Below are 58,234 nucleotides of genomic sequence, written 5' to 3' on the forward strand. Positions count from 1 at the left end.
CGGAGGCTGAGGGGTGACCATGTCGACATTCATAAGGGCATGGATAGGGTGAATACCCAAGTCTTTACCCCAGGTAGGGAGTCCAAAACTAGAGGGCATATGTTTGAGGTGAGGGGGAATTTTAAAATTCTTCTGTTTGGGTACATGAATAGAAAGGATTTAGAGGGATATGGACCACATGCAGGCAAATTGGAATAGATTAATTTAGGATACCTGTTTGGCACAGACAAGTTGGACCGAAGGGTCTGTTTCCATGCTGTATGACTTTAATCGTCTTCTTGAAAGCAGAGAAATCTGATGGTGAAGACTGGAGTTCAGGATGTTTTGCCCTTCCTGGGAGCAGAAATGTTTGACTGAAGTGTGTTGGTGTTAATGTCTTGATGTTCCATTTTGCTCCCACCTTCCTGGGGATGTTAACCAGGTTGTTCATCAAGAAGCTGCATTACACCCTGAAATGACAAATTTTTTTGCTGAGTGAGGCAATACTTCCTTCAGTTACGCTGTACCAAGGATCCAGTTACAAAAGGACAACTTGGTGGTGACAAACAGTAAAGAAGGTGAGGTGGGATGGGTGGAGAGTGTGTGTGCTTTGAACTGTTTAAAAAGCAGTTCTTTTTCTATGCTTTTTTGCTGGGGGCGGGGTTCTGAAGGTGTAACAAAGCTGGTCACAATAAAGATTACTGAACTTACTACCGGGCTCAGATTCTCATTGAAAGCTTGAGCTCCAAGAGTTTTTAGTTTTAAAGCTGCTCATTTCTTTCAGCCTGCTGCACTAAGTTTCCAATGTCGCGTATCAAATGGAGCAGTGAATGAGTAGCTAGTATCTGAGAAATTGGGAATTTTTCAGGAGTGCAGAGTGAGTCATTTCATTGGCATTGTAAAGTGTAATGGCAGCACCGGGAGGTTTGGCTGTGTTCACGAGTTACGATATGGAGGAGCCGGTATTGGAGTGGGGTGGATAGAGTTAAGATCTCACATCACCAGGTTATAGTCCAACAGGTTTATTTGGAAGCACTCACTTTTGGAGTGCTCCTTCATCGGGTAGCTGTGGAGCAGGGTAATGAGACACAGATTTCATAGCAAAAGATCACAGTGTCATGCAACTGATAGGAGATATTAAACAAGCCTAGATTGCTGTTACCTCTTTCATCTTTTAGAATGGTTTGCAGGTTTTGGTTCATTAATATAAATCTTTTAAACACATTCTCGACATCTCAGTTCAGAAAATGCTTTAAAGGTGTGAGGTTCGAGTCTATCAGTATCCCAATCTTGAATCAGACTGGTTCTATTTCCAAAGTAGGAATGTATAAAATATTACATGGATTGACTGCCTGCAGTTTACGTGCTCTTTGAGCAAAATTGAATGTATCTGCAAGAATAATCCTGCCAATACAAATTCACCCCAAAGAGATATGTGTGTGCATTCATGAGAGAATGTGAGTGTGTGCATGTAAGATTGTGTGCGTGCAGGTAAATTGTGAGTGTGATGGAGTATAAGCCTGTGAATGTGTTGGGGGGAGTAGTCTGTGTGTCTGAAAGAGAGTGTGTTGGAGGTATGGATAAAAGCAAGGGCTTGCATTTTGTGAAAACCAGGAAGGGCAGGACATGTACAGTTAATGGTCGGGCCCTGGTTATGTTGTAAAACAGAGAACATGGAGGGGTGAGGGTGGTGAGGGATCAGGTACTTTTTTAGAGAGGCTGGGACTTTTTTCACTGGAGTGAAGGAGGCTGAGGGGTGACCTCATTGAGATTTATAAATCATGAGGAGTGGAGGTAAGGTGAATAGCAAAGGGTTCTTCCTTAGCATAAAACTGGGGGTTTTAAATGAGCTCAAAGCTAGGGATATATTTCTTTAAGGTGAGAGGAGAGAGATTTAAAAGGAACCTGACGGGCAATGGTTTGACAGAGGGTGGTTGCACGTGGAATGAACTTGCTGAGGAACTGGTAGATGCAGGTACAGGTTACAATGTTTAAAGACATTTGGGTGGGTACATGAATGGAAAGGGAGGGATATGGGCCAAATGCAGGCAAGTGGAATAAGTTTATTTTTGGAATCCTGCTCGGCATGGGTGAGTTGTTTCTGTGTTGTTGTATACCTCTATGAACAGAAGTGACCTTACTGAAACCAGTAGAATTCTGAAAGGGGCTTGACAGGATTAGATACAAAATGCTCCTTTGGTGGGCGGGGTTGGGAGTCATAGAATCCCAAAATGTGGAAATAAGCCATTCAGCCATCCATTCCACACTGGCCCTCTGAAGAACATCCCACCCATACCTACCCCCTTACTCCATATTTCCCATGGATAATCCACCCTAATTTGCACATCCCTGGGCACTATAGGTAATTTAGCACAGCCAATCCACCCTAAATTTGCACCCTAATCTATAAATTACCTTCTCAAGAGTGGAATTTAAATGCAGAGCTTTTCTAAGAAAAATGTCAGTCTGACTCACATTGGGACCCAGAGAATTCACACCTGTTATTAGAAAAACTCTGCATTTAAATGACATTCTTGAGAAGGTAATTAAAAACAAGTTCAGGGATTAACATATCACAGAGCAGAAACCCATTCTAAAAGATGGAAGATTTAATCTAAAATTGTTTAATGTATCACATTTTCATGACACTGGACTCTTGCTACAAATTCCGGGATCACGATCTAATTCTCCACAACCACCTGATGAAGGAGCGGCGCTCCGCAATCTGTTGGATTCCAATCTGGTGTTGTGTGATTTTTAACTTTGTCCATGGGAAACTCATGAGTTGTGGGACTGGTAACAGTTGTTATTTTGTGATCCATTCCAAGTGATAATTATCCTCTGCGCAGACACGGGTGAACAGTCTGTTTTTGTGCATTGTGCGGGATCAGGCTAGCAGCTTTTAATCCTTATGTTCAGCAGCAGAAGCAAACTATAGATCAGCAATCGTATTCTGAGTGGTACTTCCAGCCCTCGTTAATCCCATTGGTCAACAGAGAGAGAGGGAGAGGATGTCACATCTAAAGTTCATACAGAATAGTTGTTTCGGTTGTTCAGTCAGTTGAGTTGGTTCTGCACTCAGATGAGACTGGAACAATGGATCACATTGAAACAACAATGAACACCTTAAATTCAGGAATTTTGGGCAAATCGAAACTTGAAGAGATAATGTTCTTCCATTAATAACGTTGGGTGACCCAAATTAGACATTTTTATTGATAGCTCCATAATCATATTCCTGCTGGATTATTTTCTGGGCAAACAATTTCAGATGGGAGAAATTCTGTATCCTGGAAGGCAGTGAAATAAAAAAAAGACTGTTTAAATCATTTTAACTGTGGACCCACGAGCTCTTGTCCATTAAATCTCTTTCTTTGCAGAAATAGCCCGTGATAATGTCCATGTCCCTTTAAAATGCAGATTGCCCCTTTAGATATGAGGCCGTTCGTTAGATGTCGGAATATCTGTTTAAATGGAGCCGTGAGCTTTCCCAATGTAGACAGGGCTCCTCGAAACGTGGCAGTGTCCCCCCTGCAGCTGCAGAGCGAGACAGGAGAGTTTGTTTTTGTGAATGAGCAGTTGTAGCGCGAGGTGGCTGTTGCTTGGTGACGGTGAGGCTCCCCCGGCCCCGCCCATCCCCCCGTGCAGACGTCACGCGGGGGTGAAGGCGGTTGGGAGGAGAAGTCGCTCGAGCGGGGAAGCGGCGGCCGTTAGGAAAATGGCGCCGTGCGGCCCGGGGCAGACCCCCGTCACTGGTCACCGCCGCCTTCCTGGCGCAGCTGCTGTGTCACGGCCACACCGGCCGGCTGTACAGCAGGCAGGAGCCGGTGACCATTCTGGAGGCGGATGGGGTTAAGGGCCTGTTTGGGAACTGGTCGGCCGCCTGGGTGGTGGAGTTCTACTGGTCGGGGCGGCCCCTGTGTCAACTATGGGGCCACCTGGAAGGTACTGGGCCGGGAGGTGAAAGGTGAGGCAGGTTGTGGGGGGGACGGAGGGGAAGGAATGTGGGGCCTGTCCTGTCATAGTCACATTTTACACTCACTTTCCATCTGCTTTTACTGGCGCTTGTGCTGTTTACCCCTCACTGTTTTATTAATCCTTGAGCTTTTTGCCCTCAATGTTTTTAATCCTTTGCTGTTTATCCTCACTTTTTAAAAATCCTTGTGGTGTTTACTCTTGCTATTACTTGTGCAATTCCCTAGGGTAGTGTGGAAATACTAGTGAAGGAGATTAGGCTAGTGGAAGTACTGGTGAGGTAGATTATGCACCAGCATGTATATGTTCCTCAGTCACTGAAGGGGTAGGATCCGGTTGAGAATGGTTAGTAAACATGTCGTGTACTAAGCCTTGTTAACAAGGACATTAGTTTGTAATTTGTCAAAGTATGCTTCTCATAGAGTTGTACAGACCCTTTGGGCCAACCTGTCCATGCCAACCAGATATCCAAAATAGTGACAGTGTAATGTTGGAAAAACACAGCAGCTCAGGCAGCATCCGAGGAGCAGGAGAATCGATGTTTCGGGCATAAGCCCTTCATCAGGCGAGCGTATGCCCGAAAGGAATCAAAAGATTGCAAATGAAGTGCTTATGCCCGAAACGTCGATTCTCCTGCTCCTCGGGTGTTGCCTGGCCTGCTGTGCTTTTACAGTACTTCACTCTTGCCTCTGATTTCCAGCATCTGCAGTCCTCACTTTCTCCTAGTTGGTTTCAACATTACTGTGAAGCCTCTTCCATGGAAGCCTACCTGGAAGAAGTTCTTCTTCTCCTCTGTCTACAAAGATCTGAGTCCCTCTCTCGCTGTACCCCCCAAGTCCTCTCCTCTGCCCAGAATTTATTCAGCCATGTCCTCAAGCAATTTGACTACCACAGCCATATCTCCTTTCTCATTGCTTGGCTACAGATCCATCTGATCCCACATGGACTCCGGGTCACATTCAGACCAACCCAGTTTGGACCTGAACAGGATACCAAGTACACACTACAAAACCTTCAACGATTCTCTTCCTGAATCCTCCACTCCACAGTGTCAGCCATCTACTTTACCTGCAGTCTGTCCTGCCCAAGCTCAGAGCCTCACTTTTCCCAGAACTGCAACCCAGATTCTACATCCTCAGAAAAGATTCCTGTTGAAGGGCTTATGTCCAAAATGTCAATTCTCATGCTCCTTGGATGCTGCCTGACCTGCTGTACTGTTCCAACACTCTCAACTCTGATCTCCAGCATCTGCAGTCCTCGCTTTCTCCGAGATAGCCCAAATTAATCTAGTCCCATTTGCCAGCACTTGGCTCATATCCCTCTAAACCCTTCCTATTCATATACCCATCCAGATACAATTACAACATTTAAAGGTATCAGCCTCCACCACTTCCTCTGGCAGCTCCTTCCATACACGCACCACACTGTGCATGGAAATGTTGCCCCTTAGGTACCTTTTACATCTTTCCGCTCTCAACCTAAACCTATGCCCTCTAGTTCTGAACTTCACCCCTACAGCGGGGAAAGCACAGAGATTGAGCAGCCATACAAAATGCCAAGACAATAAAATGTCAAGCCGTGTGGGGAAAAAAAAGTTGTGGCTCTACCCTTTTTTCTCCTCTTGGTATTTGGACACTTAAAATCTGTCAGTCACACTAGAATCGCCACAGAGCATATTGCAGGGCGCGTGTTCAGTGGTGTCACCAAAACATTGGGCATGTTCCTTGCTGTCGGCAGAAAAAGTACAAGATCTTCTTTTGATGGACCGATATTGAGCACTGGAGGACCCGAAGGTGACTTATCCTCTTGCCAATCACAGCTCCCCTACTGTCTGAAAGCAGAAGCTGGACCATGACCTTCTGAAGCTGCTGCTGTTCCACTCTCTCAGAATGAAGATTGAGCTTCAGCCCAGACTGCAACTTCCTTCCTCTGTCTAACATCTGTGAGTACAACACTCTTTTCTCACTCCTATTTCTATTTATTTTTCATTCTGGGGTTTAATTGTTGACTTGCAGCAACCAAAAGGAGAGGGAACAAATCCAGGGAAGGGGCAGACTCAGGAAATGTTGGTCCAGGTCTGTGTCTCAATTGGCAAAATAGACCGGCAGGAGGCTGGAAGAATGCAGCAAGCCAGGCAGCATCAGGAGGTGGAGAAGTTGACGTTTCAGGTGTAACCCTTGTTCCAGACTGGTGATGGGTGTAGGGGAAGATGCAGAACAAGGTTGTGCTGGGGGCAGGGTGGTGAAGTGGAGATAGTTGGAGACAGGTAGAGGGTACAACTTGGTTGATCAGTGGGTGGAAGGAATCTGGTTGGTGGCAAGGAGGAGTGGAATGGGAGGGACTGGGAAGGGAGTCGGGGATGGAAAGGGAGGTTATTTAAAATTGGAAAACACAATGTTGAGGCTTCTGGGCTGTTGGCTGCCCAGGCAGAAGATGAGGTGTTCCTTTAATTTACGGTTTGGTTCGTTGTGGCAATGCAGGAGGCCTAAGGTGGTGATGTCAGAAAGGGAGTGGGAAGGGAATTAAAATGGGTGGTGACAGGGAGGTCCATTCAGACTCTGCGGCTTCAGCTGTGGACCATTCCTCAAATTTACATTTGGTCTCCTCGATGTAGAAAAGACCGCAATTGACAAACACGTGACGAATACAGTACCGCAATATGAAGTTATAGCCTTTGCTGTGGGAAAAAAAAACAAAGGAGGTGCATTGTTTAAATGCTGACATATTGGGATGTGGAGAAGGTGAGGTCTGCAGATACTGGAGATCAGAGTTGAAAAGTGTGGTGCTGGAAAAGCACAGCAGGTCAGGCAGCATCCAAGGAGTAGGACTGTCCACATTTTGGGCATGAGCCCTTCATCAGAAATGATGTATGGATGTACAAAGGGGGCTCAGCGTCCAGTGAACGCCAGTTGTCAGAAGTTGCAGCAAGCAATGAGCAAAGCAAGTGGTATGTGAGCAAGAGGAATTGAGTTCAGAATTAGGGATGTCTTCCTGCAGTTAGGGGGTCATTGAATATATCCAAGACTGCATTCATCTGATTTTTGAACATCAAATAAGTGAACATTTATGGAGAAAGGCAAGAAAATGATTTTAAGACCGGTATAGGACAGTTACAGAGTCATACAGCACAGAAACAGACCCTTCAGACCAACTAGTCCATGCTGAATATATTCACAAACTCAACTAGTCATAGCTGCCTGTGTTTGGCCCATGCCCCTCCGAACCTTTCCTATTCATGCACTTATCCAAATGCCTTTTAAATATTGTTACTGTACCTGCACCCACCACTTCCTCTGGATATTCATTCCACACAAACCACTCTGTTAAAAAAAAAAAATCATGCCCCTCATTACTTTTTAAACCTTTCTCCTCTCACCTTCAAAATTTGCTCTCTAATCTTGAAACCCCCACCCAGGGAAAGGACCTCCGCCTTTCATCTCATCTATCCCCTTCATGATTTTTATAAACCTCTAAAAGGTCACTTTTCAATCTCCTGTGGTCCAGTGAAAATGAGTGTGGTGCTGGAAAAAATACAGAAGGTCAGGCAGCATCCGAGCAGCAGGAAAATCTACGTTTGGGCATAAGCTCTGATGAAGGACTTATGCCCGAATCATTGATTTTCCTGCTTTTCAGATGCTGCCAGTCCTGTGCTTTTCGAGCATCACACTCTGGACTCTGATCTCCAGCATCTGCAGCCCTCACTTTCTTCCAGTGAAAACATCTCAGCCTATCCACCGAGATGGAGGTAGATTCATATCCAGTTATGATCTGTGCAATGCTGGTCCAAGCTTGAAAGACCAAATGGCCTACTCCTGCTCCCAATTCTGACAGTGTCCAGGATGTTAACAGACCACAAGACATAGGAGCAGAAATAATGCCATTCTGCCCATCAGCTCTGCTCCAACATTTAATCATGGCTGATGAGTTTCTCAAGCCCATTCTTCCACTTTCTCCCTGTAACGCTCAATCCCCTTGATACTCAAGAACCGATCTGTCGCAGTCTTAAATTTTCTCAGTGACTTGTCCTCCACAGCCTTCTGTGGCAATGAATTCCATAGATTCACCGCTCTCTGGCTGATGAAGTTTCTCCTTGCCTCTATTCTGAAAGGTTTTCCCTTTACTCGAAGGCTGTGCCATCAAGTCCTAGTCTCTCCTACCAGTGGAAACATCTTCCCAATGTCCACTCTGGCCATGCTGTTCAGTATTCTGTATGTTTCAGTTAGATCCTCCTGAGTGTGGGCCTGGTCATCGGAATGATCCAGACCCTTCAGGATGAGGTTCAGCAAAGTAAAAATGGAGAGAGAGTGAGTGGGATGGAGATTTTCAGCTTCTCAGGAATAAGATAGGAAAGAGTGTTCACTATGAATTATAATTCATTAGATAGGCCGAGGAATAGTAGATGGAGTTTGATTTAGAGAAATGTGAGGTGTTGCATTTTGGAAAGGCAAATTGGGACAGGATGTATATACTAAATGGTCAGGTCCTGGGGAGTGTTCCTGAACCAAGAGACAGGAAGTGTAGGTTCCTTTCCTTGATAGTGGAGTCACAAGTAGAGATGGTAGTGAAGAACGTGTTTGGTATGCTTTCCTTTATTGGTCAGTGGATTGAGTATAGGAGTTGGGAGGTTATGCTGAGGCAGTAGAGGAGGTCATTTTTGGAGTACTGTACACAGTTCTGGTCTCTGTACTATAGGAAAGATGTTGTGAAACTTTCGAAAGGATTTTGAAGAGAGTTACAAGGCTGTTGCCAGAGTTGGTGAGTTTGAGCTACAGGGAGAGGCTGAGTCGGCCAGGAATGTTTTCCCTGGAGCATTAAAGGCTGAGGTGACCTTAGAAATTTCTAAGGTGCATGGATAGGGTGAATAGCCAAGGTTTGTTCCCAGGGTAGGGGAGTCCAGAACAAGAGGGGCATAGGTTTAAGGTGGGCGAGGAAAGGGACCTGAAAGGCATTTTTTTTCAAGCAGAGGGTGGTGCATGTATGGAACAAACTAACAGGGGAAGTGGAGGAGGCTGGTACAATTACAACATTTAAAAGGCATCTGGCTGAGTACATGAATAGAAAGGGTTTACAGGGATGTGGTCCAAATGCTAGCAAATGAGAGGAAATTAATTTAGGATATCTGTTCGCTGTGGACGAGATGGACGGAAGGGTCTGTTTCCATGCTATATGATTCTAATCGCCTTCGGTGAAAGCAGAAATGTGGTTATGAAGAATGGACTTTTTTGCCCTTACTGGGAGCAAAAGTTACAGTAAAATCTTTCAATTGAGAGACTGCAACTGAGTACATCTGGGATCTTGGTGGGAGATGGGAATTCATTGCACTGTGGAATGCAGCCCTATCCTATCCACACATTTCTGCTGGTGGATGAGACCAGGTGTCAAGATTAGGGGGAGTAGATTTAGGACAGACATTAGGAGGAACCACTATTCCCAGAGAGTCATGAATCTATGGAATTGTTTGCCCATGGAAGCACTAGAGGCAGCTTCATTAAGTATATTGAAGACACGGTTGGATAGGTTTTGCATGGTTGGGGACTTAAGGGTAGTTGGGACAATGCAGGGACGAGGAGCTGAGACGATGGATAAATCAGCCATGATCTTAATAAATGGCGGAGCCAAATGGCCTACTCTTGCTTCTATTATTATGAAACTATAACCTTGCATTTCCCATGGTTCACCATGGCATGTTGGAACCGACGGGCAATGAGTTGAGCATCCCTGAATACTTCTAAGTGCCCGTCACATTCTTCCTCATCTGAACAGATCCTGTGTATGCGTAGGGCTTGTCCATAAGGGGATGGCTGTTTTGGGTGGAAGCTGGAGAAGTGTAGCATCGTGAGGTTATGCGTGGTTTTGAGGTTGTGTGTGGTGCTGAGTTGCTGCCCATCCTTGATGGAGATGCAGGTGTCCAAGAATGAGACAGATAGTAGAGAATAGTCCAAGATGAGTTTGACGATGGGATGGAACATGTTGATATCACTGTATAGCTTTTTCCGTGACTCCTCTCCATGCATCCAGAAGAAGAAAATGTCGTCAATGTACCTGGTGTATAGTGTTGGTTTGAGGCCCTGCGTAGAGAAGTCGTCTTGTTTGAACCAATGCGTGAAAATGTTGGCATATTGGGGTGCAAATTTGGTCCCATGGCTGTTCTGTGTGTCTGGATGAAGAACTGGTTGTCAAAGGTGAAGATGTTGAGATCGAGGATAAAGTGGATGAGTTGTAGGATGGTGGTCAGAGATTGGCAATTGTTGGTGTTAAGTAATGAGGCTGTTGCCGTGATGCCGACATTGAGACTACTGGTCTGTGGGTGCTGAGTTTCTGTAAGAAATCTGTAGTGTCGTGACAGAAGCTAGGGGTTCCATGAATGATGGGTTTCAAGATGCCTTTGACATAGTTGGAGAGATTCTCACACAGTCCTATTGTCAGGGATGTGCAAGTTAGGATGGATTAGCCATGGGAAATACAGAGTAAGGGGGTAGGTATGGGTGGGATGCAAAATAGAGGGCCAGAATGGGCCGAACGACCTGCTTCCAAGTTGTCAGGATTCTATGACGCCCCCAACGAAGGAGAATTGTATCTGCATCTATCCTGTTAAACCCCTTTCAGAATTCTACTAGTTTGAATAAGATGACTTCTGGTTCATAGAGGTATACAGCACGGTCCAACCCCTTCATGCTGACCAGGATTCCCAAATTAAACTCGTCCCATTTGCCTGCATTTGGCCCATATCGCTCTAAACCTTTCTCTTCATGTACCCATCTAAATGTCATTTAAATGTTGTAGCTGTACCTGCATCTACCATATCCTCAGCAAATTCATTCCACATGCAAGCAACATTCTGTCAAAACGTTGCCTTTCAGGTTCCTTTTAAATCTCCCTCCTCTCACGTTAAAACAATATGCCCCCAATTTTGAGCACCCCGACGTGAAGGAACAGCCCTTTGCTATAATCCTTACCTGCACGCATCAGATTTTATAAATCTCAATGAGGTCACCCCAAAATTTCCTGTGCTCCACCCTCTCCTTATAACTCAAACCCTCCAGTCCTGGTAACTTTCTGGTAAATCTTTACCGAACCCCCTCTAATAGAGTTCTTCCTATAACAGGGTCACCAGAACTGTACTCAGTATTCTAAAATGGCCTCACCAACATTCTGTACAACCTCAACATGATGTCTCAACTTGGAAACTCAACAGCGTGAACAATGAAGGCATTTGTGCGAAATGCCTTCTTAACCACCCAACCTACCAGTGATGCAACTTTCAAAGAACTGTGTACCTGAACTCCTACTCCTCCATGTCTCTCTGTTTTACAACATGACCCAGCAATCCCTCACTTTTATTCATAACACACACACAAACACCCCAACACTCCATCACACAAACTTTACCAAGCATGTGCACATGCTTGCATGCACTCTCCACACAAATCCACATGCATACAGAGTCTCTCATGCATGCGCACACAAACTCAACTCTGTGGAGTGACTTTGTATTGGCAGAATTATATTTGCAGATTCATTCAATTTTGCTCAAAAAGCACACAATTTGCAGGCAGTCAATCCATGTAATTTTTATAAATTCCTATTTTGGAAATAGAACCACTCTGATTCAAGATTGGAATACTGACAGACTCAAGCACTTTTCATGGATTGTTTGAACTGAGATCCCACCTTTTTTTAAAATAAAAACCTTATGTCATCTAGAGAACGTGACTTAAAAGAGAAGCGAGTCAAACAGTCAGGGCAGGCAGGGACAAGGTAGGACTAATAAATTAAACTGCATTTATTTTAATGCAAGGGGCCTAACAGGGAACGCAGATGAACTCCGGGCATGGTTAGGAACATGGGACTGGGATATCATAGCAATTACAGAAACATGGCTCAGGGATGGGCAGGACCAGCAGCTTAATGTTCCAGGATACAAGTGCTACAGGAAGGATAGGAGCGGAGGCAAGAGAGGAGGGGGGCGGTGGTAGGGGGTGGCATTTTTGATAAGGGATAGCATTACAGCTGTGCTGAGGGAGGATATTACCAGAAATATATCCAGGGAAGCTATTTGGGTGGAACTGAGAAATAAGAAAGGGATTATAACCTTATTGGGATTGTATTATAGACCCTCTAATAGTCAGAGGGAAATTGAGAAACAAACTTGTAAGCAGATCTTAGTTATGTGTAAGAAAAATAGGGTGGTAATAATAGGGGATTTTAACTTTCCAAACATAGACTGGGACTGCCATCGTGTTAAGTGTTTAGATGGAGAGGAATTTGTCAAGTGTGTACAAGACAATTTTCTGGTTCAGTATGCAGATGTACCTACTAGAGAAGGTGCAAAACTTGACTTACTCTTGGGAAATAAGGCAGGGTAGATGACTGAGGTGTTAGTGGGGGAGCACTTTGGAGCCAGCGACCATAATTCTATTGGATTTAAAATAATGATGGAAAAGGATCGACCAGGTTGTAAATTGGAGAAAGGCCAATTGTGACGGTATTAGGCAAGAACTTTTGAAAGCTGGTTGGGGGCAAATGTTCGCAGGTAAAGGGATGGCTGGAAAATGGGAAGCCTTCAGAAATGTGGTAAAGAGAATCCAGAGAGAGTATATTCCTGTTAGGGTGAAAGAAAGGCTGGTAGATATAAGGAATGCTAGATGACGAAAGAAATTGAGGGTTTGGTTAAGAAAAAGGAAGCATACGTTGTGCATAGTGAATCCTTAGAGTATAAAGGAAGTAGGAGTATACTTAAGTGGGAAATCAGGAGGGCAAAAAGTGGACATGAGGTAGCTTCGGCAAGTAGAATTAAGGAGAATCCAAAGAGTTTTTACATACATATTAAGGACAAAAGGGTAACTAGGGAGAGAATAGGGCCCCTCAAAGATCAGCAAGGCGGTCTTTGTGTGGAGCTGCAGAAAATGAGGGAGATACTAAATTAGTATTTTCCATCAGTATTTACTGTGGAAAAGGAAATGGAAGGTATAGATTGTAGGGAAATAGATGGTGACATCTTGCAAAATGTCCATATTACAGAGGAAGAAATGCTGCATGTCTTGAAACCACCTAACAGTGGATAAATTCCCAGGACCTGATCAGGTGTACCCTCAACTCTGTGGGAAGCTGGAGAAGTGATTGCTGGCCCTCTTGCTGAGATTTGTATCATTGATAGTCAACAGGTGAGGTGCTGGAAGACTGGAGGTTGGCTAACGTGTTGCCACTGTTTATGAAGGGTGGTAAGGACAAGCCAGCAAACTATAGACCAGTGAGCCTGACCTCTGAGGTGGGCAAGTTGTTGGAGGGAATCCTGAGGGACAGGATGTACATGTACTTGGAAAGGCAAGGACTGATTAGGGATAGTCAGATTGGGGTTTTTTGAGGAAGTAACAAAGAAGATTGATGAGGACAGAGTGGTAGATGTGATGTGTATGGAATTCAGTAAGGCATTCGACAAGGTTGCCCATGGGAGACTGATTAGCAAGGTTAGATCTCATGGAATACAGCGAGAACTAGCCATTTGGATACATAACTAGCTCAAAAGGTAGAAGACGGAGGGTGGTGGTGGAGGGTTGTTTTTCAGACTGGAGGCCTGTGACCAGTGGAGTGTCACAAGGATCAGTGCTGGGTCCTCTACTTTTTGTCGTTTACATAAATGGTTTGGATGTAACCATAAGAGGAACAGTTAGTAAGTTTGCAGATGCCTCCAAAATTGGGAGTGTAGTGTACAGCGGAAGAGGGTTACCTCCGATTACAATAGGATCTTGACCAGATGGGCCAATGGGCTGAGAAGTGGCAGATGTAGTTGAATTCAGATAAATCTGAGGTGCTGCATTTTGGGAAAGCAAATCTTAGTGGGACTAATACACTTCATTGTAAGGATCAACCAGGCAAAAGTGAGGACTGCAGATGCTGGAAACCAGAGTTTCGATCAGAGTGGTGCTGGAAAAGAGCTCTATTCCTGATGAAGGGCTTTTGCCCGAAATGTCGATTTTCCTGTTCCTTGGATGCTACCTGACCTGCTGTGCTTTTCCAGCACCACTCTGATCTAAAGACTTAATGGTAAGGTCCTAGGGAGTGTTGCTGAACAAAGAGACCTCGGAGTGCAGGTTCATAGCTCCTTGAAAGTGGAGTTGCAGGTAGATAGGATAGTGAAGAGAGCTTTTGGTATGCTTTCTTTTATTGGTCAGAGTATTGAGTACAGGAGTTGAGGTCATGTTGCGGCTGTACAGGACATTGGTAGGGCATTGTTGGAATATTGTGTGCAATTCTGGTCTCCTTCCTATCGGGAAGATGTTGTGAAACTTGAAAGGGTTCAGAAAAGATTTACAAGGATGTTGCCAAAGTTGGAGGATTTGAGCTATGGGGAGAGGCTGAACAGGCTGGGGCTGTTTTCCCTGGAGAGTCGGAGGTTGAGGGGTGACCTCATAAGAGGTTGACAAATTTATGAGGGGCATGGATAGGGTAAATAGACTAAGTCTTTTCCCTGGGGTCAGGGTGTCCAAATCTAGAGGGCATAGGTTTAGGGTGAGAGGGGAAAGATATAAAAGAGACCTAAGGGGCAACTTTTTGACTCAGAGGGTGGTGCATGTATGGAATGAGCTGCCAGAGGAAGTGGTGGAGGCTGGTACAATTGCAACATTTAAGAGGCATTTGGATGGATACATGAATAGGAAGGGTTTGGTGGGATGGGCCAGGTGCTGGCAAGTGGGACTTGATTTGGTTAGGATATCTGGTCGCTGTGGACAAGTTGGACCGAAGGGTCTGTTTCCATGCTGTACATCCCTATGACTCTATGTTCTGGGATTTACATATTAATGATCTGAAACCTGCAACCCGTTTTAAAGAGGAAAGACTGAATAGCAACCTTAGGTTGTTCAATATATCCTATCAGTTGCATGACACTGTGATCTTTTGCTATAAAATCTGTCTTATGCTCATGCACCACAGCTCCCCGATGAAGGAGCAGTGCTCAAAAAGCTAGTGCTTCCAAATAAACCTGTTGGACTGTAACCTGGTGTTGTGTGATTTTTAACTTTACCCACCCCAGTCCAATACCGGCACCTCCACAACATTTTTAGTGAACACAGCCCACACCTCCTGGTGCTGCCAGGAAACATTACAATGCTGATGAAGCGAAGCACTCTGCACTCCTGAAAAACTTAGAATTTCAAATAATACTAGCTACTCATTCACTGCTTCTGCTGATACATGACATTGGAAACTCTGTGCAAGGAGGCTGAAAGAAAGGAGCAGCTTTAAAACAAATCCTCTTGGAGTTCAAATCTTTCAATGAGAGTCTAAGCCAGTTGATAAGTTCAGGTAACCTTTCTTGCGAACCAACTTTGTTACAGCTTCAAATCCCCTCAGCAAAAAGGCACAGAAAAGATAGCTGTTTTTAATCAGCTCAAGGTCAAAGCTCACACACTCCCCATTCCACTTTCTTTACTATTGGTCGCCACCGAGTTGTCCCTTTGTAATCGGATCCTTGGTACAGCCGTAACCCGGAGGAGGTGTTGCCTCATTCAGCAATTTCACCCCATACACTGCATCTAAGTCAGTTTCTTCCCACTCGTTTGCCCAAATGGGACAGTGTTGAGTCATCCATATTGCTGTGGGTTGGCAGGGCACAGGCAAGGGTAAAGCCCTTACCGCACTCTGAGCAGCTGAAGGCCTCTCCCTGGCGTGGACCCACTGGTGCCTCAGCAGAACGCATAACTCGCTGAAGGCCTTCCCACACTCTGTGCAGAGGAACAGCCTTTCCTGCAGTCTCCACACTTCCATGGTTTGTCCATAGGGCAGGATTCCTCTGGTTTCTCCATGGCCAAAGCTGTAGCCGCACACAAGTGAGTGAGTGTATAGCAACTTCGTGCCATGAATTCCTCTTTCCAGGCTGTTTCAGGTTCCACACTCCAAGGTCATGTTGCGGCTGTACAGGACATTGGTTAGGCCACTGTTGGAATATTGCATGCAGTTCTGGTCTCCTTCCTATCGGGAAGATGTTGTGAAACTTGAAAGGATCCAGAGAAGATTTACAAGGGTTGGAGGATTTGAGCTATGGGGAGAGGCTGAACAGGCTGGGGCTGTTTTCCCTGGAGCATCGGAGGTTGAGGGGTGACCTTATAGAGGTTTACAAAATCATGAGGGGCATGGATAGAATTAATAGACAGTCTTTTCCTTGGGGTTGGGGAGTCCAAAACTAGAGGGTGTAGGTTTAGGGTGAGAGGGGAAGGATATAAACGAGACCTAAGGGGCAACCTTTTCACACAGGGTGGTACGTGTATGGAATGAACTGCCAGAGGAAGTGGTGGAGGCTGATATAATTGTAACATTTAAAAGGCATTTGGATGAATAGGAAAGGTTTGGAGGGATATGGGCCAGTGCTGGTAGGTGGGACTCGATTGTGTTGAGATATCCGGTCAGCATGGGCGGGTTGGACTGAAGGGTCTGTTTCCATGCTGTACATCTGTCTCTTATGATAATTGGTAAACAAGTTAAGTCATAAAGGTTAGGTCATCTTTATCTTGAGATACAAAGGACTTGCAGCTTGCAGAATGTGGTTAGTACTTTCTCATCGGTCTACTTCTGCATTCTAATGGTTTTAGTAGTTATTTATACAGCTATAGACACAAACAGCAGCTCGTCACGTAGCAATGCAGAAGCAATCTTGTGCAGCTCCTTCAGCCATTTTATCCTACCTTCCAGAGGCCCCATATCCTCTCACTCTCCCTCCATTCTCACTTTGTTGAACCTAATCCCATCTCATCCTGAAGTGTCTGGTTCATGCTGATTAACAGGTGTTACAAAGCTAGTACCTTTTTTTCCTGAAAGATGTTCCTTGGCTCAAGGAGACTGTGTCTTTGATTTTTTTTTCCCCCAGAGGGATAATAAACTGGGTCAATCTCCGATCAGTCTGCTTTGGTACAGAGATGAAAAGGATTTTAAGATGCCTTTTGTTTATATGTAAACTGATGAGATTTCAGGCCAAAGTGGTCATATTTTAGAAGTGGCCTGTATATTTAAAAAAAAGGGGGCGTAGTCAGCTCTTGAGCTGAGCAGTTTTAGTTCATCTTGAACTGGTTGGAAGCTGTGTGGCATTGCTCTCTCGCGCGCTCTCTACTTCAATCTGTAGGCATGTGTTCTATTTATACTGATTTTCAGATTGAGTTTGCTTATTGGGACTGTTGTATATATTCAAACAGCATAATTACTTTCTAGTTGGATAGGCTGACCTCTGTAGGTGTTCTTTATTCTGATCTTTGTGTTTAATGATGTAATTTTATGAATAATTCTCCGTTTTAAAATCTAGTCATCAACCAAGCAAACTTATTCCAGGTAATTTTTACTGTACACTTACCAAAACAAATTGCAAAGTCATGGTGTGGGGCTGCCTGCTTAAGAATGTTTTGCATGGTCTGGTTTAGTCCATAACACAGGCCCACACACAGGGAGATCTAATTGAAACATACCGAACACTGAATGGCCTGGGCAGAGTGGACGTTGGAAGATGCTTCCACTGACAGAAGAGACTAGGAACCGAGGCCACAGCCTTCGAGTAAAGGGAAGACCTCTTAGAACAGAGATAAGGAGGAACCTTTCAGCCAGAGAGTGGCGAATCTATTGAATTCATTGCCACTGATGGCTGTGCAGGCCAGGTCACTGAGGATATTTAAGACCGAGATAGATAGGCTCTCGAGTATCAAGGGGATCGAGAGTTACGGGAGAAAGCGGGAGAATGGGATTGAGAAACTTATCAGCCATGATTGAATGGTATGAAGATACCTGATGGCTGAATAGCCTAATTTTGTGCTCCAATGTTTCATGGTCTCTTGCTGTCCTTAGACTCATGAGGGTGAGAATTGGGAGCAGGATGCCATTTGGTCTTTCGGGCCTGCACCAGCATTGAACAGATCATAACTGGATATGAATATACCTGCATAGGTAGATATGCTGGGACATTTTTCACTGCAGCACAGGAGGTTGAGAGGTGACCTTAGTTTATAAAGTCAAGAAGGGATATTGATGAGGTGCGTGGCAGATGCTGTTTCCTTCGGGTGGGGGTTTCAGGATTAGGGAGTACATTTTTAAGGTGAGAGGAGAAAGATTTAAAAAAAAAAGACATGAAGAGTACTTTTTTCTTTTGATTCCACACACAAACCACTCTCTTTCAATGTCCTGAGGAAATGGTGGATGCAGGAATAGTGATAACATTTAAAAGACATTTGGATAAGTGCATTAATAGGAAAGGTTTGAAGGGATATAGGCCAAACTAGATGGGATTAGTTTAGTTTGTGAATATAGTCAGCATGAATTAATTGGACTGAAGGGTCTGTTTCTGTTCTGTATTACTCTGCAACTGTTCTGTACTGGTCTTCAAAACTTTTTTTTTAATTTCCCCCATCACCATCCACTTTGTTGTTCAAAAATCCGATGAACTCAGCCTTGAATATATTCAATGACCCCCTAACTGCAGGAAGACATTCCTACTTCTGAACTCAACTCCACTTGCTAATATACCACTTGCCTTGCTGAATGCTTGTTTCACCTCTCTGACAATTGGCATTGACTAGTGTAGAAGGACGCTGAGCCTCCTTTGTACATCCACACATCATTCCTGTTGAAGGGCCCATGTCTGAAACGTCGACTCTCCTGGTCCTCGGATACTGTCTGACCTGCTGTGCTTTTCCAGCGCCACACTTTGACTCTTAATGTCTAGCATCTACAGTCCTCACTTCCTTCACATCCCAATGTGTCACTTTTAAACAATGCAACTCCTTTCTGATTTTTATTCCACATTAAAGGCTACATTATCACATTGTGGTAATGCAATTGCCATGTGTTTGCCAACTGAGAACAGACCTGGACCAACGTTTCCATAGTCCGTCCTGCATTCACTCCCTTTCCTTTCACTTGCTGTAAGTCAATAATTGAAGCCCAGAATGCAAAACAAGAAATGGAAATGAGAGTGTGTACCTCACAGATATTGGACAGAGGAATGAAGTTGCAGTCTGGGGTCGCAGCTCAACCATTCAGAGATGAGCAGCTTCCAAAGCTCATGGTCCGACTTCCGCATTCAGAGAATGGGGAGCTCTGACTGGCAGGAGGTCCAGTCTCTTTCCGATCCTCCAGGGCGCTCTATTGGTCCATCAAAAGAAGGTCGCAAACCGTTTGTGCGGAAATCTAGGAGTATACGCAGATTTTTGCTGACACCGAAGAGCATAAGCAGTCCTTTGCTGCCCCTGACTCTTGTCCGACATAGTTGGAACCTATATCACAAGACTAGGAATACACCACTCACCCATTACAGCCTATACCTAACTGCACATATTTCAGTGCAGATTCAGAAAAGTGCCTGCAGCTTTTTAATAAAATTGAAGATGCTTTAATGATGTTTCTGAATATATCACTGTAGCTATTCTTCATTTTAAAGATCAGCCATTTCTCATGCACCCCCATCTCTCATATAGACTCATCAACATCCATTCTCTCTCTTTCTCTTTAGAAAGTCTTGATACAGCAATCAAAGAAGTCTTGAGCCACGAGAAATAACAGGTACTGGGGGGAAAAGGGAAAGAGAATGGTTGGGGGTCTAGAGAGAGAAAATTGACAGGGGTTGGGGGGACAGGAAGAGAATGGACAGCGGGCAGCGACAGCACAAATCCCACCTTTCCCAGGACCTCAGCAGTTACTTCTCAATATACACATGGCCATGGCAGCAGAATCATATAATCCCTGCAGGCTATTTGGCCCATCTAATTCACAGGAGAAAGTGAGGTCTGCAGATGCTGGAGATCAGAGCTGAAAATATGTTGAATTCCTGATGAAGGGCTTATGCCCAAAACATTGAATTTCTTGTTCCTTGGATACTGCCTGACCTGCTGCGCTTTTCCGGCAACACATTTTCAGCCATCTAATTCACACCAAACTTCCAAACAGCATCCCACCAGACCAACTCACCTACCATATAGCTCTGCAGCTCCCCATGGCTTACCCACCCTAAACTGCAGATTGTTGGACTGTGGGTAGAAACCGCAGCACCCAGAGCTAAACCATGCACAAAGTCCACACAGACAGTCCCCAAAGGCTGGAATCAAACCCAGGTCCCTGGCGATGTGAGGCAGCAGCACTAGCCACAGAGTCACTGTGCTGCCCATAGCTTTGGGGTTCTGCTTTGTCTTTGTAGCTTCTGACTGGCTGTCTCCTCCTGACATTGTTGGACCACACCCACTGCAGCCTCCCTTTCCCACTTCTCCAGCCCTAAGCATGTTGGTTCCTGAATCCTGGTGCCATCTGGCCTCCTGCTGCCAACTGCAGAGAACAGAGACGATTGTCACTATTCTGTCCCTTACCGTCACCTTTCTCTCCTCCCCCCCCCCCCCCCCAACTTTGTTCTTCCTCCCACCACCCAGCCAGTTAACTTCTCCCCCCCTGCAGCCCTCTCTCAAATCCCCTTTACCTGCGTGATTCACACTCACACCCACCTGATCCTGTCCACTGACCCAATGAGAAGGCTCTGTCTGGAGATGAATGACCATTACCCGGAATAAAATGCTGGTTAACTTTTCCCCCTGATGTGTATGCAGCCTGGCTTCCAGCTCCAATTCTGAGCCGAAGGTCCTCCAGCATGTGTTTGCTCTCATCCAGAGCCTCCCACCTTCTGCAAAACAAAACACAAGTCCCACCCTGTACTGTCCAATGCGTGTTGTGTAACTGCTCAATTGTTTTTAGTGGCTGAGCAGAGGCTGATAGCCAAGTTCGGAACCCATGAGGATGGTCTCAACAGGGACTTTGGGTGACCCCACTACATTATACACACTCTCTCTCACACAGTCACACAGACCCTCTCATATACACATGGTCTCTCAGACACACACATACAAACACACCCACTCACACCCATGCACACGCCTTCTCAGAGGCTTATACTCCATCACACAGACAAACTTTACCAAGCATGCACACATGCAAACACATACACATGGGTCTATGGGGTGAATTTACATTTGCAGATACATTCAATGTGCACTTTCTGAGCAGAAATCGGCAGGTAGTCAATCCATGTATTATTTTCTAAATTCCTACTTTGATAATAGAACCAGTCTGATTCAAGATTCGGATACAGACACACTCAAACTTCACACCTTTCATACATTGTGAGAGCTGAGCTGTCACCTATTTTTATAAAACCTTAAGTCATCTCGAGACTGTGACTTAAAAAGTGCTCTGGGATTTATACATTAATGAATCAAAACCTGCAACCCATTCTAAAAGATGAAAGACTTAACAGCAATCCAGGTTTTTTTCAATATATACTTTCTGTTCTATGACACTGATCTTTCGCTATAAATTCTGTGTCTTATGATCCTGCTCCACAGCTACCCGATGAAGGAGCAGCGCTCTGAAAGCTAGTGCGTCCAAATAAACCTATTGGACTATAACCTGGTGCTTTTTAACTTAACTATGATTTTTAATTTTACCCACCCCAGTCCAACACCGGCTCCTCCACATCGTTTTTAGTGAACACGGCCCACACCCTTTACTGCTGCCAGTAAACTTTACAATGCTGATGAAATGGTGCAGTAGCTGATGAAATGGTGCAGTACCTGCACTCCTGAAAAATTTACAATTTTTAACGATAGTAGCTACTCATTCACTGCTCCATCTGATACACAACATTGGAAACTTAGTGCAGGAGGCTGAAAGAAATGAGCAGCTTTAAAACAAAAACCATTTGGAGCTCAAAGCTGGTGCTTCAGCAGGTCAGAGGATTTGCTGAAGGCCTTCCCGCAGTCGGGACAGCTGAAGGGCCTTTCCCCTGTATGGACCCGCCGGTGGGTCAGCAGGGCAGAGGAATCACCGAAGGCCTGCCCGCAGTCAGGGCAGGAGAATGGCCTCTCCCCTGTGTGGACCCGCTGGTGCTTCAGCAGGTCGGAGGAATTGCTGAAGGCCTTCCCACACTCTGAGCAGCTGAAGGGCCTCTCCCCCGCCCGGACCCGCTTGCGGGTCAACAGAGTGGTGGAATTGCTGAAGGCCTTGCCGCACTCGGGGCAGCTGAATGGCCTCTCCCCAGTGTGGCTGCGCCGATAAGTCTCCAGGACAGACGGGGCATGAAAGCCTTTCCCACAATTATCACACTTCCATGGTTTCTCCATGGCTGAAGCTTCAGCTGTACACAAATATGTGTACAACCCCCTTCCCGCTGTGAATTCCTGTTTTCAGGCCATATAGCTGTTACACACTCCACGCTCAGTGCGCTGCGACACTAGGGTCTCTCATCTAGTCGCACTGATGCTGAAATAGTACTCAAACAAGAACCAAAAAGCTTGTTTCCTTCTCACAGAATCATAGTTGAAAATTGTTGTGGTCCTGATGGATTGGGTGACTGTCAGACATTGATGTCAAAGTGAGGACTGCAGTCGCTGGAGAGTCAGAGTCAAAAAGTGCAGCGCTGGAAAGGCACAGCAGGTCAGGCAGCATCCGAGGAGCAGGAGAGTCAATGTTTCCGGCATAACACTTACACCTGTTCATTTTGAAACTTCTGTCTTCAGATCTGCAAAAAGAAATTATAAAATTCATCACTGTCAGTGCAGGGTAGAAATTCAGAACAAGCAATTCTACTTTCTGCAGAATATTCTTTTCTTATTCCACAAAATTGAAAACACCATCCCACTCTGTCTCCCCCTCTGTTCTCACTCCGCTCTAACTAATTCTTACGGGGCAACCAACAAGGTGACTTTGTCACTGTATGAGTTCAAAATTAATATGAAAGAAGTCTTCGATAAGTTGTTGGCACTGAGAAGATGACAAGGCACTGGGACTCAATGAAATGTATCCAAGGATCTTGAAGAAAAGGACGACAGAAATTGTGGGAGCACTCACCATAATTCAACAGTCTTCCATGGAATTGGAGGAAGTGACTGGAAAACTGCAAACATTATAGCCTTATTTAAGGAAGGTTGTAAAGATATACTCAGCAATTATAGGGCAGCCAGTTTAAATTTGGTGGAAAAGCAGAAATAGTTATTCTGGTCAAAATTAGTAGTCACATGGAGAAAGGTGGATTGATTAGGAAGAGTCAGCGTGGGATTGCTGAAGGGAACATTGCATTTCACTAACATGATGGTGTTTTTTGCAAAGTTACAGGCTTGACGAGGATAACACTTCAGCTCTCCTCTTTGTTATCTATCCTGGCTGTCCTAGGGAGTCTGGTACCCCTCCAGCCTTGACGTTAGGCTGAATTTGAGGGGTTTAAAGCACCAAAGTGTGACTTCAAATTACTTGGCTGCACGGGTGTCTCAGTTTTGCTATCGTATCTCTCCCATAAAGGCTGACAGAACAGGCTGTGTACAGGAGTCTGCTGCGCACCACCTTCATTCATCAAAAGGGAAAGAGCTAATGATTCAGCACCTCAGTAAATCTTGAGGCAGTCTTGGCTCCTATGCACATGTTGGGATGCATGTAAGGAGATGTTTATATTTTGCTTCTGTACTGAGAATTCATAAATTGAAGCCAGTGTACATTTTAAAAATATTCAAGATTAAAAGAGGAGATCAATATTATACAACAATCCAACAACCCCGTCCCAAGACAACATGTGCCTGACTCTCACAAAGCTGGCGGCCGGTTGCCCGGGCAACCCGAGAGCTCCTTCGCCGGTGAAGTAAACACTGGGCCTGTGGGGCTTTTATTCGCGGCCTGCGGCCTCCCCCTAGGAGTTTATAAACTCCCCAGTCTCCCTCCTCCCGCGGTTCCCAATCCTACCCTGTCTCACTGTCTCCTCTCCCCGGGGGCAGGAGCCAGGTCTTGGCGCTCGGACCTGGCGACCTCCCCGGGATGTTTCTGAAACCCGGTCCTGTTCTGAAGAAGGATCCCCGGACCCGAAACACGTCCTCACATTTCTCTCAACACGAGCTGCCGGACCTGCTCAGCTTTTCCAGCGGTTTCTGTTCTTGTTCCTTCAGCCGCCGGCGCCATTCCTCTCCCACACTCAGTAACACTGTCTTTGTCCCATTGCACATGCGCCAACTGACAGAGGGAGGGCGTCCCACCTGGTGACGTCATCAGCCGCCGAGGGGGCGCGGTTGGAGGAATCCTCCAAGAATTCGGAGACAATGGGGGCGGGGCGATCGTTTTTCCCGCCCCCAGCCACTTGAAAGGTGGGTTTCTTTAAAGTTTGAATGTAGTTTTCTTTCAATTTTCAGAAATGTTATTCCAGACCTCTGGAAGGCTGAAGCATTGAGAAACTTGCAAACATAAACAAAAGGATACGAATAAAATTCATAAAAATAGGTAAGGCAAATTACGAAATAATTCCAGCACAAAATATCAAACAGAATAGCAAGAGCTTCTATTGGTGTGCTGAAGGGAACAAAATCGCTGAAACCGCTGAGTTAATAGGGGAACACTGAACTAGCAGAGCTGCTAAATCAAAACTTTCATCAGCTTTCACATTGGAGGACAGCAATACTATCCTTATTGGAACAGGCAAGTCAGAGGCTGTAGAAAGGGTAGAACTTAAACAACCAACGTTGACATGTACACTATCAGGATTGAGGGCGGACAGGTCCCCTGAGCCTAATGGCCCACATTCTAATGTACTAAAGCAAGTGGCGGTAGAGATAGTGGCTTCGTTAGTTACAATATTCCAAAATTCCTTGGACATAAGAAAGATTAATTGACTTTATTTAAGACTGAGATGGGTAGATTCTTGATTGTCAAGGTGATCAATGGTTACGGGGAGAAAGCGCCAGACAGGAGTTGACTTCAGCCGTGATTGGATGATGGAGCAGACTTGCTGGGCTGAATGGCCTCATTTCTGCTCTGATATCTTATGATTCCACTGGAGTGGAAAAATGCTAATGTAACACCTGTATTCAAAAAGGGAGCGAGGCAATATGTGAGAAATTGCAGACCAGTTAGTTCAACATGTGTTGATGGGAAGTTGTTAGGATCAATTATCAAGGAAGCAATATCAGGATGTTTGGAAAGTCAAAACTCTTCAGATAGCTCCTTTCAAACTACTACCGTTAAGAAGGTCAAGAGCAGCAGTTACATGGCAGACCATTACCTGCAAGTTCTCTTCAAAGACACTCACCGTTGGAGCAGCACACACATTTCAACACACGGAGATTACAAAGATAAAGATGGGAGAAACCATTGGAGAGATTTGAAGACTAAAATGAGAATTTTAAAATTTGGTTGTTGCTTGAATGGGCACTAGTACAGGTCAGTGGTCACATGAGCCATAGAGGAATGAGAATTGTTGCTATGAAACAAGAGCAAAGTCTGAGATGATTTCAAGTTTCCAGAAGGGCAAATGCGTAAAATTATTGATTGCAGCATTGAAGTAGTCCAGCCTGGAGGTAAGGAAGAGACAAAAGATGATTCCAGCAGCAGCAGCTACTTTGAGAATGGGACTGGCTCGAATAAGATGACAGAGGCGGATACAGGAGGCTTTGTGCTGGCACAGGTCAGAAGCTCCTCTCAGAATCCAATGTAGCAAGTTATGAACACAGAAACAGACCCTTATCCGAGGATGGATGCGGTGTCCCTACATTGGACAGGCAGAAAACTAGCCACTAGGATATATGAACATCAACTAGCCACAAAAAGACATCACCCACTATCCCTAGTATCCTTACATATACATGAGGAAGGACACCTTCAGACAATAGCGAGGCTGTGATTAACAAGAAGACTAGACTCCTACTGGTCCTGCAGTACTCATCATTGGTCCATCAAAACAATGTAGTGCCGTTTTTGCGGACAGCTACAAGCATGCACGGTTTTTTTTTGCTGACACCGAGGAGCACGCGTAGTAGACTCTGTGGAGATGGGGTTACTGACAGTTTCTCACTGTCCAAAGGCCAATGTGAGAAAAAAAGATCGAGCCACAATGACCACCAACACACTCCCGCCCCGCCACACCCACCCTTCCCCCCCCCCCCCCCCCCCCCCCCGGAGCTTGACATCTTAACATGTGCGCCTTGCTATTTTTGCTAATCACTTTACTCCACCTCTCATGATTTTATATATCTCATTAAGGTCACCCCTCAACCTCCTCTGCTCTAGTGAAAGAAGTCTCAGCCTCTCCTTATAACTCAAACCCTCCAGTCCTGGCAAATCTTTTCCGAACCCTCTCCAATAGTATTCTTCCTATAACAGGACAAACTGTACTCAGTACTCCAATAGTGGCCTCACCATCATCCTGTATAACCTCAACATTATGTCCCAACTCCTATACTCAATGGTGTGAACAATGAAGGCAAGTGTGCTAAATGCCTTCTTAGCCACCCAGTCTACCAATGGTGCAACTTTCAAACTACGATGTACCTGAACACTCCCAGATCTCTCTGTTCCACAATACAACCCAGGGCTCTCCCATTAACTGTACAAGTCCTGCACTGCTTTGTTTTAGCAAAATGCAAACTCTCACTTTTATCCATACCTCTCAAACACACACTGTCAGACATACACACACCCCAACACTCTCAACTCCTGAGGCTTATACTCCAACACACCCACACTTTACGAAGCATGGTACACGCACTCTGATGCACAAGGTCACATGCATGCATACACAGATATATATAAAATCTATGGGGTGAATTTGCATTTGCAGAATTACATTTGCAGATACATGCAATTTTGCTCAAAAAGCACATAATTTGCAGACAGTTAATGCAGGCAGCCAATCCATGTAGTATTTTATAAATTCCTACTTTAGAAATGATACCACTCTGATTCAAGATTGGGATACAGACAGACTCAAACCTCACATCTGACATGCATTGTCTGAGCTGAGAAGTCACCTATTTTTATAAAACCTTATGTCATCATGAGATTGTAACTTAAAAGAAATTCTGGAATTTATACATTAAGGAAACCTGCAACCCATTCGAAAAGATGAAAGACTTAACAGCAATCTATGTTTGTTCAATATAGCCTATCAGTTGCATGACTCTGTGATCCTTTCCTATAAAATCTGTGTGTTATGATCCTGCTCCACAGCTACCTGATGATGGAGCAGCGCTCCGAAAGCTAGTGCTTTCAAATAAATGTGTTGGACTATAACCTGGTGTTGCGTGATTTTTAACTTTATCCACCCCAGTCCAAGACCGGCTCCTCAAAACAGTTTCTAGCGAACGCATCCCACACCTCCCAGTGCTGCCAGTAAACGTTACAATGCTGATGAAATGATACAGTACCTGCACTCCTGAAAAATTTACAATTTTTAATGATACAAGCTCCTCATTCACTGCTCCATCTGATACACAACATTGGAAACTTAGTGAAGCTGAAAGAAATGAGCAGCTTTAAAACAAAAATCACTTGGAGCTCACAGCTTTCAATGTGAGTCTGAGCCCGATGGTAAGTTCAGGTAACCTTTATTGTGACCCAAGTTTGTTACAGCTTCAGATCCCCTCAGCAAAATGGCATAGAAAAAAGTAACTGATATGTTTTTAAACAGCTCAAGGTCAAAACCCACACACTTCCTCCCACGTTCTTTACTATTGGTCAGCACCTAGTTATCCCTTTGTAACTGGAAAAAGTGAGGACTGCAGATGCTGGAGACCAGAGCTGAAAACATGTTGCTGGAAAAGCGCAACAGTTCAGGCAGCATCCAAGGAGCAGGAGAGTCGACATTTCGGACATGAGTCCTTCTTCAGGAATTCCTGAGTTTTGGTTTTCTTCACCACCAAAAATGGTTTCATCGTTAAATACAGAACTCCAGGTTTCTGACCGAATTCCAATTCCGCCATCTTCCGTGGCAGGATTTGCCGGAACTCGGTTGTGAGTCCAGTTGATAATGGCACTAGGCCATCGTTCCTTCAAACCCCTGCGATGACAAATGAACTCGCTGGTGCCTCCGCAGGAGGGAGGAGCAGGTAAAGGCCTTCCTGCACTTGAGGCAACTGAAGGGCCTCTCCCCCGTGTGAACCCGCCGGTGGGTCTGAAGATTAGAGGAATCGCTGAAGGCCTTCCTGCACTTGGGACAACTGAAGGGTCTCTCCCCCGTGTGGACCCGCCGGTGGGTCTGGAGATTAGAGGAATCGCTAAAGCCCTTCCCGCACTCGGGGCACCTGAAAGGCCACTCCCCGGTATGGACTAGCTGATGCCTCAGCAGGGCAGAGGAATCGCTGAAAGCTTTCCAGCACTCGGGGCAGCTGAAGGGCCTCTCCCCGGCATGGAGCAGCTGGTGCTTCCGCAAGGTGCCCACTTGACTGAATCTCTTCCCACACTCGGGACAGCTGAAGGGCCTCTCCCGCGTGTGGACACGCCGGTGGATCAGAAGGTGGGAGGAATTGCTGAAGGCCTTCCCGCATTCTGGGCAGGGGAATGGCCTCTCTCCAGTGTGGACCCGCTGGTGAGTCAGCAGGATGGAGGCCCGGGTAAAGCCCTTCCCACACTCAGGGCACCTGAATGGCCTCTCCCCCGTATGGCGCCGCTGGTGCCTCAGCATGGAGGAAGCCTGGGTAAAACCCTTCCTGCACTCGGGGCAGGAGAATGGCCTCTCCCCCGTGTGGACCTGCTGGTGCCTCAGCAGGGTGGAGGCCTGGGTAAAACCCTTTCTGCACTCTGTGCAGGAGAATGGCCTCTCCCTGGTGTGACTGCGCTGATGAATCTCCAGGGCAGACGGGACACGGAAGCCTTTTCCACAGTCGCCACACTTCCACGGTTTCTCCACAGGGCGAGATTCCTCGGGATTCTCCATGGCCAAAGCTTCACCTGCACACAAACATGTGTATAGCCCCTCCCCGCCGTGAATTCCTCGTTCCAGGCCGTATCACTCATCCATGCTCCACACTCAGTGCGGTTCAACAGTCGGGTCTCTCATCCAGTCCCACTGATGCTGAAAATGTACTGAAACAGGAACCAAAAAGCTTTGCTCCTTCTCACAGAATCTAAGTTGAAAATTGCTGAGGTCCTGATGGATTGAGTGACTGTCAGATATTGATGTCAAAGCAAGGATTGCAGATGCTGTACAGTGAGTCGAGAAGTGTGCTGGAAAAGCACATCAGGTCAGGCAGCATCTGAGGAGCAGGAGTGTTGATGTTTTGGGCAGAAGTCCTTCATTTGTTGATTTGAAACTTCTATCTTCAAATACTCTGTGAAAAGAGATTATAAATGTCATCACTGTCAGTCCAGAGTAGAAACTCAGAACAAGCAATTCTACTTTCTGCAGAATATTATTTTCTTTTACTATTCCACAAAATTGAAAGCACCATCCCACTCTCTCCCTCTGTTCTCACTCCGCTCTAACTAATTCTCCTGAAGGTACTGATTCAGGATCTTACAGGGGCAGAGAAGCAAAAATATCAAGACTGACATCTCTCTGAAGTTTGGATGACTCCACCTGAAAGCTAATATCTTCCACGACATTGGGATGCTGCTGAGAGCGAGCAGGTCTAATTTTGGGAAGCAAACAAAAATGTTAATTCAGGGTTAACCCGCCATGCAGCTTCTTGAGGAACAACCAGACACGAAATGGTTAACGCCCTCAGGAAGAGGGGAACAAAATGAGACATCAAGGCATTAACACTGACACCAGAGAGAAACTGAACATACAGATGTGGCAAACATTAGTGGCAAGCCAGAGTCATAGAGATATACAGCACAGAAACAGACCCTTCAGCCAAACTCTTCCAGATATCCTAAATTAATTGAGTTGCATTTGCCAGCACTTGGCCCATAAGCCTCTGAACCCTTTCTATTCATACACCCATCCAGATGTCTTTTACATGCTGGAATTGTACCAACCTCCATCACTTCCTCTAGCAACTCATTCCAAACATGCACCAGAATCTGTGTGAAAAATTTGCCCCTTCTTATGCTTTTAAATGTCCACCCCACCCACCCTCACCCTAAACCTTGGTACTATCTAGTCCTGGACTCCCCGTCCCAGGTAAAAGACCTCGTCTATTTACCCGATCCACATCACTGATGATTTTAAGGTCACCCCTCAGACTCTGCCGCACTAGGGAAAACAACCCCATCCTATACTTCCATCTTCACTCACCCGAGCAATTAAGATTCACACTTGAGTTTGCTCCCTCCCTGGATTCACTCCAGTTGCTCAAGTGAACAAAGGTCCCTCCCTTCTCTCTCTTGCCCCCAGGATGAAGAGTTGCCCAGACGGAAAGAGTTTCACTCTGAAACTGACAGGGCCACTTCCGCGTTGTGACATCAATAGTGATTCACAAGGACGGACCCAGGCCAACACTCAGCCCCCGCACTGCACCGGCTCCGGACGCCGGCGTGGGACTGACCTGCATTACGCCTGCTCCGGAGGGACGACAGCATCCGGCTGACCCTTACTGCGCCTGCTCCGGATGGACAGCATCCGGCTGGCCCTCACTGCGCCTACTCCAGACAGCCGGCGTCCGGCTGACCCTCACTGCGCCTGCTCCGGACGGACGGCATCCGGCTGGCCCTCACTGCGCCTACTCCAGACGGCCAGCGTCCGGCTGACCCTTACTGCGCCTGCTCCGGATGGACAGCATCCGGCTGGCCCTCACTGCGCCTACTCCAGACAGCCGGCGTCCGGCTGACCCTCACTGCGCCTGCTCCGGACGGACGGCATCCGGCTGGCCCTCACTGCGCCTACTCCAGACGGCCAGCGTCCGGCTGACTCTTACTGCGCCTGCTCCGGATGGACAGCATCCGGCTGGCCCTCACTGCGCCTACTCCAGACAGCCGGCGTCCGGCTGACCCTCACTGCGCCTACTGCGGTCGGACGGCATCTGGCTGGCCCTCACTGCGCCTGCTGCGGTCGGTGTCAGACTGACCCGCATTCCGTCCGCTCCAGACGGCCGCCGCAGGACCTGCGCTGCCCTGCACAGTTGGGAAAATCTCTTCCCTTCAACAAATCCCCATAGTGTGGAAGCAAGCAATTCGGCCCAACGAGTCCACACCCATTCCTCTACATTCACCCTCTGACTAATCCACCCGAACCGGAGGGCAGAACTAGAAGGCATAGGTTTAGGGTGAGAGGGGAAAGATATAAAAGAGACCTAAGGGCAACCTTTTCACAAAGAGGGTGGTATGTGTACGGAATGAGCTGCAAGAGGAAGAGGTGGAGGCTAGTACAATTGCAACTTTTGAAAGGGATCTGGATGGAATATATGAATAGCAAGGGTTTGGAGGGATATGGGCTGGCTGTGGGAAGGTGGGACTAGATAGGTTGGGATATCTAGTCAGCATGGACAAGTTGGATCGCAGGGTTAGTTTCTGTGCTGTACATCTCTATGACTCTATTTCAGCTCAGACAATACATGAAAGGTGTGAGATCAGAGCCTGTCTATCCTAACCTTGAGTCAGGCTGGTTCTATTTTCAAAGTTGAATTTACATAATACTACATGTATTGATTGCCTGGAGATTGTTCATTTTAGGAGCAAAATAGAATGTATCGGCAAATATAATGCTGCAAACACAAATTCACTGCCATGGACTTGTGTCTACACACACACGCACGAGAGAAATAAAAAGTCTATTTCTGTGCTGCATATCACACAGACATTGAGATAACAGATGCTTTATTTCTGTGGTTACAAATGTTGTTGTAATTTATAGCTGGGTACTAATAGTATATGTAAGGGACAGAATTCCTCAAAATAGGGCACTATAAGAAACCTGGGAGAACCCTATTCTGGTTTACTTATTAGTGAAAAACATTAAGCACAAGTATCTATTTATTTCTAATTTTGTTTCGTTTTTCTTGTTTGATTCCCTGCTCTGACAACACTGTATCTGAATGGTTGACAGGTTGAGATGGTGGGTTGGGTCTCAATTGACTTCAATGTTTTGTTGTTCCAAATGGTGTAAAATGGGTGTCAAAGCTTCAGCAGAAATCCAGCAGAGCTGACAGACCGACATCTTATTCTTAGCGAACAGGGAGATCAACAGAGGAGAGAGAAATCAGGACCTGAAATCTGAGCTGACACCAGACTACCCTGGGATCAATGCTTTGATTAGCAGTGCCAACCCTCGACCTTTACCTAGCTTCCCATTTGACTAACCCCTCAATATTAAGGATACAATCCTTGTCATCCTGAAGCTGGGTTAGCCATGGGAAATGCAGGGTTATAGTTCCATAGTAATAAAAGCAGGAGTAGGCCATTTGTCCTGTCAGGCCTACTCTGCCATTCATTAAGATCATGGCTGATCGGTTCACCATCGCTATTCCTCCTCCCTGCATTGTCAAAGCTACCCTTAATTCACCAACCATGCAAAAACCCATCCAACTGTGTCTTGAATATACTGAAGTGGCCTCTACTGCTTCACTGGGCAGAGAATTCCATAGATTTGCTACTCTCCAGGAAAAATAGTTCCTCCTCATCTTTGTTTGAAAGCTACTCCCCCTAATCTTGAGGTCTAGTCTCACCCAACAGCAACGAATTCCCACTTTCCACCAAAATCTGGGATAGACAGACTCACTCAGTTGTTTGCTCTTAAATGAAAGATTTCACTGTTACAACTTCTGCTCCCAGTCAGGGCAAAACATCTTTGACAGCTGCTCTGAAAGTCCAGTCTTCACAACCACACTTGTGAATCATTCTTCTCTCACCTCAAATATGCACCGTCTAGTTTTGGACCGCACCATCCTGGGGAAAAGATCTTGGGTATTCACCCTATTCATGCCCGTTACAAACGTCAATAAGGTCACCCCTCAGTCTCTGATGCTCCAGGGAAAATATCCCTGGCCTATTCTGCCTCTCCCAGTAGGTCAAACCCTCCAACTCTGGCAACAGCCTTGTAAATCTTTTCAAACCTCTTTCAAAGTTTCACAACATCTTTCCTATATCAAGGAGACCAGAATTGAATGCAGTGTTCCAAAAGTGGCCCAACCAATTTCGTGTACAGCGGCCACATGAACACCCAACTCCCATACTCAATGTTCTGACCAATAAAGGAAAGCATACCAAACGCCTTCTTTACTATCCTAGCTACCCAAGACTCCACTTTCAAGGAATTATGAACCTGCACTCCAAGGTCTTTGTTCAGCAACACTCCCCTTAACTGTGTCAGTTCTGCCTGGATTGCTTGACCAAAATGCAACTCCTCACATTTGTCAGAATTAAACTCCATCTCCCACTCCTTGGCCCAATGACCCATCTGCTCAATTCCCATTTATAGCAAACTCTCTTTCCTCTCTTATTGCCTCGAAGCTGAAAATCTCCATCCCACACACTCCCTCCATTCTCACTTTGCTGAACCTAATTCCTGCTGCATCTCATCCTGAAGGATCTGGTTCATGCTGATACACAGACCCACACTCTAATTGAAACATACAGAATACTGAATGGCCTGGACAGACTGGACATTGGGAAGATGTTTCCATTGGTAGGAGAGACAAGAACCTGAAGGCACAGCCTTAGAGTAAAGGGAAGGCCTTTTGGAACAGAGATAAGGAGAAACTTCTTCAACCAGAAAGTGGTGAATCTTTGGAATTCATTGTCACAGCAGCTTGTAAAGGACAGGTCATTGAGAATATTTAAGATGGAGGTAGACAGGTTCTTGAGTATCAAGGGGATCAAGGGTTATGGGGAGAAAGCGGGAGAATGGGGCTGAGAAACTTATCAGCTGCGATTGTGTGCTATCAGCAGAATGGTCTAATATCAGCTCCTATGTCTTATGGTCTCTTGCTGTCCTGGACACAGAGGGTGAGAATTGGAGCAGGACTAGGACATTTGGTCTTTCTAGCCTGAACCAGTATTGCACCGATCATAACTGGATATGAAAATACCTACATTTTGGTGGATAGGCTGGGACATTTTTCAGTGGAATATAGGAGGTTAAGAGGTGACCTTACTGAGGTTGATTAAATCATGACCGATATAGCTAACGTGAATGGCAGGTGTCCTTTCCCTTGGGTGGGTGTTTCAAGATGAGGGAGCAAATTTTGAAGGAGAGAGGAGAAAGATTTGAAAGACATGAGGGACACTATTTTTCATTTTACACAGAGAGTGGTTCATGTGTGGAATGAATGTTCAGAGGAAGTGGTGGATGCAGATGCAGTTATAGCATTTAAAGGACATTTGGATAAGTATCTGAATAGGAAAGATTCAGAGGATATGGACCAAATACTGGCGGGTGGGACTAGTTTAGTTTGAGAACATAGTCAGCATGGACTAGTTGGACTGAAGGGTCTGTTTCTGTGCTGCCTGACACTGTAACAGTTCTATACTGGTCTTGAAACCATTTTCTTGACATTCCCCATAAACATCCATTTCATTGTTGTTCAAAATATCAGATGAACTCAGCAGTGAATACGTTCAATGACCCCCTAACTGCAGGAAGACATCCCCACTTCTGAACTCAATTCCTCTTGCTAATATACCACTTGCCTTGCTGATTGCTTGCTGCACCTGTCTGACAACTGGCAGTGACTGGTGCAGAAGGACACTGAGGTCCCATTGTACATCTACACATCATCCTTCATGAAGGGCTTGTGCCCAAAACATCAACTCTCATGCTGCCTGACCAGCTGTACTTTTCCGATGCCACACTGCGACTCTGATCTTCAGATTCTGCAATCCTCACCTTCTCCACATCCCAATGTATTACATTTAAAAACGCACCTCTTTTCTGCTTTTTTTTGCCACAACAAAGGCTATAGCTTCACATTGAGGTACTGCATTTGCCATGTGTTTGCCAACTGTGACACTGACCTTGTCCAACATTTCCAGAGTCTGTCTGCACCCCAGAGAATCACTCCCTTTCCTTTCAGCTGCTGCAAATCAACACTACATGAACAGGGATATCGGCTGGGTGCTGGCAAGCAGGACTAGATTAGGTTGCAATATCTGGCCGACATGGACGAGTTGGACCGAAGGGCCTGTTTCCGTACTGTCCATCTCTATGACTATAATTGAACACCAAAATGAAAACTAAATGGAAAAGGGGGTGAGAAAAGAAAGTGCTGTACTCACAGACGTTAGACAGAAGGAAGTTACAGTCTGGGGTGAAGCTCAATCTTCACAGCAGCGACAAAACCTTATGCTCCTCCTTCTGCATTCAGACAATCAGGGTGCTCTAACTGGCAGGAGGACCAATCTCCATCCGGTCCTCCAGGCTTTACCATTGGTCTATCTACAGGAAGTCGCGTGCAGATCTTCGGACTTCGAGGAGCATGCGTACTACTTTGCTGACACGGGTGAGCATGCGCTTTCCTCGCTGACACCTCGGAACATGCGCAGTGTGCGCTTTGGTGACCACTGTTACTGACAGATGTAAAGAATCGAAAGGCCAAAAGGAGAAAAAAACGGCTGGAGCCACAATTTTATTTTTCCCGGTGGCTCGACGTTTTATTCTTTTTGCATTTTGTCTGGCTGCTCAACTTTTGTAAGTCTTTTCACCAGGGCAGATGAAGTTGTAAACTAGAGGGCATCGGTTTAAGGTGAGGGGAGAAAGATTTAAAATGGTCCGAAGAGGCAACTTTTTCGCACAGAGGGTGGTGTGTGTACGGAATGAACTGCCAGGCGAAGTGGTGGAGGCTGGTGCATTTACAATGTTTAATAGGAGTCTGAATAGGAAGGGTTTAGAGGGATGTGTTAAGTTCGGATATGGCTAGATCAGTTAAATTCCCTACAGTGTGGAAACAGGCCCTTCAGCCCAACGAGTCCACACCAACCCTCCGAAGAGTAACCCACCCAGACCCATTTCTCTCTGACTAATGCACCTAACACAATGGGCAATTTAACATGGACAATTAACCTGACATGCACATTCTTGTTCTGTGGGAGGAAACCGGAGCACTCTGAGGAAACCCACGCAGACACGGAGAACGTGCAAATTCCACACTGACAGTCACCCGAGGCTGGAATCGAACATGGAACTTTGGTGCTGTGAAGCAGCAGTGCTAACTACTGAGCCACCGTGCTGTCATTCAAGTAAATTTCTCCTCGGGGGAGGACGGACAATCAAGAGTCAACCATACTGCTATGGGTCTGAAGTCACATGTAGGCCAGACTGGGTAAAGAATGCAGCTAGGACAACTGAGTGAATCCTTTCCCACAATGGCAATTTCCTTCCCTAAAAAGGATATGAGTGAATCAGATGTCTTTTACCCCCACTAATTCAAAAGATTACATTAGTTTTGGTTCCTTCATATGTAAATCCCACAACTTTTCGAAAGTTACATTCTCAAGATAGCTCTAACAATCGGTGCCATCTCAGCTCAGATAATGCATTGAAAGTATGAGGTTAAAGTCTGTGTTCCAATATTTCTATCCTACCCATGCCCCTTATTTTATAATCCCCTATAATGTCACCCCTCAGCTTCCGACGATCCAGGGAAAACAGCCCCAGACTTTTCGGCCTCTCAATATAGCTCAAATCCTCCAACCTTGGGAACATCCTTGTAAATCTTTTCTGAATCATTTCAAGTTTTATAACATTCTTCCAATAGGAAGGAGACCAGAATTGTCCACAATATTCCAAAAGTGGCCTAACCAAAGTCCTGTACAGCCGCAACACGACCTCCCAACTCTTATAGTGAATGCTCTGACCAAAAAAGGAAGGCATACCAAACATGTTCTTCATTATCTTATCTACCTGTTTCAAAGGGAGACTCCCTCCGGGCAACATCTGGGAACAAAGCATTGTCTCCCTCTTTCCATTCCTTATCCGGGGGCGGTGGGGCGGGGGGGGGGGGCGGGGTATGGACTCGCCCACACTGGGGAAGCAACATCAGTATTCACCCTATCCATACCACTCATGATTTTTTTAACCTCTATAAGGTCACCCCTCAACTTCTGAGGCTTCAAAGAAAACCAGTCCCAGCCGATTCATCCTCTCTCTTTACCTCAAACCCTTCAACCCTGGCAACTTTTTCTGAATCGTTTAAGTGTTAAATCCTTCCCAAAGCAGAGAGACTGGAGCTGAACATAGTATTCCAGAAATAGCCTCAATTATTTGGGATATCTGGTCAGCATGGACGTGTTGGTCTGAAAGGTCTGTTTCTGTGCAGTGGAGTTTTATGGCTCTATGGTCGGGACATAACCCATGTCTACATTCCCCCCTCCATCCTGCCACTTGTTGTGTGGTTCAAACCATGGATCTCAGTTGGTCACCAGACTCTGACAATGTCCAAATACCTTGAGGCATTTCTCACATAAGCTACCAGGATTGTAGCCGCAGTAAGAAACTTTATTTTTCCTAATTTTAATTGTCCAACCTTCAGCACTGGAAGAGCTCTCTCTTTTACTCATGTAATCATCCTGACAGTCTCACTGGGAAGGGAGAAAGTGGAGCCAATTTTATACGGGGCAGATTTCGTCACAGACTCAGAGGAGGCGAGGACTGCAGATACTAGAAATTCAGGGTCAAAATATATGGCACTGGAATGTAATGTAGGGCTTATGCTCGAAACATCAACTCTCCTGCCCCTCGGATGCTGCCTGACCTGCTGTACTTCTTATAGTGCCACACCTTCCAACTCAGATTTCTTCAAAGAGTCAAACATTTCAGGTATATACTTCCTGATGTCACTGCATGTCCCAAATTGTTAAGAGCCTCTTAATAGATGCTCAACTGACCAGTAAATGTGTGCTATCTTGAATACTAATGCAAGTCACACCTACATAAAGAATTTCAAAACTCTCTACTCAGTGTGGCTGAAGAGGTGTCTCAGCAGATGGGATGACCGACTGAAGGCCTTCCCACACACTGAGCAGGTAAATGGTCTTTCCCCGGTGTGAACACACTGGTGTATCTGCGGGGCGGAGGAATCTGTGCTCCCTGCAGGTAGAGCAGGAGAATGGCTTCTCACTGGTGTGAATGTGCTGGTGAGTTAGCAGAGAAGTCGAATGGGTGAAGACCTTCTCACACACTGAGCAAATTAATGGCTTCTCCCCGGTGTGAACCCGCCGGTGAGTCACTAGGTGGATAGGTGAGCGAATGCCTTCCCATACACTGAGCAGGTGAATGGCCTCTCCCCGGTGTGGCCACGATGATGGGAATCAAGCAGACACAGGAATTTGAATTCTTTCCTGCAATCCTCACATTTCCATGGTTTCTCCATCACGTGGAAGTCCTGGTCTCTCTCCAGGTTTGACAATCAGTTGAAAGACCACTCACACATGGAATATGTTCTGTCTCTTGTCACTGCAAATGGGATGTTGCTATTTCAGGCTGTGTATCCGCTTAGTGCTCTTCCCACAGTCAGTTCACTGGGACACTCTCACTCAGGTCTGTGTGCCTCAGTCTCACTGATGTTTGAAACCTTTGGAAGCAGACAGGGCAACAGAGAAATAAAAAATCCTGAGAGATTCAAAGGCTGATGATGATTGTCTCTATCAGATCTTGTTTTGATATTTCTGGCTGCAATTCCTTCCCTTTCTCATATCCTGTAAAAGGAGATTACAGGAAGCATCACTATCTGCACAGGATAGAAATTCAAAACAGACAATTCTGGTTGCTGTGGAACCCTAGGTCTGAATATCGTGCATAGGTTGAAGCACTTTATCCACATCTGCCCTGTCAAGATCCCACAGGATGTTTATAAAACCTTTGACCAAAATAATCCATTCAGCCCATTGAATCTGCTCCACCATTTACTACCATAATGTCTAATATTATGATCCAAAAACCCACATTCAAGCCTTATTATTGATTCCCTTATTGACTAAAATTCTGCCCACCATCTGCCTTGACTTTACTTAGTGATAGAAATTCAATAGCCCTGTCAATCATTACCCTCTGAGAGAAGATATCCACCTCATCTCCATAATAAATATGCAAACACTTAAGATGAGAGGCTATTCCTTCTGGACTCTCCCACAAATGAACACTACCTTTTTGGCAACTAACCTTTCAGGCCCACTAAGATTCTGATATTTATTCATTAAGATCTCCTCTCATTCTTCAAAACTCGAACGAATGCTCAACTAAGCTTCTCAACATTGCATCATTAGCAAACACGTCAATTCCCAGGATTAATTTTGAGAACGCTCTCTCACCAGCTTCCAATGTTTCTGTCATGTCCTCTACTTCGAGGGACCAGAAGTAGAAAACACACAAGTTACAGCATAATAAAAGAATGATAAAGAATAGACATTTTTCTAGCAGCAATTCGAAGTTGTGCAAAAAATTTCAGATAGAAAAAGAGTCCAATCATACAGTGTTAAGGAGTCAGATGGCTTGGGGGAAGAAACTGTTGCACAATCTGGTCGTGAGAGACTGAATTGGGAGGTGGGTTGGGGGGTCTGGGAAGTTGGAGTTCCTCGCTGCCACATAATTTTGTGCCTCAAACTATGCATAAAAAGTTGTTCAACTCATCCAGCAGTGGGGAGGCACCACCAGCACAACCAGACAATGCTGTTCGGTGGGTCATGATGGCCTGGATGGCCTTCCACACGCTCAGTTTATCACTGCTGTCCTGAAAGTGGCTCTGTATTTTTTGTGTGTATGCACATTTTGACTCTTTGACGCCCGGGGCAGGTTGGCCCTCACTGTTGTTAGGCCCACCTTGTCATCTGCTATGAAGGTAGAATCACAGGTCCTCAGCACTGCACACACCTTTGCAGTCATTCATGGCTTCTGGTTGGGGCAAGAAGTGATGGTCTTGGACAAAATGACACCGTCAATACACTTGCTAACGTAGGAAATAGCTGACACCATGTACTCCTCTAAATTGATGGAATCGCTATCATTTGTCATCTCCCTGAACACCCACCAGTCAGTGCGCTCAAAACAGTCTTGAAGAGCAGAAATGGCTCCACCTGGCCTGGTTTTACCTGCTTCAGAACCGGTCTGACACGCCTGTATACAGGGATTAGCATAACAGAGATGTGCTCTGAGGAGCTTAGGTAGGGCCGGGATATCAGTTTAACCCCAGAATGAGAAAAGAAATTGAAAAGGATGCGAAGGGTGTAGAAAGAAAGTGCCGTACTCACAGATGTTGGACAGAGGAAGGAAGTTGCAGTCTGGGCTGAAGCTCTATCTTCATTCAGAGAAGTAGTAGCAGCTTCCCGAGCTCATTTAGACAATAGGTGAGCTCTGATTGGCAGGAGGACCAGACTCCTTTCTGGTTCTCCAGGGTTTGCAATTGGTCAGTCGCCAAGTATGGTTCATGTCTTTGTGCGACGTACGGACCAAAAGGACCTAGAACACAGCAACATGACCAGTCGGCGCTGCGATTCCTATTGGCTCCTTCAGGACGCCCCGCCCTCCATCGTGAACGTCTCAACGCGGGTCGAGGCCAGTTTCAGAGGGAAACTCCCTCCCTCTGGGAAACATCTATGAACAAATCAATGTCTCCCCTTTCCATTCGTCATCCTGGCTTGGAGACGGGGAATGAGAGGGGAAGGTGTAAAACTCTTCAATATAGCAGCTGGAAAAAGAGAAAGTGAATCAAATAGAAGGGGTTTCAGATTCTCTCAGTCTCTCAAGGCTTTCAGATCCGCAAGGCATTTATCAGGACTGGAACTTGAGAAGGGACAGAGATCTATCGAGTGTTATTAAATGGTGATATATTCAATGTGCTAGCCTCTGAGATTCAAATACAATTATCTGTTGTATTTTTGTCCTTTAGCTATGTCATATACTTCCAATTATAGAATTATTGAAGGGAACAGTAAGTGACCATTGGACAGAGACCTCCCAATTCATATACTCAATGCTCTGACCAATATAAAGCTACTTTCTCTGGAGTGTCAGAGGGTGAGGGGTGACATTATACAGGTTTATAAAATCATGAGGGGCATGGATAGGGAAAATAGACAAGGTTTTTTTTCCCCTGGATGGGGGAGTCCAGAACTAGCAGGCATAAGTTTACGGTGAGAAAAGCGACCTAAGGGGCAACTTTTTCACGCAGAGGGTGGTGCAGGTATGGAATGCGCTATTAAAGGAAGTGGTGGAGGCTGCTACAATGACAACATTCAAAATGGCATCTGGATGGGTGTATGAATAGGAAGGGTTCGAGAGATATGGGCCAAGTGCTGGCAAATGGGACTAGTTTAGGTTTGGATGTCTAGTCAGCATGGACAATTTGGAATGAATGGTCTGTTTCCGTATGTACATCTCCATGCTTCTAAGGCTCTATGACTCTCCCTAGAGCTCAAACTCTCCAGGCCTGGCAACATCCTTGTGCATCTTTTCTGAAACCTTTCAACTTTAACATCCTTCTGACAGCAAGAAGGCCAGAATTGAACACAATATTTCAGAAGTGGCCTCACCAATTTGGGATAACTGGTCAGCATGGATGAGTTGGACGGAAAGGTCTGTTTCCATGCGGTCAGGTTCTATGACTCTATGGTAGGGATATAACCCATGTCTGCATTCCCTTCTCCATCCTACCATTTGTGGTGTGGCTCAGACTCTGGGAACATCAGTGGGTCACACAGACCATGACAATTTCAAAAATACCTCCAAAAGCCACCAGGATTGTAAGACATTATCAGAAACTCTCATTTTTCCAATTTGTTCAACCTTCAGTAATGGACAAGCATTCTCTGTTTCCCATGTTATCGTCCTGACAGCCTCCTGGGGAAGGGACAAACTGGAGCCAATCTTTCCATGGGATAGATTTCTTCACAGAGTCAAACATGACAGGTATACATCTCCCGACTCCACTGCATGTTCCAAATCAGTAAGTGTGTCTTAATAGGTGCTCAACTGACCAGTAAATGTCAGCACTCTTGAGTATTAATAGTCGAGAGTGCGTTGCTGGAAAAGGACAGCAGGTCAGGCAGCATCCCAGGAGCAGGAGAATCGATGTTTTGGGCATATGTCCTTCATCAGGATCGATGTTCAGGCAGAAGCCCTTCATCAAAATCAGCTATTCCTCAGAACTGCCTATGGAACCATCTGATCTCACATGGACTCCGGACCACATTCAGCCCAACACAGTTTGAACCTGATCAGGATACCCAGTACACTTACAAATTCGAAACCTTCAGCAACAATTCTCTTTCCGGATCCTCTGCTCCATGCTATCAGCCACGCACCGCCACCTACTCTACCTGCAGTCAGTCCTGCCTCAGCAATACTCCCTTCCTCTTGAATATTAATACAAGTCACACACTCAAAGAATCCAAACGTGCTCTGCTTGGTGTGATTGGATTGGTGTCTGAGCAGATGGGATGACTGACCAAATCCCTTTCCGCACATGGAGCAGGTGAAAGGCCTTTCCCCAGTGTGGACCCGCTGGTGTCCCTGCAACTGGAATAATCTGTGAATCCCTTACCATACACAGACCAGGAGAACGGTCTATCCTCAGTGTGGATGCACCTTTGCGCCAGCAGGATGGATGAATGGCTAAACCCTTTCCCACAGATGAAGCAGGTGAACAGCCTCTCCCTGGTGTGACTGTGCCGGTTTGTCTGCAGGTCAGAGGAGTTAGTGGATCCCTTCCCACACTTGGACCGAGTGAATGACCTCTCCCCGGTGTGAACCTGCTGGTGGGTCACCAGGGTGGATAAGTGAATGAACCCCTTCCTGCACATGGAGCAGGAGAACAGTCTCTCCCTGGTGTGAACCCGAAGGTGCATAAGCAGGGCAGACAAATTAATGAATACCTTCATGCAGACAGAGCAGGAAGATGGTCTCTTCCCTGGTATGGACCTATTGGTGGATCAGCAAGGCGGATGACTGGGTTAATCCGTTCATGCACTTAGAGCAGGCGAACGGCCTCTCTCCGGTGTGAGCCGGCTGGTGGGTCACCAGGGTGATAAATAAATGAACTCCTTCCCACACACGAAGCAGATGAAAGGTCTTTTCCTCGTGAAACTCTACCGGTGGATCACCAGGGTGGATAAATGAATGAAGCCCTTGCTGCAAATGGAACAGGCGAAAGGCTGCTCCCCAGTGTGATCATGGCAATGACGTTCAAGCAAATATGGAATTTTGAATTCCCTCCCACAGTCCTCATATTTCCACGGTTTCTCTATGATGTGGGAATCCATGTCTCTGTCCAGCTTTGACAACTGTTTGAAGGACCACTCACACATGGAACGTGTTAAATCTCTTGCCACTGCCATTCATCAGGCTTACTTTCCAATTAAGAAGATCATGCATGTCCTGCTGTAGTGTTAACTTCATTTGCTACCTGCACTCAATAACCTTTCATTCCCTGTCACTCAAAATTCAGTTCAATTCAGCCTTAAATACATTCAAAGAGCCTGTCGCTATTACTCTCTGTGTGGAAGCATTGCAATAAAGAAGAGAGAATAAATTCCTCACTCTGCCTGATATGGGAAAGCCCTTATTTATAATCTGTGTCATCGAGTTCTAGATTCTCTGACAAGGAAGCATTTTATTGGCATCTATCCTGACAAGCCTCCCCTCCTCAGAAAGTGCCGTACTCACGTGTTGGACAATGGAAGGAAGTTACAGTCCGGAATGAAGCTCTATCTTCATTCAATTTCAGAGTAAAACTCCCTCCTCTAGACAACACCGAGGAGCAAAGCAATGTCTCCCCTTTTCCATTCTTCATCTTGGGAGGGAGAGATGGGGGAAAACTGTTCACTGATTGCAACTGCAGTGAATCCAGGGAGGGACAAGACTCTGCAAAGGTGCTCAGATGCTCTCTGTCCCTCTTAAATGTATTTTCACCTTTTTCCTTAATTTGACACACTCATTTGAATACAATTTGCACCCGAGAAATGGATAGCTTCTTTCCTCACGTACACAATTAAAAGGGTAGTTTCTCATGGAATTGAGCAGCATTTAAGGGATTAGCCATTGTTATAAAAAGTACATATGTGTTGCTTCATTTTGAATATATCTAATATTATTCACTGTTGTAAAAGTTTAATAACTAATATTTTTCACCTTCTAATAACATTCTATATTTCTTGTCCTCTTTTTCATTTAATAGAATAGAAGGAAGTCATTCAACAACTTAAATGGCTTTCTTTTCTCAAGCGGTCTTGATATTTCATTTTCATGTCCTTGATTCAGCTCCATTTGCAGCATCTTTGACAGCATCTTGTTCTAGGTCATTGTGTATGGAGGAAAGCTTCACTTAGGTGATTCTTAAGGCTGGCTGACTGTCTGCATGACAGTTTTCAGTTTTGGTGTCCTGGATAACGTGTGATCAGAAGGCATCTGGCAGTTTACAGGAATTTGGTGCCTATGCTATGTTAATTTAACAGCACACTTATTTTGTTAATTTTTCTGAAGGCTATCAATTGAAAGACCAGGGTTGAACAAGGGAACCACATTTGCTATCCTCCAGTCTTCTGGCACTATTCCTGTAGACAACGAGAATATAAATATCAAGGCCAATGGCTCTGCAATCTCCTCCCTTGCTTCCCAGAGAATCGTAGGATAAATGCCATCAGGCCCAGTGGACTTATCTATTTTCACCCTTTCCAGAATTTGCAATACCTCTTCCCTTCATACTTCAAAGTCATCCATTCTAATTAATTGTGACTCAATATTCACATTGGCAACAATGTCCTGTTCCTGAGTGAATACTGACGAAAAGTGTCTCCTCAATCTCTTCAGCCTCCACGCGCAACTTCCCACTACTATCCTTGACTGGACCTATTCCTACCCTAGTCATTCTTTTATTCCTGACATACCTACAGAAAGCCTTTGGGTTTTCCCTAATCCTACCAACCAAGGACTTTTCATGTCCCATCCTTGCTGCTCTTAGCTCTGTCTTTAGATCCTCCCTGGCTACCTTATAGCCCTCAATCACCCCAATTGAACCTTTACGCCTCATCTTTACATAGGCCGCCCTCTTCGCTTTAACAAGAGATTCCAATTCATTATTAAACCACGGCTCCCTCACACGACCCTTTCCTCCCTGCCTGACAGGTACATACTTATCAAGGACACTCAGTAGTTGCTCCTTGAACAAGCTCCACATATCGATTGTGCCCTTCCCTTGAAGCCTACTTTTCCAAGCCACGCATCCTAAGTCATGCCTCACCGCATCATAATTTCCCTGCCCCCAGCTATAACTCTTGCCCTGCAGTGCACATTTATCCCTCTTCATCACCAGAGTAAAAGTCACCGAATTGTAGTCACTGTCCCCAAAGTGCTCACCTAACTCCAATTCTAACACCGAGCCTGATTCGTTATCCAGAACCAAATCCATTATGGCCTCACCTCTTGTTGGCCTGTCAACATATTGTGTCAGGAAACCCTCCTGCACACATTGGACAAACACCGACCCATCTAACGTACTCGGGCTATAGCTTTCCCAGTCAATATCTGGAAAGTTAAAGCCCCCATAACAACCACCCTATTACTTTCACTCTTCTCCTGAATCCTCCTCGCAATCCTTTATTCTCCATCTCTAGGACTGTTAGGAGGCCTGTAGAAAACTCCTAACAGGGTGACCTCACCTTTCCTATTTCTAACCTCAGCCCAAACTACCTCAGATGACGAGTCTTCATCCATCATCCTTTCCACCACTGTAATACTATCCTTGACAAGCAATGCCACACACCCTCTCTTTTACCCCCACCTCTGACCCTACTAAAGCAATTAAACACTGGAATCTGCAACAGCCAATTCTGTCCTTGTTCTACCCATATCTCCAAAATAGCCACAACATCGAAATCCCAGGTACCAACCCACGCAGCAAGTTCACCTACCTTATTTCGTATACTTCTCACATTGAAGTATACACACTTCAAGTCACCTTCCTGTTTGCAGGCACCCTCCTTCGAGATTGATGCCATGTTCCTAACCTCCCTACACTCAAGGTCCTACACCCTAAAGCGACAGTCTATGTTTCCATGCCCCTGCAGAGTTAGTTTAACCCCCCCCACCCCACCCCAAAGAGCACTAGCAAACCTCCCCCCAAGGATACTGGTGCCCCTCAGGTTCAGGTATAAACCATCCTGTTTATAAAGGTCCCACCAGTCAACAATCCACAAGCCAGGGACACAGCCAGACAGAACGGACTCAGGATGATCAGGTAATGATTACAGATGCTCACAACAGCCTTCAAAAATACAGACAAGAAATTGTGCGCCAAAAATCGTTAATTTCCAAAACCACCAATCAGGAATGGACCCGGACCATAGAACAGGCCGTCACCATAGGACAGAACAGGACCACACACCGCAAAAAAACGGCACGAAAAGAAAAAATTGCCAAACTAACACACAACGAAGAGGACACCACAACACACACCTGGGTTAAAAACCTTTCCCACAGACAGCTCACAGACACGGAAAGAATAATACTGGCCAAGGGACTCAACTACAACCATAGGGACGCCAAGACAGCAGACGTCCTAGCAGCACTAGAATGCACACTCAGGAACAATGGACTGACAGAAGAGACACAACAAACAGTGAGGCAAAGTATCGCACCTCTGATAACAAGGAAAAGACAAACACATAACCTCAACACCAAGGAGAGAGAAGCACTAAAATCACTAAGAAACGATAAGAACATAATCATACTACTAGCAGACAAAGGCAGAATGACGGTCATCCTGGACAAAGCAGAGTATATCCAAAAAGCGCAACAACTACTTGCAGATTCCAACACCTACCAAAAGAGGGAGTTTGACCCCACCCCACAGCTCACCAATAGGATAAACAACACATTGAGGAATCGACAAAACAACGGACAGATAACCAGGTCTGACCTACAAAGAATGAAACCTGAAAGCAACAACACCCCCAGATTCCATGGACTACCAAAAGTGCACAAACCAGGCATCCCACTCAGACCCACAGTATCACTACCAGGGACACCATCACACAAACTGGCTAAAGAACTACAGCAGAAACTGAAACACCTGATCAGCAGATCCAGACACTCTATACAGTTAATACAGGAATTCTTGGACATCATCAGAAATATACACATAGACAAGGAAGAAACCATGGTCTCCTTCAATGTAACAGCATTGTTCACCTCTATCAACAAAACCCTAGCCAGAGAAACAATATCCAACCTACTGGACATACAGAACAGACAACAGGACGTTGAACCTATCAACAAAGACAGCATACTTAAACTACTGCACCTGTGCCTCCCAACACACTTCACAGTCAACAACTGGTATACGAACAAATCAACGGAACATCCATGGGCTCACAGATCTCTGGACTTATAGCAGAAGCAGTAATGCAAAGGTTAGAACAAACAGTCTTACCGCAAATTCAACCCAAACTCTGGGTCAGATATGTGGATGGCACTTTTGTAATCATTAAGAACACAGAAATAGAGAACACACACCGGATCATCAACGCCACACTCACAGGAATCCGATTCATGAGAGAGGAAGAAAAGGATAACCAACTCCCATTCCCAGACGTGATGGTACAGAAAACACCGAACAGAGAATTCACCACAAAGGTATACAGGAAAGCCACACACACAGACCAAGTCCTGAACTATGTAAGCAACCACCCCAACACACACAAACGAAGTTGCATCAAGACACTATTCAAAAGGGCCACAACACACTGCAGCACACCAGAACTGCAAAAAGAGGAAGAAGAACACCTATACAATGTATTCGCCAAAAACGGATACCCGCGCAATTTCATCAACAGATGCCTAAGGGAAAGACAACGGAACGAGGACATGCCGCAACCCGAAGGACTAGCCATACTACCATACATAAGGAGCATTTCAGAACTGACAGCCAGACTACTGCGACCACTAGGACTCATAACAGCACACAAACCAACAGCCACTCTCAGACAACAACTCACGAGAAGGAAGGACCCGATACTCAGCATGAGCAAAACCAATGTAGTGTACAAAATCCCAAGCAAGGCCTGCACAAAACACTACATAGGACAAACAGGAAGAGAGCCAACGATCTGCATCCATGAACACTAACTAGACATGAAACGACACGACCAGCTATCCTTAGTAGCCACACATGCCGATGACAAGCAACATGAATTCGACTGGGACAACACTACTATTATAGGGCAAGCCAAACAGAGAACAGCCAGGGAATTCCTAGAGGCATGGCACTCATCCACAGATTCTATCAACGAACACATGGAGCTGGACCCAATATACTGGCCACTGTAGCGGACAGCTGGAACTGACAACCGGAAGCGGCAGAGAGAAGCCATTATAAATGCTGGAGGAAACATCACAGAAGCGCTTCACAGGAGGCTCCCAAGCACTGAGGATGTCACCTAGACAGGGGGCGAAACGTTTGCAACACAAATTTCCAGCTCGGCGAACAGAACCACAACACAGGTCCCACCTTCCCCAGAAAGAACCCCAGTTATCCAGATACCGGAATCCCTCCCTCCTGCACCATCCCTGTAGCCACGCATTTAACTGTTCTCTCTGACTATTCCTTGACTCGCTATCACGTGGCACGGGTAACAAACCAGAGACAACAACTCTGTTTGTTCTAACTCTGAGCTTCCAACCTCGCTCCCTGAAAGCCTGCCTGACATCCTCATCCTTCTTCCTACCTATGTCGCTGATGCCAACGTGGACCACGACTTCGGTCTGCTCCCTCTCCCCCTTCAGAACCCGGAAAACACGATCAGAGACGTCACTTACCCTTGCACCTGGGAGGCAACATACCAATCGTGAGTCTCTCTCGCCCCCACAAAACCGCCTATCGGTGCCCCATAACTATTGCTCTGCTCTTCTCCAAGCTTCACTTCTGAGCAACAGGAGCAGGCTCCGTGCCATAGGCCTGAAACCCATTGCTTACCTCTGCTAAGTCGTCTTCCCCACAAGTATCCAAAATTGACTTCAATGAGCCTGACGTGATTTGAACACACAACCTTCTGATCTGGAGTCAGACGCGCTACCGTTGCGCCACAAGCTGACGGGGAGCCTGGGGCCTCTATTCATGCTTAAGGGAAGTGACCGCACTACAATGATTTTACGTCTGCGTAACAACTGAGATCAACAGTTCAGTCTGTTCTGTCTCTCCACCTCTCCTTCTGTTTTTCGAAACAATTTCCAACTCTACCTCAATAAAAAGCTGAAAGAACTGTGGATGCTGTATATCAGAAACAAAACACAAACAGTAGTTGCCGGTGACCCTTCCATAGAACTGATGGTGATTGGGAAAACGTTGGTTTATATGCAGGAGATATTGTGGGAGGAAGGCGGATGCAGTAAATGATAGATCAGGACAGAGCCCAAAGCGAGGGAAGAACTGTTGGACAGGAAAGGGAGTTGATAACGTTCTGTGTGGGAGGGTGAATGGAGACTGTTCGTGGCAGTCATAGGTAGTGTGTAATGACAGACTATGGGATAACAAGGCTTGGTGTGTGTGGTAGGGACGAGGATACTATGGATTTCAAGCCCTAGAATTATTGAATTCGATATTGGGACCGGAGGGATGTATGGTCCACAAGTGTAATATCCGGTGCGCTTCGTTCTGCTGGTGCTGGGCTTCGCTGGGACAATACAGCAAACCTGAGACAGAGATGTTGGTCAGGGAACAGGGTGGGGTGTGGAATTGGCAGGCAACTGGAAGCTCAGGGTCTTTTTTTGCCGGCAGAACGTAGATGTCCTGTGCAGCAGTCACCCAGTTAATGCCTCGGTTTCCCCAATGTAAATGAGCCCATATTGTGAGCAGCAAATGCAGTCGACTGGGTTGTGGGAAGTGCGCGCCTATATTGGGAAAAAAAACTACCCAGGTAAGTTTGCGTTACACCAGCTTCCGGGTCCGCTCCGCGCTTTTTTCGAAAAAGATATTGAAATTTAAACCGTGAAACAAACGTAACCGCGTCTACAAACAGACAGTGCCAAACAGCCCTTACCTGCTCCGCGGAGAGAGTGAGGATTGTTCACTCGTTTGTGGGTGTTGGGATGATTGCTTCTGTGGTTAAGTATTTGGTTTGCGTGTGTTGTTTTTCTGTCGACGCTAGTTTGAAGTTCCCCATTGACTGTTCGCTCTACTGTGACATCTAGGAATGGCACTTTGTTGCTGTTCTCCTCCTCTTCAAACCAGGAGTCCCCCTCAAGCCACAGTCTCACCACTTGGAACACCAGTATACAGACTAGTCAAAGACCTCCACTGAAGACTAAAACACCAAGTCGAAGACTCACTCCACTCCAGTTACTCCATCCAAGAATTCTTGAACACCAAATACAACAAGATAGAAGAGGATGGAATAATACTGTCCTTTGGCATACAGCCGTGTTCACATCCATTAACATCAACGTGACCAAAGAAAACTGAAGACACTACTTGAAGAACCAAAGACACAAACACCAAACAGCACCAACGTCATCAGCAAAGATAACACTGTCAAGCTCGTGGAGCTGTGCCTTACCTCCCACTTCCTATTCAGTAACAAGACTAACAAACAAATCAACGGAGCACCCATGAAACCACCAATATCAGGATTCCTAACAGAAGCAATAATGCAGAGTTTCGAACAAACAGCCCTTCCAAAGATCCAACCCAAACTTTGGGTCGGCTACAGTGATGACACTTTTGTCACCACAACGTGAAACAACTTAGAGGAAACCTACAACACCATCAACAATCTCCTTAGTGGCATAAAATTCACAAAAGAGGAGAACAACAAAAAGTGTTGTTGTTCTAGATGTCACAGTAGAGCGAACAGTCAATGGTAAATTCAAAACAGCGTCTACAGGAAAACGGCACACGCGAAACAAGTACTTAAGCTGCGGAAGCAATCATCCCAACACATACAAACAAATCTGCATCAGGATGCTATTTCAACGAGCTACTTCACATTGCAGCACCCAGGAATGACGAAGATCAGGAAACAACGATACAGCGCATTTAAGAAGAATGGATAGCCTGCAGACCCGGGGAAAATTGCTTCCCTGACCGGGAATCGAACCCGGGCCACGGCGGTGAGAGCGCCGAATCCTAACCACTAGACCACCAGGGAGACATAGACCTGTTTTGTAGCTCTGCTAAAAATTGCCTCGCTGCCTTGGAATCGAACCCGGGCTGCGGGAGGAAGAAGACTTTCACCGGTCCATCCATCAATGTAATTTTTTTGTATCCATTGCTCCCGATGCGATCTCTATAACATTGGGGAGATTGGAGAGTCAAGTCACTTCTCCGGGACACCCGCACCAATCAACCCCATCGCCCTGTGGCCTAACATTTCAATCCACCCTCCCATGCTGCCAAGGACATGCAAGTCCTGGGCCTCCTTCACCGCCGCTCCCTCCCCACCCGAGGCCTGGAAGAAGAACACCTCATCTTCCGCCTCAGAACACTTCCACCCCAGGGCATCAATGTAGATTTCACCAGTTTCCTCCTTTCCCCTCCCCCGACCTTACCTCAGTTCCAACCTTCCTGCTCAGCACTGACCTCATGACCTGTCCTCCTTGCCAATCTCCCTTCCCAACTATCCGCTAAACCCTCCTCTCTGACCTGTCACCTCTATCCCCACCACCATTCACCTATTTTACTCTTTGCTACCTTCGCCCCAGCACACCCCCCACCCAAATTTATCTCTCCACCCTGGAGACGTCCTGCGTCTATTCCTGATAAAGAGCTTTTGCCCGAAACTTCGATGTTCCAGCTCCTCGGGTGCTGCTTGACCCGTTGTGCTTTTCCAGCACCATTCTGATCTAAACTCTGGCTTCCAGCATCTCCAGTCCTCACCTTTGCCGACCCAATAAACCCAGTGTGCCGATTTCTCATCAACACATTGACACAAGCAGACACAACTTGTGCAGAAACCCTAGCCACATTACCTTACATTAAATACATCTGTTAAATGGTGTCCCGACAACTCAAACCTCTCAGCATCATGGTAGCCCACAAATCTACCAACACACTTGAACAGCGGCTAATGAACCTGAAATACCCGATACAAACAACTAGCAAACGAATGTTAGTTACAAAATATCATTCAAGGAAATATACACATGAACTCTGCCGCACAGTTATCTGTTGAAAATGTGTTGCTGGTTAAAGCACAGCAGGTTAGGCAGCATCCAAGGAATAGGAAATTCGACGTTTCGGGCATAAGCCCTTCATCAGGAATGAGGAGAGGGTGCCAGGCAGGCTAAGATAAAAGGTAGGGAGGAGGGACTTGGGGGAGGGGCGATGGAGATATGATAGGAAGGAGGTCAAGGTGAGGGTGATAGACTGGAGTGGGGTGGTGGCGGAGAGGTTAGGAAGAAGATTGCAGGTTAGGAGGGCGGTGCTGAGTTGAGGGAACCGACTGAGACAAGGTGGGGGGAGGGGAAATGAGGAAACTGGAGAAATCTGAGTTCATCCCTTGTGGTTGGAGGGTTCCCAGGCGGAAGATGAGGCGTTCTTCCTCCAACCGTCGTGTTGTTATGTTTTGCCGGTGGAGGAGTCCAAGGACCTGCATGTCCTCGGTGGAGTGGAAGGGACAGTTAAAGTGTTGAGCCACGGGGTGGTTGAGTTGGTTGGTCCGGGCGTCCCTGAAGTGTTCTCTGAAGCGTTCCACAAGTAAGCGGCCCGTCTCCCCAATGTAGAAGAGGCCACATCGGGTGCAGCAGATGCAATAGATGATGTGTGTGGAGGTACAGGTGAACTTGTGGCAGATATGGAAGGATCCCTTGGGGCCTTGGAGAGAAGTAAGGGAGGAGGTGTGGGCGCAAGTTTTACATTTCCTGCGGTTGCAGGGGAAGGTGCCGGGAGTGGAGGTTGGGTTGGTGGGGGGTGTGGACCTGACGAGGGAGTCACGAAGGGAGTGGTCTTTGTGGAACGCTGATAGGGGAGGGGAGGGAAATATATCCCTGGTGGTGGGGTCCGTTTCGAGGTGGCGGAAATGACGGCGGATGATACGCTGTATACGGAGGTTGGTGGGGTGGTAGGTGATTTCTCCAGTTTCCTCATTTCCCCTCCCCCCACCTTGTCTCAGTCGGTTCCCTCAACTCAGCACCGCCCTCCTAACCTGCAATCTTCTTCCTAACCTCTCCGCCACCACCCCACTCCGGCCTATCACCCTCACCTTGACCTCTTTCCACCCATCACACCTCCATCGCCCCTCCCCCAAGTCCCTCCTCCCTACCTTTTATCTTAGCCTGCCTGGCACCCTCTCCTCATTCCTGATGAAGGGCTTATGCCCGAAACGTCGAATTTCCTATTCCTTGGATGCTGCCTAACCTGGTGTGCTTTAACCAGCAACACATTTTCAACTGTGATCTCCAGCATCTGCAGACCTCATTTTTTACCCGCACAGTTATCTGTGGCAAGAAATGCTGGGATGAGATAAGGAAGATATTTTCAGCCAAAAAGAATCGACACTGAATGGTCAACCATTTACAATCACCCTTTGTTAGCCCAGGATGGAAGATCCGAAGGGATGAACAGTTTTCTTATTTTCGGAAGATTCACAAATATGAGACTGGGTTTTGGTGTTTGTTCCCTTTCCATTCCCAGGATCAGTGGGTTGGGGTGGTGAGTTGGGGAAAGTGAAATGTGCCCGTGAGCAGCTTGTGGGGCTATTTCAGCTTCCCCTCCTCTGACAGCGCTGTGACGTGACTCTGATGTTCTCAGGGACACTGACTGACGTGAGACAGTGAAAAGTGTCTCGTTCCTGCAGATCAAGAATTCAAACCGGCTTCAGGACAATGAGAAAGATTAATTGGGGTGTGTGAAGAAGCTGTGAGCTGCATTTCAAACAGTTAGGTGGAGACAGATGCGTCATTCATTGGGCCCCCGGCCCTGTGCGTATCTAACGCCACCATGCTGCAGAGTTCTGACGTTAACACGGACATGCGCAGCAATGGGAACAGTCACAAGGTCAACAACCAAAGATAATCACCGTCACTGCTTCCCTTCCACAGTCCCAACTTTGTGAAGCAGTATCTTTCACTGACAAAGGAAACACCCTTGTCCTCAGGTGCCTGCTTCATTTCGATCACGATTTCCAGCCCCTCACTGTTCTAGTCTCATTTCCAAACACTTGGCTCATAGCCTCAAAAGAAGCTCTGCGGGTATCTGCTTGTTCCACCCGAACAGGCAGTGGGTTGCAGATTCCCACCAGTCCCAATGTGAGTGAAATATCTTTCGCCCTCCACTGATTTGAATCTTAAAGAAAAAACCGGGGAACAGTCTCCCTTTCGTTTTGACGACATTTCCAATTTTGTAGTCGGCAGGGGTCACACCTGCCTGGGGGAACCGCAATAGATTTCACGTCCGTCGCATTCACCACTCTGCCCACGAATAAAGACCCACACTGACAGCTTCATTTCCCAGGTCTCTCTGCCTGTGGAGCTGAGAAAGAGTGAATTATTGCTGGGTTTGTTTGAATCCAATCACTTCACAGGTTACGAAAGGGTTAAATATCTGCAAATGGAGAGTCTGGTTGTTTCACACCGAAAGATGAAATGAACTTTCAGTTAAAAGCAAAAACAGAAATTGCAGGAGCAACTCAGCAGGTCAGGCACCATCTGTGGAAAGAGAATCAGAGACAATATTTCAGAACTCTGTTTTCTCCCACAGGTACTGCCAAACCTGCTGAGTTTCTCCAGCAGTTCATCTTTCTGTCTCGGATTCTCAGCATCCGCAGTCCTTTACGTTAGAAATTTAATCATTTCAGCCTCATGTGCAGGAATGAGAATCATTTCAATTTCCCAAAAAATCGGCAGAGATTTCAAGGCATTTGGAAAAAAAGTAAAAGTGACATTAGGAAGAACATTTTGGCACAAGGAGTGGTTCGGATGCGTAAATCTCTGTCTGACTGTGACAAAGAGGCAGATTCACGTACACAAAAGGGAATTCTGTGGTCATGTTCAAAGTAACAATGTGGAGACTTACAGGGAGAAGGTAAGAGAATGATACGAATAGAGACTCTTATTTACTTGCTGTGTAGAACCAGCAGAGCTAAGGTGGGCCTCCAAATGCGCTGTGACACGTGTTGTGATTCAGAGTGAACTCACAGTTCGACCAACGGAAGGTGGGAATTTAGAAAAGTTTATATTTACACAGTCTCCTCACATCAACGCAACAGCAAAATGGTTTAATAATCCGCCAATGCAGAGAACCCGGTTCCTGGAGATGGGACAAACTGCTGACTCAGGGCTATCAGTCCACATTGCTCTCTTTGCCACCAGTTCAGAGGGAGAACATTGGAGGGCCAAAGGAGTGAATAACGATCTGTGTAGGAGGGTGACTAACTGTTAATGGAGACTGTTGCTGGCTAACGATAAGTCGTGTGTAACAGCAGAAGATGTAAAAATAAGGCCTCGTGTGGGTGTGGTCGGGGTCAAGGGCATGGGGGAGTTCGGGTCCGAACAATATTGAACTCGATGTTGAAGACTTGATGGCTATAGGATCTCCAAGTGGAAAATGAGGCGTTGGTCTTCAATCAGGGGTTGAACTTTGCTGGAATACTGCTGCATGCCTGAGACAGAGAAGTAGGCCAGGGTACAGGTTGGAGTGTTAAAGTGACTGGCAACCAGAAGCTCAGGGCCTTTTTTTCGGCAGAACCGAGATATTCTGCGAAGCAGTCACCCAGTTTATGCTTCATGCTACTTTGGGGAAACCACACTGTGAGCAACGAATGCAGTAGACTAGTTTGTGGCAAATGTGCAGGTAAAGTGCTGCTTCACCTGGAAGGTATGTTCGATCCCTTGGATATTCAGGATGGAGCAGGTAATGGGCGGGTGTTACACATTCGGCGGTTGCAGGGGAAAGTGCCTTGGGACAATGGGAGGTGGATGTGGGGTGTTGAGAGTGAAGGACGAGTGGACCCGAGGTGTAAGCCCTGCCCATTTACCTCCTCTCATATATAAATCCGTGAAGTTGAAAGAACATTCCATAGAATGATTCAGTACCACGAGACTCAAGAACTAATTCGTATTCATGTTCCGGGGCCAGCACCATTATTGCGTCACAGCAGCTGCAGGCCATCACCGGGGGCTTGCCCTATGACGTCATGGTGCGACTGGAAGTCCCCGGGACAGTTTATCAAAGAAACCTCCCTGTGGGTCAGGGCAGCCCTGCATCGGGAAGCACTGGGATGGCTAACCACTATCAGTTTACATGGGGAACACATCTCCACATTTCACAGCCTCGAGGCAAACTTCCCTTCCTTTTACTTAAAGTTCAAGAGCACTCAAACCGAAATTCCTAAGGTACGTTTGGCAGAATTCCTTCGAGGTGTTCGCTAAATATATCTATGAGCACTTTGTTAAAGTTTGAACATTGCGAGTGTTGAAATTTTGTGCTTTTGAGCGAAATCACAGTTCGAAAAAACAGAATGTGGGAATTTAGACAGAGTTTATGTTTGTACAACGGCGATATGTCTGCGGGTGTGTGATGGGAGCTTCACCCAGAAGGGAAACCATCTCTCCTATTCAGTCAATGTCGTCTTTAGCAACTTTCCTGTCTAACGGCGCACTGTTCTGCACCTCGCCTTCTCATCTCTTTCACAAAAAACTTCGACATAAATATTTCACATTGATATACTGGCCCAATGTGCACAGTTGAGATGACAGCCTCGTGGAGGTCTGACTGGTCTTCTGTTGTTCTCTGTATCCTGTGTTGAGGAGGGCAATGCTTGTCACTGGTCACTCCGGTGTTAGAGAAATGTTTAAAAACAAAATGTTTTAAATTTCTGCCAGTAGAGAGGACCCGGGACAAACAGCAGCAGGGAGATAGAATGAGAAGCAGCTGTTCTGGAAACTCTTTGCCGCTTGCAATTCTCAGAGCAATGTCAAATGTATTTCACACTGAGCAAGACTCAGCTGGCTGAAGAGGAACAGCGGGGGGGGGGGGGGGGGGTGCTTGCGCAGTGTCTGTTACTCATTGGTCTCTGGGTATGGTTCGCGGTTTGGGTCTTCTGTTGTGCAGGCTTGCAGGAGATCCAGGGTTCGCATCTCCGATGAGCCTGCGTTTCCTGGTTTGTGCAAGATTGCCCGCTTAACTTTCTCAAAACCCACTGTCGCTAAAGTAGGTTGGGCTGCTTGGAGTCCAAATTGAGCCGAAAGCAAGGAAGTGAAATGATGGAATATTGCGCTGACGTCAGTGGTGCCGTGTTTAGGGAATGTTAACGATGAGGGCAGATTGGAAAATTGGGACAGCTCTCCTCGGAGAACAGAAGTTTGAAATCTGGCGTGTTTGAAGCTTTCCAAGTCATGCGGGGTCCAGACAGGGAAAGTAATGCAGCTAAAATGCTCCCACACCTGAAAGGATCGGCAGAGTTTTAAAGTCATCAGGAAAAGAAATAAAAGAGAGATTAGAAAGGTGAGGTTAGCGTCAGCAAATCTCCTGACATTGACAAAGAGGCAGATTCAATAGACGCATCAGGTAATTCGCTGGTCATGTTTAAAATAACAATATGCAGAAATACACGGAGAAGGCAAGAGAATGATACGAATAGAGACACACGTTTACTCACTGTGTCGAATCAGCAGAGCGAAGGTGGGCCGCATGGCCTCCGTTTGCAATGTGACACATGCTGTGATTCAGAATGAAATCACAGTTCGACCAACAGAATGTGGGAAGTGAGAAAGAAGTTTTTATTTACACAGCCTCCATACGTCTGCGCACCAGCATATTACACGACAGCAGCGGAGGTCATTGACATCAGTCTGGAACGTGCATGCCGCGTGCCAGACTTAAGGCTGAAGGGACCTGGGGAAAACGGGAGCGGGCTGGGCCCATAACGCAGAGATCGATGGGTTGAAACCATCCTCTGCTGTTGTTCGATGTCTCCTTGAGCAGTTTCCTTTTGTAATGGTGCTGTGCTCTGTTCTGTATCTTGCCTTTGCACCTACTTCCTGAGTGTCTGAATGCCCTGTATCATACCGATACACTCGCGAACCCCACACGGTTCAAGTAACATGCTTTTGGAGGTCTGAGTGGTCTTCTCCTGTTCTTCATCAGTTTCCTATGAACTGATTCGCAAAACCACTTCTCTGAGATGCCAATGAGCTGATAAAGTTGAAACATATGCCTTGCGGTTTCGCCCATTCCCTGCAGTAATTCGCCACGCCGGGCCGGACGTGAATGACAAGACGATCAGCATGTCAGAAACTGTATCACCATTCAGACACAGTCCCTTACTATTAGGACAGATATCACTGATTGTGAATCACCTCAGAGAGAGACAAGTGGCAGACAGTCGCGGTGGACTCGATGGACTTAACAGCCTCTGTCGGCGGGAGAATTGCAAGTAGAAACGAAATGGTTCAATTATCCACCAGTGGAGACAGCCCGGTTCCTGGGGACGGAACAAACAGCAGCGTCCTGGGAGCAGGGAGGCAGAATGAGAAGCAGATGTTCTTGAAACTCTCTGCTGCTTGTAATTCTGGGAGCAATGTACAATGTATTTCAGACTGAGCAACTCCCAGTTGCTTCAGGAGCTGGGCGCGCATATGGTTTTTGGCTCGTTGGTCTCGGGGTATGATGCTAGTTTTGGGTTTTCTAGCTTATACAGACGGGTGGGAGGGGCCGGGTTCCAA

At 46.1% G+C, this 58,234-nt stretch overlaps 1 protein-coding gene and 2 non-coding genes across 3 annotated transcripts; all 3 read right to left on the reverse strand.

Annotated features, from left to right (window-relative positions):
• Positions 1-20,826: 20,826 nt before the first annotated feature.
• Positions 20,827-34,943, reverse strand: LOC132808266 (zinc finger protein 418-like). Its single transcript, XM_060822080.1, has 3 exons — positions 34,870-34,943; positions 27,758-29,045; positions 20,827-22,145 (listed from the first exon to the last, which is right to left on the reverse strand). The coding sequence occupies exons 2-3, from the start codon at positions 28,649-28,651 to the stop codon at positions 21,675-21,677; spliced, it is 1,365 nt and encodes a 454-aa protein (XP_060678063.1). The 5' UTR covers positions 28,652-29,045; positions 34,870-34,943; the 3' UTR covers positions 20,827-21,674.
• Positions 34,944-48,596: 13,653 nt separating this feature from the next.
• On the reverse strand, positions 48,597-48,668 carry trnaw-cca (transfer RNA tryptophan (anticodon CCA)). Its single transcript has one exon. It is a non-coding gene; the product is annotated as a tRNA-Trp (tRNA).
• Positions 48,669-50,649: 1,981 nt separating this feature from the next.
• trnae-cuc (transfer RNA glutamic acid (anticodon CUC)) lies at positions 50,650-50,721 on the reverse strand. The gene has a single exon. It is a non-coding gene; the product is annotated as a tRNA-Glu (tRNA).
• Positions 50,722-58,234: the final 7,513 nt, after the last annotated feature.

This window comes from Hemiscyllium ocellatum, assembly GCF_020745735.1.
Source record: "Hemiscyllium ocellatum isolate sHemOce1 chromosome 27 unlocalized genomic scaffold, sHemOce1.pat.X.cur. SUPER_27_unloc_40, whole genome shotgun sequence".
In the NCBI taxonomy this organism is placed as follows: domain Eukaryota; kingdom Metazoa; phylum Chordata; class Chondrichthyes; order Orectolobiformes; family Hemiscylliidae; genus Hemiscyllium; species Hemiscyllium ocellatum.

Bases quoted from the DNA above. Each gene is read 5' to 3' on its own strand.
- LOC132808266 (XM_060822080.1), bottom strand. From the start codon at position 28,651: ATGGAGAATCCCGAGGAATCTCGCCCTGTGGAGAAACCGTGGAAGTGT. The intron at 22,146-27,757 runs GCCTAGTGCCAT...GCCTGAAAACAG, and splicing joins AGGGGTTTGAAGGAACGATG to GAATTCACAGCGGGAAGGGG.